Source organism: Phocoena sinus, chromosome X, assembly GCF_008692025.1.
Source record: "Phocoena sinus isolate mPhoSin1 chromosome X, mPhoSin1.pri, whole genome shotgun sequence".
In the NCBI taxonomy this organism is placed as follows: Eukaryota; Metazoa; Chordata; class Mammalia; order Artiodactyla; family Phocoenidae; genus Phocoena; species Phocoena sinus.
Window position 1 is genome coordinate 55,758,525 of NC_045784.1, and position 72,089 is coordinate 55,830,613.

Genomic DNA, 72,089 nt, shown 5'->3' on the forward strand with positions numbered 1-72,089 from the left:
CAAACCCCAGAGACGGGCGCGAGCCGCGGCTAAAACCGCGGACCCCAGAGACGGGCGGGAGACGCTAAGGCTGCTGCCGCCGCCACCAAGGGGCCTGTGTGCGAGCACAGGTCACTCTCCACACCCCTCTTCCGCGGAGCCTGTGCAGCCCGCCACTGCCAGGTTCCCGGGATCCAGGGACAACTTCCCCGGGAGTACGCACGGCGGGTCTCAGGCTGGTGCAACATCACGCCGGCCTCTGCCGCAACGTCACGCTGCCTCTGCAGCCGCAGGCCCGCCCCGCACGTAGTGCCCCTCCTACCCCCATCCCCCAACCCCCGGCCTGAGTGAGCCGGAGGCCCCGAATCAGCGGCTCCTTTAACCCCGTCCTGTCTGAGCGAAAAAACAGACGCCCTCCAGCGACCTACACGCAGAGGCAGGGCCAAATCCAAAGCTGAGCTCCTGTGAGCTGTGAGAACAAAGAAGAGAAAGGGAAATCTCTCCCAGCAGCCTCAGAAGCAGCGGATTAAAGCTCCACAATCAACTTGATATACCCTGCATCTGTGGAATACCTGAATAGACAAGGAATGATCCCAAATTGAAGAGGTGGAATTTAGGAGCGAGATCTATGATTTTTTTCCCTTTTCCTCTTTTTGTGAATGTGTACGTGTATGCTTCTGTGTGAGATCCTGTCTGTATACTCTTGCTTCCACCATTTGTCCTAGGGCTCTATCCGTCCATGACTTTTTTTTAAAAATTCTTTTTCTTAATAATTAAGTTTAATTGTAATAACTTTATTATACTTTACCTTCGTTCTTTCTTTCTTTCCTTCCTTCCTTCCCTCCTTTAGACAACGAATCACCCCAAATTGAGGAGGTGGTCTCAGGGAGCAGGATTTATGATTTATCCCCCTTTACCTCTTTTTGTGAAGGTGTATGTGTATGCTTCTGTGTAAGATTTTCTCTGTATAGCTTTGCTTCCAACATTTGTCCTAAGGTTCTATCCGTCCCTTTTTTTTTTTTTTTCTAAATATTTTTTAATTCAATAACTATATTATACTTTATTTTATTTTTACTGTATCATCTTTCTTTCTGTCTTTTTTCCTTCTTTCCCTCCTTCCTTCCTTCCTCACTCCCTCCCTCCCTCCTTTCTTTCCTTCTTTGCTTCTTTCTTCCTTCCTTCCTTTCCTCCTTTCCTTCTTTCTTTACTCATACTTCTACTAATTCTCCCTACTTTTTCTCCCTTTTATTCTGAGCTGTGTGGATGAAAGGCTCTTGGTGCTCCAGCCAGGAGTCAGGGCTCTGCCTCTGAGGTAGGAGAGCCAACTTCAGGACACTGGTCAACAAGAGACCTCCCAGCTCCACATAATATTAAACGGTGGAAATATCCCAGAGACCTCCATCTTAACACCAGCACCCAGCTTCACTCGACGACCAGCAAGCCACAGTGCTGGACAACCTATGCCAAACAACTAGCAAAACAGGAACACAACCCCACCCATTAGCAGAGAGGCTGCCTAAAATCATAATAAGGCCACAGACACCCCAAAACACACCACCAGACGTGAACCTGCCCACTAGAGAGACAAGATCCAGCCTCATCCAGCACAACACAGGCACTAGTCCCCTCCACCAGGAAGCCTACACAACCCACTGAAACAACCTTAGCCACTGGAGACAGACATCAAAAACAACGGGAACTACGAACCTGCAGCCTGCAAAAAGGAGACCCCAAACACAGTAAGATAAGCAAAATGAGAAGACAGAAAAACACACAGCAGATGAAGGAGCAAGATAAAAACCCACCAGACCTAACAAATGAAGAGGAAATAGGCAATCTACCTGAAAAAGAATTCAGAATAATGATAGTAAGGATGATCCGAAATCTTGGAAGTAGAATGGACAAAATGCAAGAAACAGTTAACAAGGACCTACAAGAACTAAAGATGAAACAAGCAACGATGAACAATGCAATAAATGAAATTAAAATCACTCTAGATAGGATCAATAGCAGAATAACTGAGGCAGAAGAACGGATAAGTGACCTGGAAGATAAAGTAGTGGAAATAACTACTGCAGAGCAGAATAAAGAAAAAAGAATGAAAAGAACTGAGGACAGTCTCAGAGACCTCTGGGACAACATGAAACGCACCAACATTCGAATTATAGGGGTTCCAGAAGAAGAAGAAAGAAAGAAAGGGACTGAGAAAATATTTGAAGAGATTATAGTTGAAAACTTCCCTAATATGGGAAAGGAAATAGTTAATCAAGTCCAGGAAGCACAGAGGGTCCCATACAGGATAAATACAAGGAGAAACACGCCAAGACACATATTAATCAAACTGTCAAAAATTAAATACAAAGAAAGCATATTAAAAGCAGCAAGGGAAAAACAACAAATAACACACAAGGGAATCCCCATAAGGTTAACAGCTGATCTCTCAGCAGAAACCCTACAAGCCAGAAGGGAGTGGCAGGATATACTGAAAGTGCTGAAGGAGAATAGCCTGCAACCAAGACTACTCTACCCAGCAAGGATCTCATTCACATTTGATGGAGAAATTAAAACCTTTACAGACAAGCAAAAGCTGAGAGAGTTCAGCACCACCAAACCAGCTTTACAACAAATGCTAAAGGAACTTCTCTAGACACGAAACACAAGAGAAGGAAATGACCTATAGTAGCGAACCCAAAACAATATATAAAATGGAAATAGGAACATACATATCGATAATTACCTTAAATGTAAATGGACTAAATGCTCCCACCAAAAGACACAGATTGGCTGAATGGATACAAAAACAAGACCCTTATATATGCTGTCTACAAGAGACCCACTTCAGAACTAGAGACACATACAGACTGAAAGTAAGGGGATGGAAAAAGATATTCCATGCAAATGGAAACCAAAAGAAAGCTGGAGTAGCAATTCTCATATCAGACAAAATAGACTTTAAAATAAGGCCTATTAAAAGGGACAAAGAAGGACACTACATAATGATCAAGGGATCGATCCAAGAAGAAGATATAACAATTGTAAATATTTATGCACCCAACATAGGAGCACCTCAATACATAAGGCAAATACTAACAACCATAAAAGGGGAGATCAACAGTAACACATTCATAGTAGGGGACTTTAACACCCCACTTTCACCCATGGACAGATCATCCAAAATGAAAATAAATAAGGAAACACAAGCTTTAAATGATACATTAAACAAGATGGACTTAATTGATGTTTATAGGACACTCCATCCAAAAACAACAGAATACACATTTTTCTCAAGTGCTCATGGAACATTCTCCAGGATAGATCATATCTTGGGTCACAAATCAAGCCTTGGTAAATTTAAGAAAACTGAAATTGTATCAAGTATCTTTTCCGACCACAACGCCATGAGACTAGATATCAATTACAGGAAAAGATCTTTAAAAAATACAAACACATGGAGGCTAAACAATACACTACTTAATAATGAAGTGATCACTGAAGAAATCAAAGAGGAAATAAAAAAATACCTAGAAACAAATGACAATGGAGACACAACGACCCAAAACCTATGGGATGCAGCAAAAGCAGTTCTAAGGGGGAAGTTTATAGCAATACAAGCCCACCTTAAGAAGCAGGAAACATCTCGAATAAACAACCTAACCTTGCACCTCAAGCAATTAGAGAAAGAAGAACAAAAAAACCCCAAAGCTAGCAGAAGGAAAGAAATCATAAAAATCAGATCAGAAATAAATGAAAAAGAAATGAAGGAAACAATAGCAAAGATCAATAAAACTAAAAGCTGGTTCTTTGAGAAGATAAACAAAATAGATAAACCACTAGCCAGACTCATCAAGAAAAAAAGGGAGAAGACTCAAATCAATAGAATTAGAAATGAAAAAGGAGAAGTAACAACTGACATTGCAGAAATAAAAAAAATCATGAGAGATTACTACAAGCAACTCTATGCCAATAAAATGGACAATCTGGAAGAAATGGACATATTCTTAGAAATGCACAACCTGCCAAGACTGAATCAGGAAGAAATAGAAAATATGAACAGACCAATCACAAGCACTGAAATTGAAACTGTGATTAAAAACCTTCCAACAAACAAAAGCCCAGGACCAGATGGCTTCACAGGTGAATTCTATCAAACGTTTAGAGAAGAGCTAACACCTATCCTTCTCAAACTCTTCCAAAATATAGCAGAGGGAGGAACACTCCCAAATTCCTTCTACGAAGCCACCATCACCTTGATACCAAAACCAGACAAGGATGTCACAAAGAAAGAAAACTACAGGCCAATATCACTGATGAACATAGATGCAAAAATCCTCAACAAAATACTAGCAAACAGAATCCAACAGCACATTAAAGGGATCATACACCATGATCAAGTGGGGTTTATTCCAGGAATGCAAGGATTCTTCAATATACGCAAATCTATCAATGTGATAAACTATATTAACAAATTGAAGGAGAAAAACCATATGATCATCTCAATAGATGCAGAGAAAGCTTTCGACAAAATTCAACACCCATTTATGATAAAAACCCTCCAGAAAGTAGGCATAGAGGGAACTTTCCTCAACATAATTAAGGCCATATATGACAAGCCCACAGCAAACATCATCCTCAATGGTGAAAAACTGAAAGCATTTCCACTAAGATCAGGAACAAGACAAGGTTGCCCACTCTCACCACTCTTATTCAACATAGTTTTGGAAGTTTTAGCCACAGCAATCAGAGAAGAAAAGGAAATAAAAGGAATCCAAATCGGAAAAGAAGAAGTAAAGCTGTCACTGTTTGCAGATGACATGATACTATACATAGAGAATCCTAAAGATGCTACCAGAAAACTACTAGAGCTAATCAATGAATTTGGTAAAGTAGCAGGATACAAAATTAATGCACAGAAATCTCTGGCATTCCTATATATTAATGATGAAAAATCTGAAAGTGAAATCAAGAAAACACTCCCATTTACCATTGCAACAAAAAGAATAAAATATCTAGGAATAAACCTACCTAAGGATACGAAAGACCTGTATGCAGAAAATTATAAGACACTGATGAAAGAAATTAAAGATGATACAAATAGATGGAGAGATATACCATGTTCTTGGATGGGAAGAATCAACATTGTGAAAATGACTCTACTACCCAAAGCAATCTACAGATTCAATGCAATCCCTATCAAACTACCACTGGCATTTTTCACAGAACTAGAACAAAAAATTTCGCAATTTGTATGGAAACACAAAAGACCCCGAATAGCCAAAGCAATCTTGAGAACGAAAAAAGGAGCTGGAGGAATAAGGCTCCCTGACTTCAGACTATATTACAAAGCAACAGTAATCAAGACAGTATGGTACTGGCACAAAAACAGAAAGATAGATCAGTGGAACAGGATAGAAAGTCCAGAGATAAACCCACGCACATATGGACACCTTATCTTTGATAACGGAGGCAGGAATGTACAGTGGAGAAAGGACAGCCTCTTCAATAAATGGTGCTGGGGAAACTGGACAGGTACATGTAAAAGTATGAGATTAGATCACTCCCTAACACCATACACAAAAATAAGCTCAAAATGGATTAAAGACCTAAATGTAAGGCCAGAAACTATCAAACTCTTAGAAGAAAACATAGGAAGAACACTCTATGACATAAATCACAGCAAGATCCTTTCTGACCCACCTCCTAGAGTAATGGAAATAAAAACAAAAATAAACAAATGGGACCGAATGAAACTTCAAAGCTTTTGCACAGCAAAGGAAACCATAACCAAGACCAAAAGACAACCCTCAGAATGGGAGAAAACATTTGCAAATGAAGCAACTGACAAAGGATTAATCTCCAAAATTTACAAGCAGCTCATGCAGCTCAATAACAAAAAAACAAACAACCCCATCCAAAAATGGGCAGAAGACCTAAATAGACATTTCTCCAAAGAAGATATACAGAATGCCAACAAACACATGAAAGAATGCTCAACATCATTAATCATTAGAGAAATGCAAATCAAAACTACAATGAGATATCATCTCACACCAGTCAGAATGGCCATCATCAAAAAATCTAGAAACAATAAATGCTGGAGAGGGTGTGGAGAAAAGGGGACACTCTTGCACTGCTGGTGGGAATGTGAATTGGTTCAGCCACTGTCGAGAACAGTATGGAGGTTCCTTAAAAAACTACAGATAGAATTACCATATGACCCAGCAATCCCACTACTTGGCATATACCCTGAGAAAACCAAAATTCAAAAAGAGTCATGTACCAAAATGTTCATTGCAGCTCTATTTACAATAGCCAGGACATGGAAACAACCTAAGCGCCCATCATCGGATGAATGGATAAAGAAGATGTGGCACATATACACAATGGAATATTACTCAGCCTTAAAAAGAAATGAAATTGAGCTATTTGTAATGAGATGGATAGACCTAGAGTCTGTCATACAGAGTGAAGTAAGTCAGAAAGAAAAAGACAAATACCGTATGCTAACACATATATATGGAATTTAAGGGAAAAAAATGTCATGAAGAACCTAGGGGTAAGATAGGAATAAAGACGCAGACCTACTGGAGAACGGACTTGAGGGTATGGGGAGGGGGAGGGGTGAGTTTTGATAGGGCGAGAGAGAGTCATGGACATATACACACTAACAAACGTAGTAAGGTAGATAGCTGGGGGGAAGCAGCCGCAAGGCACAGGGATATTAGCTCGGTGCTTTGTGACATCCTGGAAGGGTGGGATGGGGAGAGTGGGAGGGAGGGAGACGCAAGAGGGAAGACATATGGGAACATATGTATATGTATAGCTGATTCACTTTGTTATAAAGCAGAAACTAACACACCATTGTAAAGCAATTATACCCCAATAAAGATGTTTAAAAAAATAAATAAATAAATATATTCAGAAAAAAAAAAAAAAAAAAAACTAAAAATAGAACTACCATATGACCCAGCAATCCCACTACTGGGCATATACCCTGAGAAAACCATAATTCAAAAAGAGTCATGTACCAAAATGCTCATTACAGCTCTATTTACAATAGCCCGGAGATGGAAACAACCTAAGTGTCCATCATCGGATGAATGGATAAAGAAGATGTGGCACATATATATAATGCAATATTACTCAGCCATAAAATGAAATGAAATTGAGCTATTTGTAATGAGGTGGATGGACCTAGAGTCTGTCATACAGAGTGAAGTATGTCTGAAAGAGAAAGACAAATACCGTATGATAACACATATATATGGAATTTAAGAAAAAAAATGTCATGAAGAACCTAGGGGTAAGGCAGGAATAAAGACACAGACCTACTAGAGAATGGACTTGAGGGAATGGGGAGAGGGAAGGGTAAGCTGTGACAAAGCGAAAGAGTGGCATGGACAAATATACACTACCAAATGTAAAGTAGATAGCTAGTAGGAAGCAGCCTCATAGCACAGGGAGATCAGCTCGGTGCTTGTGACCACCTAGAGGGGTTGGATAGCGAGGGTGGGAGGGAGGGAGATGCAAGAGGGAAGAGGTAAGGGAATATATGTATATGTATAACTGATTCACTTTGTTATAAAGCAGAAAGTAATACACCCTTGTAAAGCAATTATACTCCAATAAAGATGTAAATATATATATATATTAAAGAATGGCAATTTAGGGCTTCCCTGGTGGCGTAGCGGTTAAGAATCTGACTCCCAATGCAGGGACATGGGTTCAAGCCCTCGTCCGGGAAGATCCCACATGCCGCGGAACAACTAAGCCCCTGCGCCACAACTACTGAACCTGCGCTCTAGAGCCTGCGATCCACAACTACTGAGCCCACGTGCCACAGCTACTGAAGCCCACACACATGGAGCCCATGTTCTGCAACAAGAGAAGCCACCACAATGAGTAGCCCGCACACCGCAACAAAGAATAGCCCTCGCTCACCGCAACTAGAGACAGCCGCGAGCAGCAACAAAGACCCAACGCAGCCAAAAATTTAAAAATTTAAAAAAAAGAACATCAATTTAAAAATAAACCTTCAAGATCACCTAATTTTTATATCAGTTAAACCCCGTAAGTTGCCATACAAATAATGACAAAAAAGTTTTCCATGCTCAGCTATCCTATTACACAAATCGGTTAACTGAATTTGTCCTGCTGGAGTTACACATACTAGAGTGGAGGCCTAGACTGTGCCTTTCCATAATTTTAACTCCATCTTGCTTCCTAATGCTTTTAATTATGTTTAAAAGGTATCAAAACCAGATCAGAAATAAATCTTGCTATCTGTTTCAGTCATACTTATCCTAAAAGCCTAGTCTGAAGTTTTAGTTCAGATGAGGTAAGTGGCCTGAACATTTAGAGGCCACCCATACAATTCGCACTGAAAGGAAGCATTCATTCATCTGAACATGTATTGAGTGCCTACAATTTGCAAGATATCATACAAGGCCCTGGGGTTATAAGACTTGGTCTCTGCTTTCAAAGTGCTTATACACGAGTACTCTCACAGCTTATATATCTTCAGCATGACAATACTTTTAAAAGAAGCAAAAGAGAAGAAAAACTGGCAGTTGGTAATTTTAAAATGATACTCTTCAGAAAGGGATGACAGGACAAAATAAAAAGCACGTGCTGATTTTAGAGAATGCCTGGTCAGGCTCTCTTTACGTATTTTGCTGTTCTAATATTTACAAAGGTAGGATTTAATGGCTTCCTTATCTGAGGTTTGGAGAGGTCTTCGCAATGATCCCTGTTCCCCTTTCCTTCTTGCTATGAAGCAAGGCCACTCGCAGCCACAAAGCTCTGCTCTTACCTTACTAATGAAAGCTCGCAGTGAGGCAAAGACATGTTTCAGCGACACTTCAGATTGCCCATTTTTAAGAAAAGCAAGATGAATATCAAATACTTTTTTCATTAACGGGTTGTGGCCATCATTATTTAAAAGTTGGCTCTACAAAACATGAAAAAAAATTTGCAGAAATAGTTTATGCCGCTCCCCCCAGAATGAGAGAACAGGCTTTACCAACAACCTGTTTATCAAACCACTGCTTGAAAAGTAACAATAAAAAGTTTAACATAATCTAAAATCATCTGTGCCATCTTTCAACTTGGAAATCTTAAAATACTATATAAACTACATCTATACTTAATTCCATAATTTTAAATAGATGAAAAAAATATTTTTCCAGTATAACACAGCAAATACAGAACTAGTATGGGAAGAGTATTTTCTATTAACCTAACTATATTGCTCCTCAATTCAGAAATCAGTAAATTAAAAATGGATACAAGGGGGCTTCCCTGGTGGCGCAGTGGTTGAGAGTCCGCCTGCCGATGCAGGGGACACGGGTTCATGCCCCGGTCCGGGAAAATCCCACATGCCACGGAGTGGCTGGGCCTGTGAGCCATGGCTGCTGAGCCTGCGCATCCGGAGCCTGTGCTCTGCAATGGGAGAGGCCACAGTGGTGAAAGGCCTGCGTACCACAAAAAAAAAAAAAAAAAAAATGGATACAAGGTAACCAGCCTTTGTATTTCTCTGACAAAGTAATGTAAGAATTAAGGAAAACATCAATTCCATTTTAAAAGTCTATTATCTAATTTGCTTTTAAATGTATGTTTAAGATATCTTTAGTCACTGGTGACAAATTAAACCCTCTATGAGTAGAGATAATAACAGGGATCACAATTGAACAGACTACGTAAATTGTTTAAATGTTCCTTGCAAATAGAGATATAAGAGAAACAACAAATTGTAGAGAAATATCTATTGGTTTGTGAAACTTTAAAAAAAAATGCATTGGTTAACACCTCCAGTCCTGCTCTCCTATCCCTCAAGAAACTAATTACCAGGTTACAACTTGGCCAAAAATAACAACAACGAACCAAAACAATATGCAAACCTGTAACAGATTTAATGGTAACCTTGATAGCCAGAATCCCTGAATGGTGTTTAATATTTCTGTTAGTCTACTTCTAATAAGCATGGGGTAGTGGTTAGAAGCATGGACTCTTGTGATAACTGGCCTAGATCAGAATCCTGATTCTGTTAACTAACCACCTATGTGACATTAACTTCCCTGTGAGCCTCAGTTTCCTCATTTTAAAATGGGAAAAATAACAGTATTTATATCACGAAGCTAGTGTGAGGGTTAAAGGTGAGTTCACATTTGTACTTTTAAGTTTATTAAGGTATAATTTACATACCACAAAATTTACCTATTTTAAGTACATGATTCAAGTATTTTTGGTAAATTTCCAGGGTTTTGCAACCATTACAACCCAATCATTCCCATCATCTCAAAAAGATCCTTGCTGCCCATTTGCAGTCCTCTTTTCCACCTCCAGACCCACGACAAAAAAGTGGGTTAATATTTCTAAAGCACTTAGGATAGTGCCTGACATCTACCAAGAGATGTATGTTAAACAAATGAGAAGTATTTGAATAGGAGGAAGGAATACAATGCAAACCTTGAGACCAAATGTCTTACTTACTGGCACAATAAAAAATGAATTGGGGCTGCATTTTAATCAGAACTTAATACTTCATAAAGGGATTTTGCAGCCTATTTCTTATTAGTATCTAATTCAGTTTTCCCTGATAAGCCTCTTTGAAAAGCACAGGCCAGGTTTCCATAGTAAATCCAGAGGGCTGAAGCAATTAACTGAATTACTTAGAGAAGGGGGGAAGAAAAGAAAAAAAATCTGTATAACTCAGACGAAAAGCCAGCAAGAGTTTTCACTTTTGAGTTCTCCCACTACTGTTACCCTTCATTATAGTTATACAGTCTTTACTTTTCAAAGCACTCTCACATCCATTATCTCATTTTACACCTTCAACAACCCTGCAAGATAATTGCTTTTAATTTCTTCTTATTATTATTTTTTTTAATCCTAGCTATGATGATTTGTATCGAGAGGCAAGCATCTGAGAGAAACCACCAGGCACCTGACGAGGGAAGCCAGCCAGCCAGCCTGCCTGGACATCATCTGGCTTGACAAGATACCTCATCACAACGGGTGTTTGGATAAACTGACTCAATCATAATTTGGGCTAAAAATTACTGGATATTTTCATAAAAGTGTGAAAGAAAACTGTTTTTTAAACAGAAAAATAAAAGAGAAGGGAAATTCAGGGCAAATTAGTCCAATCCTATCATTTTATGGATGTGGTACACGAGTCTCAGTGATTTCCCAAGGTCACACAGGAGCCAAACTAGGTCTGCCATCCAAGTTTCCTGACTGCTCACTGGGGGCTTTTATACTATACTAAGCTTTGTCTGACTAATTAGTTTTTGCATAATATTTTCTTTGCAATGATACCGACTGAGTTCTAACTCTTCATGTTTACCTTGAAGCACTGGGTGAAAAATGATATGGTATCTAGTACTGTTAGGGAAACTTCAGTAGCAGTATTGCCTTCAAGAAGTGCCTGATGGAAAATGTCTACTTCAGTTGTTGCAGAACCTGGGATTTAAAAAAAAAAGAAAATTAAAACTGCCCAACACAGAAATTCACATAACAGTTTTGAATGATTTTCTCCTCCAAAGACTCAGAGAGAGAGACAAACACAAAGAAAGCAGGCTTTCAATGCCTGCAGACTTAATGAGTTTCACTGTATTTACTCCTTAATCAAATATGGTCTGGGTTAATCAATTCCACTAATTTTTACTTCAGCTCTGTATCAACAGCTCTGCAACAAATAATTAGGTGCCCACTTCTTTGGAGACAAGATTTCAGTGATGAACTATGGTGACGTAACCAGGAAATAACGCAGGAGGCATTTTAGGCTGTGCTGTTAATTATGTGTGCAAAAATGAGAAACTCATAGAAATGCAGCTACATTACATACAGTGGCGCCCTATGGCCAGATGTTTTCAATGATGCCAATGGTATGAGACGTTTCTAAATCAGGAGGAAAACAAAGCATCTGGGCCAACTGAAATACATAGGTTCATTATACTGATATTTTTACAAGTGACAAAGAGCAAAGCTGAAGGCTGTAAGACTTGCATTTTTAAAAAAGTCTTGACTCTATTAGCTCAGGTCCATCTGCTCAAGACATTTGTTTTTATTATTAGCCCTATCGCAAAGCCAGTTCTGCTGGCTTCCTTTTATGCAATCCCCAAAGGACTGTGTGGACATGAACGTTTATCTCACTCTTTGACTTTTTTATTAATATTTGTTCCTCAGAGGATAGCTTCCATTTATATAACCCTGTAGCTTCCTCCTTGTCCTATTCGACTTGTCAGTACTTCAACCTGTGTGAAATACATCTTTGTCAAAATACTATTTACAGTTCTTTGATTTCTGCGGTCAGCTAAGCATGGATAATCCCTTAAGATCACTGAATGAACAATAGTAACTCTAAACAAATATTATACATACTATTATATTAAGATGCCGTTATCTGCATTAAAGTAGGAATAAAGGATATCAAATGTAAAATAATATAAGAACAATAATTCAAAGGGAAAATTAACTTCCTTGATATTGAACTAAGAAAAAAAACCATCATTACCTAAAATTGCTGAAAAATCCATGCATATCTTATCATATATTCACATATGGTGAAACGACTATTCATAAACAGAGATATGCAATTGTATCTATGTATGGGAAATGATTACTAATTGTGTTGGAGATTTAAGCCAGTACTTCTTTAAGATTAAATAGTATTAATATCGGTTTCAAATGGGTACCCTACACACATTTTTCACTTACTGTGATGAAGTGTAAATGAACTTTCCAGGCTACTAAGATGCTGAAGCCGGGCCTGCATTATTCCTGATCTGTTTCGAAGAGCTGGCATGGTTTGCAATTTTCGGTCTATTCCAAAGTGTTTTGACATCCAGGTATCATGCACCCTAAAATAAATGTTAAAGTTAGGAAATGGAGCACTCTGAGAATACATCTCAACGTTAGATTTTTTAAACTAATAAATGACTAGGTTTCCACATAAACACTGTGTTATGCTCAGTATTTACCTGGCTTCAATGAGGCATCACTGGAAATTGTATGAAGTTTAATGTATATTTAAAATAGTTTATACTATACGAATACAAGTAAGGACTTTAGAGGGAGTTTCTTACTTCCCTTCTTCTCAAAAATATCAGAGTAAAGTGGACAACACTCCAATAAGATCCAGTCTTTTCTCAGGAGGTAAGGAAAGGCAAGAGTCAGAGAAAACAGTGAGAGGGATACTAGGAGTTGACGTAAGGTGGAAGAATTCCTGGCGTTAGATGTTTAAGAATGAGTGCCTATCTAATCTGTTTCTGGACCCAAGTTAAACTTGGAGCAGAAATTTTTACTCTATAAACATGTCTAATTGCACATTTTTCTTTGTTTTCCTTTAATTTACGGTTCCATTAAAAAAAATTACAACCGGGTAATACAGGAACTAAGGAAGAAAAAGAGTTTGTCTATCCTCTAATAAACATAGAGGGCGGGTCAGCAGAATCTTAGAGGTTAAGGTTCATGGTGGTAGTTACCATACTAGGTCTAAACTAGTTCCCAGTGCTGGGAAGATAGTGGAAATCATCCCTTGAATTATTAGGATGTTCCAGAGACTCAGCAATAAACCCCATCCAAACAGCCTCTTTAATTTTTGGAAGTGCCATGGAACTTACTTAAAAAAAGGATTCTATTTGAGTTCCTTTAATGACTAACTCTACCCCTGAAATATATCTTATTGAAATAAGTAATCTTTTCCTTACAGTTCCTCAAACATTTTCTTAAGTATTTATTTCACTAAGACTTACACAGCAAAAAGAAGAAATAAATAATATATAGTGCATGTCCCAATTGCTGTTGGGGATTTCTATTCACGTTAGTAACTGAGGTGAGTACTGACAGGTTGTAGATAAAAGTACAGATCTTACAGTTGTCCTCACTTTACGATTTCCTGCCTTCCCCTTGATCTAGCCCTTTCTCACATCCTTCAGAAGAGACAAGCATCTGTTCTAGGATTAGAGCAGAAACTCTGCATATCAGTCTAACTATTACCCTCTGGAAAACTTAAAAAATGTTCACATCAGATTAATTTCAACCTTGAGTTGACACGCATTAAATAAATCATGGGTATCTTAATGTCAACTCAAAATGAATCATCTAGGTTATACATGGCATAATTAAGACTGCCCTCTGTTGGAAGAGAAGGAAAAAAGTGGAAATTGCAGTGCTATGGGAATTTCCTTGCTATGTTTTTTTCCCCATATATCTAAAGTGAAACAAACATACTCTAGAAAGAAAAACAATAGCATGTTAGTAAGATATTACCATACTTTGCATTTTAACAAGTAATATTTGAAAATTCATGTGTCACAAAGAACGACCCATTTAAAATCATATTACAATAATGCTTCGGTATATAAATATACAAATAACTACTTGCCATATTATATCTTTCTACATTTATTTGCTACAATTACATCAACACCAAAAAGCTCCATGTCTTCATATACAATTCTAATGACATATTTTTTTTAAAAACCGTCAATGCAAATCATCCCTTGTACTTTATAGTGTGTATCATACCAAAGGTCTCTAGCACAGTCAGTAACACCTAAAAAGGTTCTTAAGCAATTGGGGCAATTGCTATATTTTTTATAATGGCATTAAAATACTTCCTAGTATGGAAAATCTCAAACACATAAAAAAGTAAAGAGGACAGCAAACTAAATCCCACATACCCAGCACCCACCAGCTTCAACAATTATCAACTCATGGCCATTCTTAACTTATACCCCAAACAGGTCCCATGCTCTCCCTCCACACTCCCTACCGCCTTTATTTTTTTTAAAGTAAATCCCCAACATCATATATTTTCATTAGTAAACATTGCAATATAATTAGAGTAGTTTCTTTAATCATAACTTTTATTTGCTGACATCTTTTGCAAAATTTTGAAAGACTTTACTAAGTTTTTATGCATAGATTACCCTCTTTGTGTTTTGGTAGACACACACGATATCATATATGTGTACTATTTATTTAGAAATTTCTTACATTTCATTCTAATTTTTCTTTTAGCTTTCAATAATGACGTAAAAATAGCTCAGCATACAATATAGGACAATTTCCAAACTCCACCTAGGAAAAAGGCTAGATTTTTTTCCCTAAGGACCTTGCAATGGAGAGAGATATATATATGGAAATATATATATATATATATATATATATATATATATATGCATTTCTGAAGTGAGTAGAATTACTCAGCTCTACATAAGAGTACAAATTCTAAATTCCAACATTTAAGCTGCTCCATTAAGCCAGCATCTGCTCTAAATGAATGATTTAGGACAGCTGATGCCACTTCCAGTTTTCCAGATCACAGAAAGACTCCTGATGGTCTGAAAGGATGCACTATTATTAGCTAGAGTTCTCTATAATATCACAAGTATTTCATCTCCATGTTTTTCTTCTATCTATGTGTGAAGAACCTGTACATCAGCCTCTAAACTATCAAAATAGTTTAACATTTCCTACATTATTAACAAATATGCTGTTGAAAACAGAAAGGGGGTAATATTTTATTATGTTTAAAAATTAAGCTCCCAAAAATAAGAGGAAATTTTATGAAAATAAGTTAATATAACTTACTCTAGAAGTATAAGGATGTTTATGAGCTCCTGAGGAGATACTTTATTCCAGTAAGTTAAGAGTGTATCTGAAAATAGAATGAATAAAGTGTTACATCTTGAGACAGCATAGATCTTACAGCAAATAGCTCAGTGAACTCCAAAGTACCAATAACGTAGTTTCAGCAACCATTAACTCACAGCCAATTCTGTCTCATCTATATCCTCTCCTCCTATCTCATCTCACTGCCCAATACCCACACTGTATTCTTTTGAATTAATCCCAAATATACCTTTTAATCTGTAATTATTTCAACTTCAACAATTATTTTTATGTATTTTATAAATGTTCTTTTGGATGGCTTATCATCCCTGAAGACAGAGGAAGGGAAGTTGACCTCTACCTTTTAATAAGCTTCCTAAAATTTTATGCAAGATGGTGCGTTTAAGTACACTTTTCGGAAGGTAGAGTCAAGCACCTTCGCCTGCTACTCAAAGGGCTCTGCGAACCAAACAGTCTGAGAACTTTAAACTTTAGAGGAAGAGACTGATAACTTTCTTTTTCCTCTTTGCCTTCGGATTATCAACCTTGAAGTCCTGGCAATATACAAGCATACACACACATTAATGGAACAACTATTTCAGATATAAATGTCCCTTAAACCTATCACATATACTTCTCTTTGGAGCTGTTCCTTTTTTTTTTTTTTTAACTTCAAAAACACTCATGGAGACGTTTTTAAAAAGAAAAGCATTGCTCTCACTTAACCTTCCATTCCTTTTTTATCCTGTTCAGATATAGCTAATGGTGTCAGCAGATCCACTTCTAAATTTAAAAACCTGGTAGGGATCGCAAAAGTAGGCAATGACGGGGCTTCCCTGGTGGCGCAGTGGTTGAGGGTCCGCCTGCCGATGCAGGGGACACGGGCTAGTGCCCCGGTCCGGGAAGATCCCACGTGCCACAGAGCGGCTGGGCCCGTGAGCCATGGCCGCTGAGCCTGCGCTCCGCAACGGGAGAGGCTACAACAGCGAGAGGCCTGCATACCGCAAAAAAAAAAAAAAAAAAAAAGTAGGCAATGACGTAATGGCCTGCCCCGCGAGAGCCTCTGAAGATAGGGATGGACGACTAGGTAATGTTGGCTAAACGGAGGGGTGACAGGGAGGGAAGAGTGTGTGGGTTTTGACTTTATTTCCCCAATTTACTCAAGACCATGAGTACTGATAGTTTTCAACGTTTATAAAATACTGATCATCAGGAATAAGATGCTAACGTAAGGTCAAATTAGATTTGTTTCAAAAATAAAGTGAGCGCTGACTTCCGGTCCACCCCTCCGCCTTCGGGCACCCTTCCGGCTCAGCGCAGCATGGCTCTCCCGGAAGTCACGGCGTTTCCGGTCTCTCTCGCCTCTCTCTCGCCTCTCGTTACAGGCCGGCTCACAGGCGTCATCTTACTTCTGCGCACTAGCTCTTCCCGCCAAAAGGAGGCTCGGGTCTCCTTTCCGCCGCCGAACCGGGCCCTTCTGTCTACCCCCGAGCCATCCTCGCACCGGCCTTGTGCTCTGAAGCCTCTTTGCAGGTCTGTAGAAGGGTGAAACTCTCGTCCCGTTCGCGGCCCAGCTCTAGTCAGCAGCCCATCCGCCATTTTGCCGGCGGCGGTTTGTCTCCACTGTTTCCCAGTCCCAGTCAGGGAGAGGAGATGCAGGCGCAGGCGGGCAACGTGGGTGGAGGAGACAAGGAAAGTGGCCAAAGCTCTCCCGCAAGAGGTAAAATGCAGGTTAGCGTCAGTGATTTGTCTTCTGACGCTTTTAAAAAAGCCTGGCTAACACTAAAAGAGCTCCATGACAAGGAGCTATGCCGTCTCCAGGGGAAACTAACCAGTCTGAGGAAAGAGCGATTGGCAGACAGAAGGCAGATGGACTCCAGAGCCAAAATTAAAGAGTTGATGGAGCAACAGAATATCCTGAATGTCACCATCAATGACCTGCAACATAAGTTAAGCTCCAAAGTATGTGACCACTGTTCAGTGAACGAAATATACAGGAAGACACTACAGAAAGAATATGACCGTATCCAACAACAAAATATGAAGCTTATTGCTGAGCTCACAGAAGAAAGGAATAAATTAAAAGAAGAAAATAAACGGCTTTATGCAAGACTAAAACTGAAGGAGCAAGAGCTTTATCCTTCTAGTTCTGATAGTGATGACGACTTCATTCCTCGCACTCAAAAGACGGGGCTAGTTTTTCAGTCAGGGACCCTCCACCCACATTTCAGATACATCCGCCCTTCAGACCGGTAACGCAATCAAATACTGAACAGATGAAATCTGCAGACAAAAAGGAACAGCAACAGAGTTCTGAGCTTCCAGTTCCATTTTATAGTAAGGACCCCTCTGTGGTGCCAGAGGCCCCTCTGGAGAGTTCCTCTAACAGCAGAAAGCCTCCCACAGGAAGGAGTGCCAACCAGAAGTCACCTGCAAGTCTTCCTTTAACATCTGCACCTGGCGCTCAAGGGGGGCATGGATTTCAAGATGACTTCAGCCGTCCTGAGGACAGGCTTGGCAGTACACAAAAGAAACCGATCTTCACACAGAAGAGTAGAGCTCAGAGTTACTTCTCTTGGAGCCCTTCCAGTGTTTCTGTGGGAGAAAACCCACCTGCTCCATTAGTGCCTGCAACTGCAGATGAATATACGCTTGATGATACTAACTTATTTCGTTTTACACAGAGAAAGGGAAAGCCCCCTTCATATGTATTTCCTTTTGACTATACATCTTGTGGGAAAAGATCAGCGACTCGTCTTTCTCAACACAAAACTGGATTTTCAGTGAGAGATAGCTGTAACCAGACACCTTCCAATGAAGAGGTGACTGTGAGGAAGCATACTGCTGAATCTACAGGTGCAGCTGGTGCTGATAAGCCACAAGGTGAGACCCAGATTTCCATTTTGGGGTCTACAACAAAGAGAAAAGCCAGAGTACAGCCAGGAAGAAGGAAGTAGCTTTCCCTCTTCCTTTCTGTTAAGTAGACTGCTTTTCTTTTCCAAGACAACAGTCTTGCTGTCAATTCAGACTGTGTAATTGATAATCCCTGACTCTGATACACTTCTCAGAATATAATATACAAAGCAATAAGACCTACACAAAAGTTGGGCAAATGACTAAGACTTTGAAACAGTGAATTATTGCCAGTTAATAAATTTCAGCTACAGAGAAGGAAACTCATTCTTCAGAATCCCTGTACTTTGATATGAAAGTGTAGGGTCTACCATCTTTTTGCTGAAATTAAGTTGCTACTGTTTATGACTGTAAGAGTTCAACATTTAACTGCATATAGAGTAACGAAAGTGAAATATTTACTGGATTTGACAAGGTATAACGAAAGTGAAATATTTACTGGACTTGACAAGGTAACTAGAATACATTCATTGAGAAGGACCAAGAAGCAGATATTCTTTGGAATAAAATGAATATGACTTAACAGATACCATGCAGCATGACTTTACATTTACAAAAAAGAGGAGATGTGACTGTAAGACAAGGGGGAACTATGAAGTTCTCAAGAAACAAAGCATTTATGGTTTTACCCATGACATGTAAAAAGCAGCCAGTGGCTTGTCACTGGTTAACACTGTATGTGGCATGTGGGCATGTGGGTGTGTGTGCACACGTGTACTGGGGTGGAGGAGAGGAGAACTAGTAACGATGCATCTCCCTCTCCTCCTTCCTTCTCTCTCTCCCCCTACCACCCTCCTTCTTACTTTCCCTGGGCTGTGGTGGTATTCAACTACTTTTTTCTTTTTCTTTCCGGTTTTTTGTTTTCCATGTTGCCTCTTGGGCCTTAAAAAAAAAAAAGACAAATTTACTGAGTGAATTCATGTGCCATAAAACTCACCCATTTAAATAGTGCCCAATACAGTAGTTTATGGTACATTTAAAAACTTATAAAACAACCACAGTTTTAGAATATTTTCATCACCCTAAAGAAAAAAAAACCATACATATTAGCAGTCACTTTCTATACTCCCCCATTTTTCACCTTGTGGGGAGACAAAAACAGTGAGCTGTGGCTGTAGTTATTAACTGATCCGTTATCTCCTGGAATGAAATACCACCAGAGTTGAAAATGATTTCCCTTTACTGTTTTCTTTCCCCAAACATGGAGGCTTATCACATAGCCTCAATAATCTTTGATGTTTACTCTAAATCATACATTCTTAGAACTTGAAGAGTCTAGTTATTTAAACCTGTTTTATTAATATACTTTAGAATTAACCATTCATATCTAGCTTTTGATTTGTTTCAATGTTTCTAGTGAGTTAACTATCAACTTATTTTATGTTTTTATATGCTGCCTTATTACAAAAAAAGATTTAATATTTACTAAAAATGAAATTAGAAAATAAGTAAAATTTAGCTACTGTATTATGATGATCAGAACCCAGGTGCTTTTATGTTCTTCATTCCTGCTTACTTTTTTTTTTTTGAGCAAAAACAGAAAAGGAAGAAAGGGGAGGGAATTGTGTAAACAAATGTGGTATTGGGAATAAGATTTTACTTCCAGAGGACGTGCAGTTTATGAAAATCCTTTGGTTATATTTTATCATATAAGGTAAAGAGGAAATGGTAATACTAGTTAATAATACAATTGTACACCAGGGAAAAAAGAACAGAGCCTGGAAAAGAACCTGACACCATGCAAAACTGTATAATGGTACTGCAAAAGATAACAACGACATTCCTTACCCTCAAAGAACCCTTCCTGTCTTTTTGTTTGCTTCTGATTTTCCAAATCCTGGGTCAAATAAAAGCTAAAGTGTTAACTATGGCACTGGTTATTGTTATTTTTTTGTTTATGTTGGTCATTTAATGCATTATATGCTCTGCATGAAAAAAATGTTTAGTACTTCTAAAACTATTGCCTCATTTTAGAAACTAATTTTTAAATCAAAAAAAAGTTATTTCAAAGAATCAAACTTGTATGACCGAAATGAACCTATTTTAAGTTAAAATATGGGAACATTCTAAGGTCAGAGTCTTCAAAGTTCTGTTTCTAATGTGCATGTGTTCTACATGCAGATGATGGTCAAATATTTGTTGTATGAACTTGTAAACCTGTGAGGGTGGAGTACAGTCCACGATTAATATGCTGGTAAGTCACCTTCAGAAATCATTTTTACTATACACAAATAGCACATCAAGAGGCTTCTGATTTCATACTGATCCAATCGGTTATACTGAGATACACTACTCCTTGCAGAACTCTGCCGAGTCTGTAATACAAAGATAGGACTTTTCTGAAACAATATTGGTACTGTAGCTTCCCATAGCCTTTAACTCAATAACTGTTTTAACCATTAGTCCTGTTTGGGAAAATTCTAAGCATAAATCCAAATTTTATATCACATTTGGAAGGTAAATGGGCTGACTCTTCTTTGCTACTGTACCTAATAATATCACTGGAAATTACCTTGCAGTCTTTATCAAGATATAGCCATGAATATACTGTGTATGTTTCATTCCCATAGGTCCTGTGTTTTAGTAAGAAAACATTTTGAATAATCATATGTGGCTATTCCAGGAAAAAATAGCTTTTACGTCAAGGAGAAACTTAACTAAGGTACATTGAAGCATAAGAAGCATTTTAAACTCTTTAATTTCAATCTCTCAGAGTTTATTAAAATCCAATGTCTAAATAATAGGTCAGAAAACCTATCTTAAAAAGGGGGCTTAATGACATTACAAGATAATTTTACTAAGGAGGACCCAGTAACACTTCAAAATTAGAGCCTCTACAAAGTAGTGATGTTCCTATTATTTAGTGACTTTTGTTAAAATATCAGTTAAAAATGACAAGATCTGACTTATTTGGGGATTTGTATGAATACAGCAATGACAATCTCCTAACGAATGTACCCTTGTTAGAAACCAATACTTTCAGCTGAGCTAACCTGGGCTGGGGATATATATTTACTAATCTAGGACTCACCAAGAACTTCTACTTGGAGCAAAACATCTAGGTCCTGAACGCTTGCTAGCTGTGTGGCTACTGGCAAGTCATTTAACCTCTTTGTCCTTTATGTGTCTTACCTATGACAGTGTCTGTTGTCTTAATTCTAAATGGTGTGAAATAAGAACCTTTATGATTGAATTACTAACTATGCAAAGACTCAATGGAGTATATAGTCCAGTGGTTCTCAAGGGGTGGTTCCCAACCAGCAGCATCAGCATCACCTAGGAACTTAGAAATACAAATGAGCAAGCCCCCCGACTGACGGAAACAGAAATTCTGGGGATGAGGCTCAGCTATCCATTTTTATAAAGTCCCCCAGATGCACCCTAAGAAAGCCATGATCTAGGAGAAAAAGTGCCGGAATTAGAAAACCTGGGTTCAGGCCTGGCCCTGCCATAGTTGTGTGGTTGTCCTAAGTCACAATCCCAGTTTTAATTTGTAAATTGAGAGTTGGAATTTATTATTTTTATGGACCCTTCTAACTCTAATTTTATATGATTCTCTGATTTTATGTAGCAGCGTGACAAGGCTTTACTGGTCTAAAGTGAGGTTTCTCTGTCTCAAGGCAGACATATCCCAAACTTCAATGTCAGGCTTGAAATAATTTGATAGAAGAGTTAGAGAATATATTGTGATTAAGTGATTCTGGGATGCTGAGATCATCCATTTGGGGACCTAATTTTTCTTCTCCCATGTTAATGTCATTACTCTATTACAAAAGAATAAAAAGCTGAATCCTGCCAGGGAGTGATTTAAGTGACAAGGTACATTAGGCATTTTAAACTTGAACCTTCCCTCTCTAGAACAGGTTTACAGAGTGCTAGGGTTAAAGGAGGTATTCAAAGTTAGAACTCTTAAAGATGAATGCCTTATCCTCTATAAACAGTTTTAAAATATCCAAGTAGCAGCTGCCAGGATAGGAAGGAACTGCTACAACATCCAAGCATTATGGGATGCTTTTTAAAGATCCAGTACAGACTACAGGAGAGTAGAGAGAACCCTATTTGCATAAAAAGAAAGACTGCTGTAGCTTAACACATCACTAGGGTTATCCTATGTATTTAGGTTCTTACATTTTCACCAGTGCTGCCCTGATCTGGAAATCCTGTTGCTCCTTCTGGGATGAGGGAACCTCTCGAATCTTCCCTCTTAATTCCATGTCCATTTTGAAAAGACCCATAAGCTGGAAAAAAGCCAAGTCCTTGTTAGCAACAGGAGGAACTGTCAAAAATATTTTTAAAACTAAGCACTGGGTTAATTTAAGTAAAGACATAATTTTAGGAATAGATCTTGGTCATCTAAAATGTGAAGTTTATATATTACATCAAAACACCATAAGAAGCCAAATAAAGGGTAAGCATTTTTTTTCCTTGAAACACTTTAACGTGTATGAAACTACAAGAAATTCCTTGCAAGTCATAAAATAAAGGCAAACAATTAGATAATTTTATAGATAGGGAAGTTTGGCCCAGAAAAAGGAAGTGTCTTGTCCAGGACTGGAGACAGATGATTGGAAACCAGTGTTTTTCTCATTTTCTTAGTATACTTAGCTAAATTTTATACAAGCTGAGACAAGGAAACCTAAGCAAAGAAATGTGGCTGCAAGTGTAAGATTTTAATTAAACTTTAGTAGAGATTGTGCTATGTATAGTTTTTATTATGAAATATTTCAAAAATACAGAGACGTATAGGGTACATTTCTAAACAGCCATGCCATGTACAATCTTTAAAGGACTTTTAATTACCGGTGTCTTTGTCAGTGCTCAGACTCCCTCTACTTGTAGGTGAAGCGAAGCCACATGCAAACTCATCTCTGGATGCCTGTAACACAGTGTGATACCTCTGTCATTTAAATACATTTGTACACTAGGATAAGAAATCGGAATTAACAATGAGATGGTACCCTAATTTTAAACAAAGCTCACTGTGAAAGTCTAAATCACGTATCAGTATTGGTATTTAGGGGACATCTCTTTTAAAAATGGATCCTGGGGGCTTCCCCGGTGGCGCTGGTACCGTGAGCCATGGCCGCTGGGCCTGCGCGTCCGGAGCCTATGCTCCGCAACGGGAGAGGCCACAGCAGTGAGAGGCCTGCGTACCACACACACAAAAAAGAAAATGGATCCTGGTACACTGTTACAACCATGACCTCTGGCAAAGTGACACAACTCTAGGTGGCTGGTAAAAGCTGCAACTGGTGTGATCTAAACATGATTCCATTCTCCTCCTTGAAGCAAGGGCAATACTAGAAGGAGAGGTGTGACCAGAGGCCCTACATGATCTTGAGTTGCAAAAGAAAGAACAGGTAAGTAAAATATTTCCAAATATCACTGTCAAATGTTGTGGAGTAAGCATAAGCATGAGTAACTGTGTTTGTGAAGAAAGGCTTGCTTGCCACCCAGGTAAGTGATATAGCATCCACATTTAGCTGATTTACATAATTGGGAGGTACAGGCAATCAAGTGAGGCTTAAAAGCAGCTTTCTCAGGAACCCAGGGTAGGCTTGACAAATCGATGGACATTTATTATGGGGAATTTCCAAAGGAAGCTGTAAAGGACACAGTTTCACCTGCCACCCAACAATGTGACTTGGCTACTGAACATGTGAAGGTGATCTTGGGCCAGACAGAGCGTGGAGTGGGGGTGGGGCAGGAGTTATTAGTCGCACTGGACAGACTGTAAAGTATACACCACATTTTAAAATGGCAATTGGTAAAATGGAGCATGTCCAGAAGACTCCAACCAAGAAATGTAAAGGGTTTGAAACAACAAATGATGAAGTGGAGATATCTGGCCTGAAGAAAAATTTAGAAGGGACATGTGTGAAGGGGTATCACGTGGAGGTAGAAATGGATGTGTTCTATGTATCACTAGAAGACAAAACTAGGACCAGTGGATAGAAAATCTTGTAGATCTAATGTGAGAAGGAAAGTTTTAATTACTACTATGGCAAAATGTTCTTTTGCCAAGTGGAAGACTGATCACCTCCAAAGTTCCTTTCAACTCTAAGATTCTAAGGGGAGAAAAAAGCACACACCAACTGTGATGAGTTAAAAGCCACTCATCAGGAAGTGCTGAAAGGAGGCTGTCAAAGAGGAGAAGCAAAGGAATACAGTTTAATCCCTGGTGCCTAATATTTTGCAAAGTGAATGTTTTGTTCAGTTTTCCGGTTGAATAAATATATGAAGGCATGTAACAGCAGCAAATCTTAAAAAGAAAACACTGAGCACAGAGGATTCTCGGTGTTCTCTTGGACCTCGTTACTCAAAGTATGGTCCTTAGATGAGAAAAAGCCAAGAGCCTGTTTGAAACGCATAATCTCAAGCTCCACCCCAGGGCTACTATATTAGAATCGCTGTCTTCATTCCCCAGGTGACCCATATGCACATTAAGATTTGAGAAGCACTGCTCCAGGAAAAAGTATAAATTTAAAATGTTGTAAAAGGTGCACTATTGAGACCATACAGCGTATGACCCTAATTCTGAATACAGTCAATAAAACAGGATAAAATGCCAATAGAAACACATTACTACTTACAGAATTAGGCATGGCTGCACAAGAATACAAGGTATCTCGACCTGCTAATCGCTGTATATTTTCCAAAAGCAGTCCAACAAATGGGAGGTACAATTGTGCTATTTTGGCTTGTTGGTTCTGAAAAATAATTATCAAAAGCTTAATAGATATATAATATGCCTGTATTACAAATAAAGTTGGCTCCATCTGTCCGTTTAAACACTAAAAGCAAGCTAATATCCATAACAAATTAGTGAAGCATGAGTCTCTTTATACTCATAGTCTCTAACTGCCACACCACTTTGTTGGTATTTGAATTTATATACAATAGAGAGTCGAAGCACATCCCTCAAACATCACTACATAACAGGCAAAAGTTTATTTTTTTTTAATAGCAGATCATATTAGTCCTGCTCTTTAACTCCAGCGAGGGTTGAGTTTGATGAGAGCAGGGATCCTGTCTGTCTTGTTCACTGCTTCATCCCCAGTGCCTGGGCACATAGTATATGGTCAATATACATTAGCTGAATGAATGAATAGATGGAAGAAGTAAAAAAATGGTGAATTACTGTATTCATTCAAGAAATATGTCTTTGCTTTGAGTAAAGCTGCAATTAAAATTACGTGATCTTAGCCCCCTAAATCAATTATACAACTTGGGAGATTGATATATTTGTAAATATGCAAGTGAAGCTGGCCACTGGTCATCTTAATGAATGTGGTACCTCTTATACGAATTTATTTATTGCTTTTCTCAGCTATAGACATTCCTCACCAGATATGTACATACATTCAAATCAGCCAAACCAGTGGTTGTGATGGCACAAGAGTTGCCCTCCATACTTTAGGACTTTGGGAGGTTTGTCTGTAGACTTAGATAAGGCCTCTAGGGTACAATGGTTAACCTATAGAATACAGATCAATAGTGTCTCATAGTTCCATTTATTCTTGAAATTGAACAATTTTTCATATGTTAATTGTCCATTTGTACTTCCTCATTTATGAGTTTCAGGAACTCTTAACAGACCTACTTCTAATACGCAACCCTAATCAGTAATGGTCTCTATCGCTAGGAGATTCTGGTTCAGTAGGTCTGGGCTGGGTCCCAGGAATCTGCCCCAGATGGTGCTGATGTGCACTGAGGTTTGAGAACCACTGATCTAGTTCAATATCCTGCTCAAGGCAGGAACAGCCCTTACCTGCATCCTTGACAGACGGTTAGTTTTTAAACTTCTTAAACACTCCAGTCCTTTCAGAGGTTCTGTTAGAAAAATCCTTTAGCAGTTAAGTTCTACCTGCTAGTTATAGCCCACTTCCACTTTACATGGCAACCCTTTAAATACTTGGAGACAATTACCACAAATTGTCTTAATTCACTCTTCACAAGGCTAAATAGCTGTTACTACTTTCCTTTATTCTTCACATGGCTTTGATTTCAAGAGTTTCCACCATCATCATCACCCTTTCTCGGCAGTTCTCTAATTTTCCAGGGTCCCACTTAAGATTTGAGAGTCAGTATAGTCTAGTGGTTAAGAGCACAGATTTTGAATTTTAGACACATGAATTCCAGCTCTCCCGTTACTAGTTACTTGATTGTGATCAAGTCACAACCACAGTTTTCTCTTTAGTAAGATGGGGATAATAACAGTGACATTAATTCATGTAAGCTAATGTTTAATACAGTGCCTGGCATATAGTGAGTCCTCAATAAATTTTAGCTACTATTATTAATATTATAGCTTCTAGATGGGAATTCATTTTAGTTCTGATAGTGAATGATCACTAGGGAAGGAGATACTACTACACCTTTCTCAGGTGAACAGGAACACAGGAAAGCATGCAGTCAGGGCAAATATATTAAAAGTTTTGTCTGCACAAAAGACAGAAAACCATCTAAGAATCTATTAACAGAAGACAGTTTAGATAAATAGAATAAGGTATATCCATATGATGGAATACTATGCAGATTTAAAATAAATACAGATCAAATCTTCAGGCTATATTGTTAAATGACAAAGGAAAAATGCATAATGGTTTCTATTATATATTTATATATATACATATATATAGCATATTGGCTTGTGCATGCATAAAATAGAAGTTTATATAAGAAACTGATAACAGTAGTTGCTTCTGGAGAGATGAATTGAGGCACGGAGGTAAGGAATGGGAGAGAGGCATTCTGATTCTTTTTTTAACATGTGTGTAGGATTACCATAAAAAAAAAAAGAAAAAAAAATCTGCCCACAGTCCAAGCAGAAATTGCAATTCTTAGGAGTCAACATCACTTGCAGTGGTACAGGAACTAATACAGACCCCAGAATAAATGTTAGATGTTGGATATTCTTGTTCTGGGTAGGAAAGATGTCTCATGGTATTAGGAGGGCTCCCAAAGCAGTTTTTGAGTAGCACATAATAGGGACCAGTGACATCTCCATAATTTCATTAGAGGAGAGGCTGAGGAAGGCAACATGTTTGGAATGGGGGGTGGCGGTGACTAGGAGATCTAGTCTCAAAGCAGCCTTTCCACAGGAAGAATTTTTTTCTTGACTATTTTTATTTGGGGTCACTTTGGGGGACCCAATGGAAATTATAGAGGCTCAAAGCTCCCCTCTCTGCCCTCACCGTGGCATCATCATTAATGGTGAACATGTTTTAAGTGAATGTATCAATATTTGACAAATGACCTCTTACTCAGGCCACCTGTGAAGTCTTTGGACCAAACAGAGAAAGAGAATGAAGCAGGTCCATGAAGCAAAGTTTTACTGGGGAGAATCCTATACACACTTAAAAGCTGTCAGAAGATTTTGAACAAAGAAAGGGCTTTAGAAATTACTGAAAGGGTAATGAGGCTGGCATCTCAATCTTTCCCATAGTCTAAAACCTCAAACACTCAAAGAGGCAGAGTGTTATTTACAGATAACAACAGTGACGTGTGTGTGTGCATGTGAGTACATATACGCTCTCAGAATTTTAAAAAGTAAATAATGTGCAAATATGTGATATAAAATATTTAAAGTTCTACCTCTAGGTAAGACACTAGTGAAATCCGATATTCCTTCACTTTCATCTAAGGAGGCAGGGGAAAAAAACACAACTTCCTGCTTTAAGAACAGGAACTTCATTTTGTACTTTTCCCACAAATTCTTTGAAATCATGGCTAAAGACATTTTCCTCCGCTACTACTAGGTACAAACAGAGCCCAGTGGTAACTGGCATTTTTAAAGCTTTGACAAAGCTTGGTTGGAATGGATGACTTTAAGATAACTTTTCATTTAGATATATTATGCCAGTTAACTTACGTTAAGTCAATATCAACATTCACACACACACAAAAAGTGGCACATAATAGAGCAAACCACACAAAATGGGAGTATGTTATTATAACTATAATGTGGAAAAAAACAATGCAAATTGCAGTAAGTAATAACATGTGAAAGCTAAAGAGTTTAAATCTACTTTAGGATAGAATTATATGAAGAAAACTAGCAAAATTTGTAAGTAAAACAAATCTTCGTAATTAAAGAAATGTAGTTGGATGTAGCTGGCAGGCATTTTCTGTTTTTTAAGGACAAATGGGAATACTGTAGAAAAAGAATAAGATCCAGCTCCAAGTCAGCTTTCCAAAGTAAATAAATGACATGATAATTTTATTTAAATTTGAATGTAAAACAAAGGGACAACTTCTTAATTATGAAATAATATGTTACCTTGAGCCAGGTAAGTAAGTTAGGTTATTCTAAATCCATACAGTTTGCCATCTCCTTTTTGAAGCCCATAGGGTATAATGTTATTAAGATTTGAATATACCCTCCATCCCCGTATATTAAGTTAAAGGTGCGGCAAAAAGCAACTGCAGCTGTGGCCTTCACACATAGACAGTGTGTAATGTATGGAAGGTTTACAGCCACACCTACATTTTTTCAGTAAGAAGAAAAACTTCATATTTACATCTTTTATATATTGGACATACTTAATGTGTCACTATTAATCAGTTAATAATCAATAATAGCATTTATTTAGGGAGATATATTTAAGGATATATATTAAGGCGTGTATTTGAAAGAGTGCACATGGCTATAATCGTGTAAGATTTTTTTTAAAAATTCTAGTTTATGTAACAAATCATGAAGCAGCTGTGCTGTTCTTTAGACATGATTTGAAAAACCAGTGTTCTTCAACAGTTATCTGAACAGTATTTTTAAAACCTAATCATTTGAAACGGAAACAAAACGTATTTGTAAAAATAACTTCATCAATCCTCCTGTAACGTTCCTTACTGAAAACTTCACCTTGAACATAAAATCTTCTTAGAAACTAACTAATGTGATACTGATGATGATACGAACATCCTTACCTTATGCTGGTATCTAGTGTCAAATGCATGTTTTATCAAAAGATTCTTTATGACAGAGATAGCTGTATATCTGATATCATAATTGTCTTGAAGAGCAATGGAGGTTTCCCTCAGAAGTAGACCAACCAAAAAGTGATGCTTGCAATACTCATCTGATAAACTGTATTCAAGATTTGAATCTGCAGTATAATGAAATTTAAAACCCATTTATAAAAATATTCAAAAATTACTTTAACATTAAAGCACTATATTTATTACTTAGTCATATGTGACCACGCTAGCAAGAACTATATTGTTATGATTAACAAATATGAACAGTTCTTTTATCATATAGAATAAGCATGCAAAATTTCACAAGATACGAGCACTCATCATTGGGGCTAGATGATAGCCTTAATGATAATTTCAGTCGGTAAGATAGTCCCTAGAATTCTTTGTTTTTCGAGATGCCTTTCAAATCTTAGAAATCTTAGGATAAAATCTAGAATGAAAGAATACTGTATTTGGCAGTGTTTTAACACATTTCTTCATATCTGAAGAGATTTAGTTACAACTACAAATTGGAGTAATTCTCTACAGCAATACTTGATTCACTTATCTGTTTGTATTTGTAAAGTAGGAAAAGGAAGAGAAACTAGACAACTGAGTCACTGTAACAGTATTAACTATTGACTGTTCTAGTAAATGTTATATATTGGCCCCAATACAATGGGGTACAAGAACAATAAGAAAAACAGTCTCATCTCACTCAAATTCATCACGCGAATACAAATCTTTTATTTCATAAAATTACCGCTTCAAACTATTTCTTTCACTTCCTTTTAGATCCTCACTCAGTCCATTTTAAATCCCAGCTGCTAATATCCTGGTTGGGAGTTGCCTTATAAACTGATTGGGTCACAATCAGAAGGGACTGTGACCAAGTTTAGTCATTTCTACGGTAAATTTCTACTATATTTCCTCTCCCGTACCCTTTAATTTTAGTTAGGCCATAAAGCTGAAGGATATGTTTTCCATTTCTTTTCTGGCCTCTTCAGCACTTAATATAATGCTATATATTCAGTTAGGACTTAATAAATGCTAAATCAGATTTAATCCTAAATCCTCATCCCTTCTTTTCCCTGAATTCCTCAAGCCATCAATAAATACTGGGGGAAGTATCGGAGCTATACATGCTCAGAATCTAATAAGGGAGCAGTTGAATACGGGTGCTTGGGTTTTTAAATATTTTTTCTCCATTTTCACTGGCTGGCATTCAAGCACTGAAACTGGTGCTCAGCAGCTACCCTCCTAGAGACCGAGGTAGCTGATATTCTTTCTGCCATTGGTCATGCTCTTTTGTGAATCCCAACCACTTTCTATGCATAAGAACCAGACGGACTAACCCAGGTGGCCTTATCTGGGTCGACTTTACAATGGTAGTAAGGTTTTTTACTTCAGGGGTCTGAATAAATCGAATCAGGTAGTTTCAGCCAACCTCCAAAACTGCGGCCAAGCAGTCATTAAGCAGGGTCAGAGAGAAGGGAGGCAAGCCTGGCAGAGATGAGACACACTTAAAGAACAGCTACCCTCTAGCCCCCATGCTGGCTTGAGCCAAAACTTGTTTTCTGAGGACGATGTTTTAAAGTTGATTCTTCTAGCAATCAACACTCAAGCTGATTTTAAGAGTTAACAAATACATCACCTCCTAGGTTTTCTGGGTACATTAACTAAAGCCTCATCTTGGCTAGGGAGGATTTAAAAAGCAAAGAAAGCCCCCATCCATCTTAGCCATTCATGAAATCAATTGTTTTTAAAGACAGCAAACTACTTTAGAGTGAACCGAGTTAAACCTACCTACTGAAGTCAAACGGTCCACCACAAATGAAAAAAAAAATCTAATTAATATATGAAAAGAAAAGGGACAAATAAAAAACATAGTAACATAAGAATAGTGCTACACAACAAAGCATTCAATAAAACTAGCAATGGAGATAACTGAAGGCATTTCATCAATTTAATACATACATATCACTATTTTACTCTGTCTTTCTACTTCTCTTTTGATGTTCCACTCAGCAGAAATGTATTTATATGTTTTTTTCTTAATTCAGTCTCACATAAGAGTCCAAACAGTACTACAGAGAGCAATTTAACTGGTATCTGACATCTGTGTTTAAGCAGCAATCTATGTAACACACCTAATTTCTTCATTCTATGAATACTACCACTGACACTATGAAGGAAATGCCGAGTACCATTAACGAACCTATCTTCAGATAGTAACAATTCTGACATTACCTTTAGATTGACTGGTTTAACTAGAAAACGTTATACTATACTAGCGCTAGCCCAAAACAGGAAAACACAATCCCTAATGATGGAAAACACAAATACATACCTTGAACTCGCTGAAGTTTAGGTTTTGCAAATGCCATTGACAAATTCAGAGGAATGTAATGTTCATGATTGCAAACTGTTTGCAGAAATTCAAACTTGTATTCAGCCAGGACCTAAACACAAAGAAATTATACAAGAACTCCTATTTAGTAGTCATTTACTATTTTAGTAATTAAATACAGTGCATTAATTTTCAAAACAGAAGTGTTTAGTATTTTAGGCATACCTTAAAATGTGACCTGTGCAGTAAAGAGTTAACATAGCAGGTCTAAGACTGCTCACCTTAAAAAGGCCTGCTTGCATGGTTGGTCATTGGCTGGCATTTGGGAAATTGGATTTTTTTAATTATATACGTTTCAGGTATACAACATTATAATTTGACATCACACTACAAAGTGATCATCACCACAAGTCTAGTTGCCATCCATCAGCATACAGTTTACACCCCCTTCACCATTCTGCCCACCCCCCAACCTCTTCCCCTCTGGTAATCATTAATCTGTTCTCTGTATCTATGAGTTTGTTTTGGGTTTTTTTTGTTCATTTCTCTTTTTAGATTCCACATGTGAGCGAAATCATATGGTATTTGTCTTTCCATCTGACTTATTTCACTTAGCATAATACTTTTAAGGTCCATCCACATTGTAAAATGGCAGGATTTCATTCTTTTTTGTTTGAGTAGTATTCCATTTTATATATATACACATACAAAGACACACACACACTTACACACATATATACCACATCTTCTTTATCCATTCATCCATCAATGGACATTTAGGTTATTTCCATATCTTGGCTACTGTAAATGATGCCACAGTGAACATAGGGGTGCATATCATTTTGAATTAGCGTTTTAATGTTCTTTGGATAGATACCCAGAAGTGGAAAAGTTGGGTCATATTATGGTAGTTCTATTTCTAATTTTTTGAGGAATCTCCATTCTGTTTTCCACAGTGGCTACACAAATTCACAGTCCCACAAACAGTGTACGAGGGTTCCCATTTCTCCACATCCTCTCTAACATTTGTTATTTCTTGTCTTTTCAATAATAGCCATTCTAACAGATTATGAGGTGATGTCTCATTGTGGTTTTGATCTGTGTTTCCCAATTAGTGATGCTGAACATCTTTCCATGTGCTGTTGGCCATCTGTATGTCTTCTTTAGAAAAATGTCTATTCAGATCCTCTGCCCATTCTTAAATGATTGTTTTTGTTGTTGTTGAATTGTATTAGTTCATTATATATTTTGGATATTAACCCCTTGATGGATATATGATTTGCAAATATCTTCTCCCATTCAGTAGGCTGCCTTTTCATTTTGATGATGGTTTCCATCACTGTGTAAAAGCTTTTTAGTTTGATGCAGTCCCATTTGCTTATTTTTGCTTTTGTTTCCTTTGCCTTTGGAGTCAGATCCACAAAAACATCACTAAGATGGATGTCAATAAGGTTACTGCCTACGTCTTCTTCTAGGAATTTTATGATTTCAGGTCTTACATTCAAGTCTTTACTCCATTTTGAGTTAATTTTTGTGTTATGATGTAAGAGAGCGGTCTAGTTTCATTCTTTTACATGTGGCTGTCTAGTTTTCCCAACACCTTTCATTGAAGAGACTGTCTTTTCTCCATTGTATGTGCTTTGCTCCTTTGTTGTAACTTAATTGTTCACATATGTATGGGTTTATTTCTGGGCTCTCAGTTTTGTTCTGCTCATCTGTGTATCTGTTTTTATGCCAGTCCCATACTGTTTTGATTATGATAGCTTTGTAGTATAGTTTGGAAACAGGGAGCATAATACCTCCAGTTCTGTTCTTTCTCAGATTGTTTTGGCTATTCAGGATCTTTTGTGGTTTTATACAAAATTTTAGAATTATTTGTTCTAGTTCTGTGAAATATACCACTGGAATTTTGATAGGGAATACACTGAATCTGTAGATTGCTTTGGGTTGTATGAACATTTTAACAATATTAATTCTTCCAATCCATGATTATGGAATATTTCCATTTATTTGTGGCTTCTTCAGTTTCTTTCATCAGTGTCTTATAGTTTTCAGTGTACAGGTCTTTCACCACCTTGGTTAAATTTATTCCTAGGTATTTTATTCTTTTTGATGCAATTGTAAGTGGGATTGTTTTCTTAATTTCACTGATAGTTTGTTATTAGTGTATAGAAATACCACAGATTTCTGTATGCTGATTTTGTATCATACAACATTACTGAACTCATTTATTAGTTCTAACAGAGTTTTGGTGTAGTCTTTAGGGTTTTCTGTATGTATTATCATGTCATCTGCAAATAGCGACAGTTTTACTTCTTCTTTTCCAATTTGGATGCCTTTGATTTCTTTTTGTCGCCTAATTTCTGTGGGCATCCTTGTCTTGTTCCTGATTTTTTTTTTTTTTTTTTGGCTGCGTTGGATCTTTGTTGCTGCGCGCAGGCTTTCTCTAGTTGCAGCGAGCAGGCGCTACTCTTTGTTGTGGTGCATGGGCTTCTCATTGCGGTGGCTTCTCTTGTTGTGGAACACGGGCTCTAGGCACACGGGCTTCAGTAGTTGTGGCACGTGGGCTCAGTAGTTGTGGCTCACGGGCTCTAGAGTGCAGGCTCAGTAGTCGTGGCACATGGGCTTAGTTGCTCCACAGCATGTGGAATCTTCCTGGGCCAGGGATCGAACCCATGTCCCCTGCATTGGCAGGCAGATTCTTAACTACTGTGCCACCAGGGAAGCCCCTTGTTCCTGATCTTAGAGGAAAAGCTTTCAGTTTTTCACTGTTGAGTATGATGTTAGCTATGGGTTTGTCATATATGGACTTTATTATGTTATGTTCCCTCTATACCCACTGTTGAGAGTTTTTATCATAAATGGATGTCGAATTTTAGCAAATGCTTCTTCTGCATCTATTGAGATGGCCATATGATTTTTATCCTTCATTTTATTAATGTGATGAATTGGGTTGACTGATTTGTGGATGTTGGCCCATCCTTGTATCCCTGGAATAAATCCCACTTGATCATGTTGTATGACACTTTTAACGTACTGTTGAATTCAGTTTGCTAATATTTTGTTGAGGATTTTTGCATCTATGTTCATCAAAGATATTGGCCTGTGATTTTCTGTTTTGTGGTGTGGGAAATTAGATCTTGAAACAAACATTTCCTACATGATAAGACTGTGCCTTCTGTGCCAACCTGTTCAGCAGTGTGCAAACCATGTGATTTATGGTGAACATCTGCCTTCCTGTCCTTTCCAAGACTCTGGAAATTTTGACCAGCCTCAAATACATAACTAGCCCCCAACAAAACCCCTAAGCCCTGAGTCTCAAATGGGCTTCCCTAAAGAGAAATGTTGCACGCATGTGGCTCAATTTTCACTGCTGGAGAGAGGATGTGCTCTATGTGACCCTTCACAGGAGGGAGGGCACTCAGGAAGCCTACACGTAGATTGCCAAGGACTCCACTTGATGTCTTTTCCCCTTATTGATCCAACTGAGCATCCTTTTTGTGTCACTGTAATGAATCTTAGCCATGAGTACGTCCTGTGAGTCATTCTAGTGAACCATCAAACACGGGGTAGTATTGGGGACCCCCAAAACACTATCCATTATTCCCTGCTTTGAGGTATAACTCTAGTCAAAGCACCTAAATGAAAACAGCAGTTCCAAATCCTCCAGAGGAGAATGTCACCATTGTTCTCACACTCTAATGTCTGACACCCACTGCAGTTATGTCCTTATAACTTACCTTAGGATCTTTGAGGCTGAATCCAGATATATAGTCATTTATCAAATTGAAAACAAATCCTCTATCCATTAGTGTCAGACAGCGCTATAGAAACCAAATCAAAATGAACAGTTAGTTACATAACTCTAAAACTTTTAAATTTTTTCCACATTAAGGGGATGACATTCTCACTTTTACAGATAATAGAAAAACTTTCAGAGATTTAGGTGACCTTAAAGAGATAAAATGGGACTTCCCTGGTGGCACAATGGTTAAGAATCTGCCTGCCAATGCAGGGGACACGGGTTCAATCCCTGGTCTGGGAAGATCCCACATGCTGCGGAGCAACTAAGCCCGTGTGCCACAGCTACTGAGCCTGCACTGTAGAGCCTGCAAGTCACAATTACTGAGCCAGCGTGCCACAACTACTGAAGCCTGCACACCTAGAGCCCGTGCTCCACAACAAGAAGCCACCACAATGAGAAGCATGCACATCGCAACTAGAGAGAGCCTGAGCACAGCAATGAAGACCCAATGCAGCCAAAAATAAATAAATAAATAAAATTAATTTATTTTTTAAAAAAAGAGAGAGATAAAGGGCAAATGACTTATCATTGGAATTGGGACTCAACTGTATAATTTTCAAACTAATATATACACATATATATACACACACACAAATACATGTATACATATATATACACATACATGTATATAAATATATATATGCATATATATTGATATGTAATCTATTAGCTATACTGCCTCATTTTGGTTAACTCTCAAAGCTCAAAGTGAACTGGAGGGTGGTTAGTGGGGCTTACCTATGTGAACATTTCAGGCCAAAAGTGAAGTTTTTCTTTGGGTCCTGTGACGTCTTGGCCTACAAAACATTCTTCCTCTGTGACAACCCTACTAGTTGTTCATATGTTCCTGCTATCACTCTCCTGGTTAAGGCTTTCATTACCTTGCAACTGCACAACTGCAGTTATCCTCGAAACCTGTCTTCCTGCCACTAATCTTTCCATCCAACTGCTTCCAGATTAATCTCTAAGTCCTAGCCCTAATCATGTCACCTTTCTTCCCAAAAGCTTTCAACAGTTTCCTATTGCCTCTAATATAATTTCAAACTCCTTAGCTTGGCATTCAAGGGCACTCACAATCTTGTCCCAACCTACTTTTCCAGTTTTATTTCCCAGTACAGCTCATCTACTTATTAATTACCCACTGAAGATGCACTGTGCATTCCCACCTCTGGGTCTCTGCTCATGCCAGGTCTAGCTAGCAATTCTATCACTGCTTCTACATAATCCTGCCCATTCTTCAATGATGAAGCCCATTTTCATTAACCACCTTGGTCTACAGGGCCCTTTAAACACTTTATACTAGCTTGTATTTTCCTTATTATTTTCCTGTTTTCACCTAGAGAGGACAATAGGAATGATCTCTTTTTCTTATGTTCTCCATGGTACCTACAGTAACCCTGTGAAATAGAAGGAACTCAATATTTGATTAATCAGCCATTTGCATCTCACTTCTCATCTCTCCTTTCAACTTCCACTGCCTCATCACCTCTCACCTGGATTAATGAGGTAGGCTTATATTTATCTGTTCATCCAAAAACATTTTGAGGATCTACTGTGTTTGAAACAATACGTTACATTCTAGAGAAATACAAAGGTGAATAAGATATGGTCTTTAGTCTTGTCTAATGGTAAATACAAATAAACAAACAAATAATTAAAATACAGCACAATAAAAAGTTATACAAGTATGTAAAGGACGGGTAAACACCAGAAGGGGTGATCAGCCCTGTGTGGGAAGGTTAGGAAAGAGTTGAGCCTAAAAGATGAATGGACTCTGCCAGGCAGACAAGGGGGAAAGACTGGTCTTCTAACTGGTTGCCTTGACTCTGGCTTTTTCCTCACCTCTTCCAAAATCTTTGGTATATAGATAGCTCCATGGCACATAGCTCCGAATCTAAATCCCTTAGCCTGACATTCAAGGCCTTTCATCATCTGGCATCAGATGGTCTTGCCAGCTCTACCTCCACACATCCTAAACTCTGCACAATGACTTTCTTGCTCCTCCCCGAACAATTCTTGAATGCATATATCTCATCTTTGCTCATGAATCCTCTACCTGAAACACGCTCAACCCTGTCTTGGGGAACTATTCTTCTAGTCTCTGTTCATACTACCTGGTCCTAATCCCTCCCTTTCTTGTTTTCCGATTGTATTTTGTTTGTATTTTCAGTATAGCAGTCATCACACTTGATCTTGTACATGTATTTGAATATAATTACAGAGATAGCCTCTCACATCTTTGGATTCTCACACAGAAGACAGACAAATGTTTGTTGACTTGAATGAGGTAAATACTGCTATTAAATCGACGATGTTCTATTCCGTTTACATAGCAAACTTTAAGTTTAAACTCCATGGAAGAAACGGTGATTTTATATTTCAAATAGTCTCATCTTTACTTTAAAAAGATATGTGGATGTTTGGTTTTTAATACACAAAAGGGCTCATGTAATAGTGTTAAAACTGTGTTTTAATTCTGGTAAACAGAGGTCTTACATCAGAAAATCATGCTCTGGAGATCTGAAACCTAGTTGTGAATTTTTAATAAGAAAACAAGGGTATGTGAGATACTAAAACTGCTTGGGTGGATTATTGACTATGAGGTTCTTAAGATAAGGTTGAGACATGCTGAAAGGCTGTGAGAAGATGGGGAGTGGAGAGAAGTAAAAACTAAGTGCCTTACAAATCCATGCCCCTTCTCTGCAGCAAATCAAATATTATTATTACCCACTTTCTAGAACAATCGCATTCCAGAATTGCCCCTTACATACGGAGAATAAAAATACAACAACGAGAAATGTGCTATCTTTCATAAATATAGGAGTTTCTGATATCTCTCAAAATAGTCTCATTGACCAAACTCAACCATTTTCATTTACATGTATTAGCAACAAGTATATGGTGATTATATTAGCAATGTGTAGACTGTGCCTTTAGTTCAAGAGTTACAAACTCAGAGGCCAACAGGGTCAGAGAAGCTATTTAAATGTATAAAGAGTGTCGGGGTATATTAAGGAGTGGTGGGGTTTGTGGCAACATAGAAAGTACATGCCCCACCTAAAGGCATTCAAATTAATATTTCTGAGAAACACCATGTAAAACCAGCAAGACGTGCCTTCTGGCTAAGCCACCTATGTGGGACCTCTGATTTAAATAATTAACCATTGGGGGTGGGGGATCAAACATGGCTGTTTAACTGAATTGATGGATTAATTCAGTCAAAAGTTTCTCCAGCAGCCTAGCTGAGTCTCTAGAAAGTAGGTAATTTTTTTTCTTTGGCTTTAAAGACCATATTGGTGAAGAATAATTCCTTACCATGTTCTGGCTGCCTTTAACTCACCTTCAGGAAGCTAGCCAAACTATAATTGACGTTTCTGGACTCATCAGGAATCTCTGCATAGTGAATAGTCACGTGAGGAATTATTGCAAGAAGCAATGAATGTAAGACATGATGATATGCCTCAGAAAATCTCTGGCCTATGGGAAGCTTAAATTAAATAGGCATAGAAAAAAGAGTTGCGAAAGATCTAAATCAATTGCTGTTTTTATTTTCAGACACATTCTGTATAAAAATGTGTTTTTAACTGGAGTTTAATTTTTCTCCCAACTTAAAAATTACATGGCTAGTTCAGTGTATACTTTAGATCATTATAGGAACTGTCTGGACATCTAATACCATAACTGACTGAAATCATGAACAAGAGTAGGTCATTCTGACCCAACTTTGGAATCGTGTTCCTGAGATACAGACACATCCATTTTTCATTCCATGTTTTTCCTGACACACAAAGTATACATGTATCCATGCATCTCAATTTTAGTAAACCTGCTCTGTGAAGATTCTGATAAACATGATAAGTATGAGGTGAATATTTTTTACTTCACAAATCTTAGCTTTCAATTCCTATAGCTAAGAAAATTTCTTTGTACTTTCGAAAGAGTTTAAAAATATGACTAAATGTATACACCACATGCCAGGAACACATGTATTATTAAATAAAGTGTTTTTAACTTTGTACATGCCTTCGACCTTTCTAAGAGAATGGTTCTTTCTTATTTGGTACTTGTTCTTCTTCCAAATGAATGTTCTGACATAGACATTTTAAAACCACAAGACAAAGGGAAAGCTTCAAAGATAATGCATTTAACATGGCAAATACCTCACAGGAAACAATCTATGTGGAAGAGTCTCTGATGATTAGACTTTGAAAACAAATGAACTGTCAGATTTTTGCAATACATCCATTGTTTGTTTGCTTGTTTTCAGCAAAATTGAAAAAGCTAAGGACTAAGAGCCCTTAAAATATAAAAGAGGATTTGCATGTCACGGCTACCTGTGAATAAGATTAGCCTTCTTTGTCTATGTTAAATATTATTCTTGAGCCTACTTACCTTAATTTTATTCTCTTCCAACAAGTATGTGGCCATAGACTGCAATAATTTCAAAGAAAAACCATGAGTACTAAAATAAACAAATCAATCTTTAATAGTTACCCAAATCCTTGAAGCTTAGCAGAGGTTGACGAATCACTATGGATTTTGTCTCTGAACTTTAGTAACATTTTAAAGTGATCGCAATTGTCCAAGTCCCAGAGGATACCTTCAAATTGTGTTGGCAAAAAGGTAGTAGTGTACCTTAGGGCTGGCTGGTGATGTACAAAGGCTGTTTGGTGGGAATGTTTAACTCAGTGGGGAGGGGTGTTTTATCACTGACACTGCTTTGATTTGCCTACATGTGGTGATAAGAGCAAACCAACTTTTAGTTTACTTTAGTATTGCTTTTAAATTCTCTATAGACAATGAATTGTATTATGGCCTGCACCCAGTGGGGGACCCAACCCTGCCCTTGGTACAACACTGGGGCCAGCCCAAGTAGCAGAGGTGTTTGTGTAAATGTAATTTGAAGGGTACAGAGAAGCCTCAAGCAGATACATCCTAAAATACCCAAAATTGAAATTCTACCATTATTAACAGGAATAGTAAAAACATGACAATAATAAGAGCCACCATTTGAGTGCCTACTATGTGCCAGAAACAACATGTTAAATGCTTTGCTTATATTTTAGAAATGAGGAAGTGGAGGCTCAGGACTGCTAAATAACAGGCTCCGGGTCACAGAACTATTATGCAGTGAATAGAGGATTCTAGCCCAGGTCTATCTCCTCCAAAATTCTTTCTATTACACATTCGACTGTGGGCAGGATGGGGTGGGAAGGGTGAAGGGAATGAAGGAGGTTCTGTGGAGAACCTGGGGGAAAAGGATGTGTAGGTAAAGTGGTGAGGAAAAGGAAAGTCACATGAGGAAACGATGAAAGACTAGAAGTGAAATGGGAGGGTATCAAACAAGCATATCTCTGGCTGCTTTTCTTGCCTGTCGTGTCCTGTGCCCTTACCTTTAGCAGTTTGTTTAATGCTAAAAAGTCTGCAGACTGTTTCAATACCGCTATCACTGTAGTAGCCAGAGTTTCGTGTATCAGCTGGGCCTGAGGAGTACTGGGTTTTTCAGGTCGGAAGCTATACTACAATCAAAGAAAATGAGCTGTGAGACAAAATTCTCTCAGAAGACAAACTGCTCAGAAAGAAAGCTTTACTCCACAAACCTTTATGAAGGATCTTAAATAATTATCCAAGCCTTCTTCATGGCACTTTGATACGATATGTAGGAGAACCCTGAAACAATATTCACAAAAGTCAGCATGTCAGGCTACAATTAACCACTATAGTTTGATTGTTCGATAAAACCATCATACTTAACCCTAAAAATACCTAATACTGCCTAAATTAATTAAAGGTGAGATGACTGCATCTTAGTTTGGGTCTAACAGAGATTTCAGCATCTAACATGCCCAGGGTCTTGTAAAATATGTTTCCTGGTTCAAAAGATGGATATTTTATTTTGGCAACCCAGATATTTCATCTCCTTTCTAAACCACATTTGAAGTATGGTCATAACTACCATATAGTAAAAAAAAAAAAAAAAACCTTCAGTAAGGTAAATATTGAAATCCCCTCTAGTGAGAATAAAAGGAAAAGAATAGAAAAAAATGTTAAGCATGACAACAGATGGGGGAAAAGGGAAGGGAGAGACAGAGCAGGTATAATGATATGAACTAAAATCGGAAGTAAACCTAAGATTCATAGAAAGTTTTAAAATTATGAGACCAGCAGTGGTTCTCCAACTTTAGCGTGCCTCAGAAACACCTGGAGGGTAAAGTGTTCACCCCTCTCCCAGAGTTTCTGATTTTTTAGGTCTGGGGTGAAGTTCAATGATTAGCATTTTTAATAAGCTCCTAGGTGATATTGATGCTGCTGGTCTGGGAACCACATTTTGAGAACAACTGGACTAGAATAATGCTTTTTAAATTTGCAACCAGACTATGCCCAGCAGCAGAGAAGAGCAAACAGTATGGAGGTGTGTGGCGCTTCAGCCCTGAGACTCCAGAGAGACTCAACAGAAGTGGCAACAGCAGAAGCAGCAAAGCCAGAAAGAGCCAGCACTGAGCTCACAATTTTTTGAAAAACTCCTGTTTTAATTTCAAAATACAGGTGCATTTTGCATCCTACTCTACAATATATCCTTGTTTGTTTTCATATAAAAAGAACACTCCATTATTCTTTCGAGTACAATTTGATGGCCTAGGGCAACTCTGTCCAATGTGAGAGCCGCTAGTCACAAGTGGCGATTAAATGAATTAAAATTAACTACGATTAACACTTCAGTTCCTGGGCTTCCCTGGTGGCGCAGTGGTTGAGAGTCCGCCTGCCGATGCAGGGGACACGGGTTCGTGCCCCGGTCCGGGAATATCCTACATGCCGCGGAGCGGCTGGGCCCGTGAGCCATGGCCGCTGGGCCTGCGCGTCCGGAGCCTGTACTCCGCAACGGGAGAGGCCACAGTGGTGAGAGGCCCGCGTACCGCAAGGAAAAACAAAACAAAACAAAACAAAAACTTCAGTTCCTCAGTTACACTAGCCACATTTCAAGTGCTCAACAGCTAAATGTGGCTAATGGCCACCATATTGGAAAGTACAGGTATGGAACATTTCCACGACTGGAGAAAGTTCTATTGGACGAGACTGGTCAAGGGCAATGGTTCTCAAACTCCCTTGCATTAGGGAATCATCAGGGAAACTTAAAAAAAAAATACTGATGCTGAGTTCCACCTTCAGAGATTCTGGTTTAACTGGTATGAAGTATGGTCCGGGAACAGACATTTTTAAAAGCTTCTAACATGCAGCAGCTTTAGAACCTCTGGTTGAGGAAGTTTATCCTATGGTTTCTGGTATCACCTGTCCCTGGGGATATAAGTCCCCTGGTATGAGAAGTATGAAACTAGAGAAAACTGATATTAGATTTCTGACTTCGGGGTTCTCATTTGGAAGATAAATTTATATTTCAAATGAAGAAATGCAAAAGGAAACAAAAGTTGCTTCTTGGTATTATGACACTGAAACTCACATGGTGCAGTTGATAGGCACGTCATCTTCATGGGTCATATTTGTGAGGACTCGGAAGAGTTGCATAAGAATTACAGGTAGAAACTGTATCATGACTTGGATCTCCATGGCATGCAAACACTAAAATAAGTCATTATTAGTTATGAAAATAAACCAAAATATGATATAACTTGCAAAGGTGAAACAACAAAAAATTAAGTAATGAAAACTACATTCACTAGAATATAAGCTCACTTTAAACATGAGCTTCAGGGGATAGGGGACTTTGTCAGTTACTTTAGCCACATCTCTATTTTGGCACTCAGATTCTGTTAGTTCATTTAATATTAAATGCTCTATTGAAGATAAGTATAACTGGCATCAACAGGTTTTGGAATAAAGACAACAGACTCTTGGTAAACCAACACTCAATCGGGGTGAGGAGCAGGCATGTTTGGAGGTAATGGAGACGGGCCTACCAGCCCCCAAGTTCGTGTGTTTTACAGGGGCAAGTGGGCCATTACTTTGTGGCGAGAAGTTACATGGGATTCAATAAAGTGTGTTTCTATATATAATTGGCTTTACACTAGCACCATCCACAAGCTGAGGCAGTTCTGCATTCTAACATCTCGCAATACATTTCTTCAAAGTGCTAACACTCATCTCTACTGATCAGTATCTTGACATCAAAAAGAAGAAATATGTCCGTGTATACATAGAAATGATACAAGCAGCTAAATATGTAAAATGTCTTTCTTCTTACTTCCCTTCTCTCCGCATTCATTTATTCACTCATTCATTCACTCACTCATTTAGTCAACTGGCCAACCAAAAAAACCTCACTGAGCACCTTCTACACCAATTCAATATTTAGTGCCCTGGGAAATACTGACACGGGTAAAACAAGTCTCTGTACTAAGGAACTCAGCATTTATCTTTCATAGCCTCCCTTACTCTTGCTCTATGTTGCCATCCTTACTCTCAGCATCCCTTTTCAGGCTTTTCTCATCTATATTTGAATCATCTCAACAGTGACCTCTGAGATTTCCGGGCAGCCTCTCTTCAATCGGATGCATAAGGCAAGAAACTGAGCTCAGGGAACCCATGGTCTATCCTTCAGGTTTTTCCTTCCTTTTGCCCTCTCTCTTCTATCCTTACAGCCATCGCCCTTTTTCAGAACTCTAACCTATAACCAAAGTAGTCTAATAATTTTCTAGTAGGTCTATGTACACTTTCTCCTCACTCCCAATATGTCTCTCATTTCCAAAACTTAATCCTCCTCAAATAGGGGTTACATCAGGCCACCTTGTGCCACCAACAAGATTCTTTTGATGCTTCCCCATGACCTAGGGCAGTGGTTCTCAACCAGAGACCATGTGCCACAACCCAACCCCAATGTCCGGAGACGTTTTGAGCTGTCACAATTGGGGGGGGGATGCTACTGACATCTAGTGGATAGGCCAGAGATGCTTCTAAACACCCTCCAGTGAACAGGACAGCCCTTTACAACAAAGACTTATCCTGCCCCAAATGTCAATAGTGCCAAGTTTGAGAAACTCTGACCCAGGTATTAAGTCTAAGTTACTTAAGACCCAGCTTACACTCTTAACCTTAACACTCATCATTCTTCACGAGGCCACACTGGTGTCTTGACTGCTCCTTGAATATATCAATGCACTGCTACCTTTGTTCACACTTTGTAGCCAAATCCTCGCCACCCTTCCCAGTCAAGTTCAAACCCCCAGTTCAGTGAAGCCATTCATTCACTCATTCAACAAAGGCATACTGAATGAACTTTCAATTGCCAAGCACATCAAAAAAACATGGTTCCTACCATCAAGAAGTTCACAGACTGTGTGGGGAAAACACATGGAACTAAATCACTGCGATACAAACACTAAACAGTACAACAGCGGTATATACAAGGCATACAGAGGAAGAAGCAGCCGAGTCTGCCAGTGAGGAGGGAATGTCATATGAGGCTTCAGAAAGGAGGAAGGTTCAAGGATCGTAAGTAGGATCACATCAAGTAGAAAAGAGAGACGGACCTTCCATGCAGAAGTGATCTCCCTGCACCGGTACTGTTCCTCTGGAATTTATTCTCCACAAAGCAGCCAGAGGGTTCTTTTTGAAAGGCAAATTCCACAATGTCATTTCCCTCTGTTACAAACAAAACCAACCACCATGAACAAAAAGTTGTGAAGGGCTCCCCGTCCTACATGTACCCTGCCTATCACTCCCCACTCATCTGAGGCCATCCTCCTGCTTTGCTGCTCAATGTGCTCTAGCTACGTTCTTTGTTTTTCTGCTTTCCACACATCCCACTGCAAAGTGTTTACACCTGCTGCAATATTCTGTCATTCTTTTACACAGCTTTATCACCTATGGCTGTCTTCCTCCCATCAGCTTCTTTTCAGCTTGAAATGGTGTCATCTCCTAGACAGGCCTTCCCTGACAAGTCCATCTTGACTGCACTCCTGGTCATGCTAGAGCCCATTAACCTGTTCTATTTTCTTCACAGCACTCATCACTATGTAACGTGACTTGCTTATATATAATCTCTCTACCCCAACTAGAGTAGGTATGTTGTCTAACTCGTTCCCATTATAGTCCCAGCATCCAGTAAAATATGTGACCCATAGTAGGTGCTCAATAAATATTTGAGGGATGACTGAATAAATGAATAAAATAAGGAACCAAAGGGATAAAGATGGGAACCCTCTAGTCTCAGTGGTTCCTCGGTTTTGTGAACTCTTAGCATTTATACCCTGTATCACGCATTTGACATTTAACTACATATTGCTTTGGACTATCATTTGTACTACTGACTTATATTGTCATTTGACTTAAGTGGATCCTGTCTCTCTGACTGGTTGTAAGATCCCTATAGACAATGAGCCTAAGTTATTCTTCTCTGCAAGCCCTACAGCATCTAGGAAAATACTGAACACATAATAAGGGCTCAACATGTAGATGGCTAAATGAAGTGATGAAACACTGTCATTTATAAGGACAACAGGTAGCAAGGTTTGATAGAAAGAAAACAGGACTAGGAGTCAAGAGACACATCAAGAGACAGGCTTGGCTCAGCTCTGCTAGTAACCAGAATGACCACAGGCAAATCACTCTCCTCGGGCCTCAGTTTCCTCATCTGTAAAACAAAATCGCTAAAGATCCCTTTCAGCGCTAACATTCCATACCGGAGTTTGGCTCTTTCTATAATCACATGACATTTCATTCACTGCCACTAGAGGGCAAGCATAGGTCACATAAATATCAGAAATTCCACACCCTTAAAAACGCAAATATGAGTACTTTCTTTTTCCTCCATTCTAAGAATACCAGTATAGGAAAATAGTGTTCTGTTCAACTCTGTTAAAACTTTTACAAAGCTTCCCCACTGGAAGAAAAAGACAATGATCTCAACAGACAATGCATTCATACGTAGAGTGGGAGTTCTAGACATTACCCAAGAAAAGGATTTGAAGTTAGATGACTACTATACTTCTTAATGATAATTAAGAATCGTAGCCACCATTTATCGGCTACCTCCCTGATTCTACCCTTCCAACAATATATTTTCTGTATGGTAGGCAGAATGATACTTTACAACCAAAGTCACATCCTGTCACTCCTCTGTTCAATGCTTTCCATCTCATTCAGGGTACAATTCCAACTCTCATCATGGCTTAGGAGGCTTGACCTGACCAGCAACCCAGCCACCTTTCCAATTTGAGGGCAAATCATTCTGTGTGCCAGACACACTGGAACTCCGGCTGTTCCTTGAGCACACCAAGCAAGCTCCTCAAGGCCTTTGCCCTTGCTATTCCCAGCTCTCCCCCAGAATTCCACATAGTTGGCACCCTCCTTTCCTTTAGGTCTCTGTCAAACATCACTTTACTGGAGAGCTCTTCTCTGACACTTTATCTAAAAGAGGGACTCATCACTCCTACTCCCCTGCACTATGTTTTGGTTTTCTTTATAGCACTTATTACCACCTGACATGACAAACACAGTCGGCCCTCCGTATCCACACGTTCCGCATCTGTGGATACGGAGAGCTGACTGCAAGGGACTTGAGCATCTTTGGACTTTGTTATCTATGGAGGGTCCTGGAACCAATTCTCCAAGGATACAGAGGGACCACTGTATGTATGTGTGTGTGTGTGTGTGTGTGTGTGTGTGTGCATTTGTTTATGTGATTATTGTCCATCTGTCTCCACAACAAAGTATGCTCCTTGAAAGCAGGGATACTGTTTGTTTTTTTCATTTATCCTCCCAATGTTTAGAATGAAGCCTGGCCCATAGAATGCACTCAAGAAAAAAGTGTGGAATGAATGAATACTATATAGCAGATGTTTTATCTCACTGAGGCCTCGTAACCACCCTACAAGTGGGTTGTTTTTTTTGTTTTGTTTTTTAACATCTTTATTGGAGTATAATTGCTTTACAATGCCGTGTTAGTTTCTGCTGTATAACAAAGTGAATCAGCTATACATACACATCTATCCCCATATCTCTTCCCTCTTGCGTCTCCCTCCCACCCTCCCTATCCCACCCCTCTAGGTGGTCACAAAGCACCGAGCTGATCTACCTTTGCTATGCGGCTGCTTCCCACTAGCTAACTATTTTATATTTGGTAGTGTATATATGTCCATGTCACTCTCTCACTTCGTCCTAGCTTACCCTTCCCCCTCCCCATGTCCTCAAGTCCATTCTCTAGTAGGTCTGCGTCTTTATTCCCATCTTGCCCCTAGGTTCTTCATGACCATTTTTTCTTTTTTTCTTTTTAGATTCCATATATATGTCTTAGCATACGGTATTTGTTCTTCTCTTTCTGACTTACTTCACTCTGTATGACAGTCTCTAGGTCCATCAAGCTCACTACAAATAACACAATTTCGCTTCTTTTTATGGCTGAGTAATATTCCACTGTATATATGTGCCACATCTTCTTTATCCATTCATCTGTCGATGGACACTTAGGTTGCTTCCATGTCCTGGCTGTTGTAAATAGAGCTGCAATGAACATTGTGGTCCATGACTCTTTTTGAATTATGGTTTTCTTAGGGCATATGCCCAGTAGTGGGACTGCTGTGTTGTATGGTAGTTCTATTTGTAGTTGTTTGAGGAACCTCCATACTGTTCTCCATAGTGGCTGTATCAATTTACATTCCCACCAACAGTGCAAGAGGGTTCTCTTTTCTCCACACCCTCTCCAGCATTTATTGTTTGTAGAGTTTTTGATGATGGCCATTCTGACTGGTGTTAGGTGATACCTCATTGTAGTTTTGATTTGCATTTCTCTCATGACTACAAGTAGGTTTTTATCTTTATGTGAGAGAAGAAGAAACAAAGGCTTGGAGAAGTTAAGTAAGTTGGTCAAGGTCAATCAAAGAGCTAATAAGTGACATACCTGGGACAAAAATTCAGTTTGTGATTCCAGAACCCATACATGTATTACCCCATGTCATACTACCTCTCTGAAAGAAATGAACCTTTTCATTTCCTGAGAATATCATTCACTATTAACATATGCCTAAAGAGAAATCCTGTAGAGGCTTCATTTAAAATAAAAATGTTTGACTGGCCATGGCTGATCTCCTGAAAAGAAAAGTCACTGTTAGCTGGGTCCCATGACGTGCACCCTGTCCCACCCCATTAGGGTATAAATGGAGTCTTGGATTCTCAATACATTTGATAAAATATGGCATTAATTATGACTCCCTCCTATGCAACATGCAGAAACTAGGTTCTCTTTTTTTACCTGACCCTTCTGATAATCTTTCACCTATGAACACAGGAATCATTTCACATTTCATTCCAAGCAAAAGTGACTCCATTTCTCCTGGCCATTTTCCCCAAACTTTTTCCACCTTTACCAGGCCATCGGCAAGATGAGAAAAGGCCTGGAAAAATCAATTTATGGAACTGAAATAAACATTTTCATGAGATTTTCAAAAATATGTCAATGAATTCTGGCTAAAACATTTTCTTCCTAATGTAGCAATTCTGCAGTCTGCTTCTAAACAGCCCCTTGATGGAAAAGCACATAATAGAAAGTGTTCTCTTGAGAATACACAGCCAAAAGTATTTCTAAAGAGTTCGTCTGATATTTTATCCCCCACATCAAAAAATGTGGCAACCAAACGACATGAAAAACAAACCTTTCACAGAAAGCTACAGTTCATTTACCTTTAAATATTTAATGAGCTCCCCTGGAACTTCATTCGAGCCTGACTGAATCAGCTGGCAATGATGGAAGAACTTGTACACATGTAGATCCTGAAAAGCAGATTGACACAGCCATATGAAATTTGATTCATTTCTTTTTATTTTTTATATTTTTTAACATCTTTATTGGGGTAAAATTACTTTACAATGGTGTGTTAGTTTCTGCTTTATAACCAAGTGAATCAGTTATACATATACATATGTTCCCATATCTCTCCCCTCTTGCGTCTCCCTCCCTCCCACCCTCCCTATTCCACCCCTCCAGGCGGTCACAAAGAACCAAGCTGATATCCCTGTGCTATGCGCCTACTTCCCACTAGCTATCTACCTCACGTTTGGTAGTGTATATATGTCCATGCTTCTCTCTCGCTTTGTCACAGTTCACCATTCCCCCTCCCCATATCCTCAAGTCCGTTCTCCAGTAGGTCTGCGTCTTTATTCCTGTCTTACCCCTAGGTTCTTCATGACATTCCTTTCTCTTAAATTCCATATATATGTGTTAGCATACAGTATTTGTCTTTCTCTTTCTGACTTACTTCATTCTATATGACAGACTCTAGGTCTATCCACCTCATTACAATTAGCTCAATTTCGTTTCTTTTTATGGCTGAGTAATATTCCATCGTATATATGTGCCACATCTTCTTTATCCATTCATCCGATGATGGGCACTTACGTTGTTTCCATTTCTGGGCTATTGTAAATAGAGCTGCAATGAACATTTTGCTACATGACTCTTTTTGAATTATGGTTTTCTCAGGGTACATGCCCAGTAGTGGGATTGCTAGGTCATATGGTAGTTCTATTTGTAGTTTTTTAAGGAACCTCCATTCTGTTCTCCATAGTGGCTGTACCAATTCACATTCCCACCAGCAGTGCAGGAGTGTTCCCATTTCTCCACACCCTCTCCAGCATTTATTGTTTCTAGATTTCTGGTGATGGCCATTCTGACTGGTGTAAGATGATATCTCAATGTAGTTTTGATTTGCATTTCCTTAAAGATTAATGATGTTGAGCATTCTTTCATGTGTTTGCTGGCAGTCTGTATATTTTCTTTGTAGAAATGTCTATTTAGGTTTTCTGCCCATTTTTTGATTGGGTTGTTTGTTTTTTTGTTATTGAGCTGCATGAGCTGCTTATAAATTTTGGAGATTAATCCTTTGTCAGTTGCTTCATTTGCAAATATTTTCTCCCATTCTGAGGGTTGTCTTTTGGTCCTGTTTATGGTTTCCTTTGCTGTGCAAAAGCTTTGAAGTTTCATTAGGTCCCATTTGTTTATTTTTGTTTTTATTTCCATTTCTCTAGGAGGTGGGTCAAAAAGGATCTTGCTGTGATTTATGTCATAGTGTTCTGCCTATGTTTTCCTCTAAGAGTTTGATAGTTTCTGGCCTTACATTTAGATCATTAATCCATTTTGAGCTTATATTTCTGTATGGTGTTAGGGAGTGATCTAACCCCATACTTTTATATGTACCTGTCCAGTTTTCCCAGCACCACGTATTGAAGATGCTGTCCTTTCTCCACTGTAGTTTCCTGCCTCCTTTATCAAAGATAAAGTGACCATATGTGCATGGGATTATCTCTGGGCTTTCTATCCTCTTCCATTGATCTATCTTTCTGTTTTTGTGCCAGTACCATACTGTCTTGATAACGGTAGCTTTGTAGTATAGTCTGAAGTCAGGGAGACTGATTCCTCCAGCTCTGTTTTTCGTTCTCAAGATTGCTTTGGCTATTCGTGGTCTTTTCTGTTTCCATACAAATTGTGAAATTTTTTGTTCTAGTTCTGTGAAAAATGCCAGCAATAGTTTATTTGGGATTGCATTGAATCTGTAGATTACTTTGGGTAGTAGAGTCATTTTCAGCATGTTGATTCTTCCAATCCAAGAACATGGTATATCTCTCCATCTATTTGTATCTTCTTTAATTTCTTTCATCAGTATCTTATAATTTTCTGCATACAGGTCTTTTGTCTCCTTAGGTAGGTTTATTCCTAGATATTTTATTCTTTTGGTTACAGTGGTAAATGGGAGTGTTTTCTTGATTTCACTTTCAGATTTTTCATGATTAGTGTATAGGAATGCCAAAGATTTCTGGGCATTAATTTTGTATCCTGCTACTTTACCAAATTCATTGATTAGCTCTAGTAGTTTTCTGGTAGCATCTTTAGGATTCTCTATGTATAGTATCATGTCATCTGCAAACAGTGACAGCCTTACTTCTTCTTTTCCGATTTGGATTCCTTTTATTTCCTTTTCTTCTCTGATTGCTGTGGCTAAAACTTCCAAAACTATGTTGAATAAGAGTGGTGAGAGTGGGCAACCTGGTCTTGTTCCTGATCTTAGGGGAAATGCTTTCAGTTTTTCACCATTGAGGATGATGTCGGCTGTGGGTTTGTCATATATGGGCTTTATTATGTTGAGGAAAGTTCCATCTATACCTACTTTTTGGAGGGTTTTTATCAAATATGGGTGTTGAATTTTGTCAAATGCTTTCTCTGCATCTATTGAGATGATCATATGGTTTTTCTACTTCAATTTGTTAATATGGTGTGTCACATTGATTGGTTTGCGTATGTTGAAGAATCCTTGCATTCCTGGAATAAACCCCACTTGATCATGGTGTATGATCCATTTGATGTGCAGTCGAATTCTGTTTGCTAGTATTTTGTTGAGGATTTTTGCATCTATGTTCATCAGTGATATTGGCCTGTAGTTTTCTTTCTTTGTGACATCCATCTCTGGTTTTGGTATCAAGGTGATGGTGACCTCGTAGAATGAAATTGGGAGTGCTCCTCCCTCTGCTATATTTTGGAAGACTTTGAGAAGGATAGGTGTTAGCTCTTCTCTAAATATTTGATAGAATTCACCTGTGAAGCCATCTGGTCCTGGGCTTTTGTTTGTTGGAAGATTTTTAATCACAGTTTCAATTTCAGTGCTTGTCATTGGTCTGTTCATATTTTCTGTTTCTTCCTGATTCAGTCTTGGCAGGTTGTGCATTTCTAGGAATTTTCCATTTCTTCCAGGTTGCCCATGTTATTGGCATAGAGATGCTTGTAGTAATCTCTCATGATCTTTTGTATTTCTGAAGTGTCAGTTTTTACTTCCCCTTTTTCATTTCTAATTCTATTGATTTGAGTCTTCTCCCTTTTTTTCTTGATGAGTCTGGCTAATGGTTTATCTCTTTTGTTTATCTTCTCAAAGAAGCAGCTTTTAGTTTTATTGATCTTTGTTATTGTTTCCTTCATTTCGTTTTCATTTATTTCTGATCTGATCTTTATGATTTCTTTCTTTCTGCTAACTTTGGGGGTTTTTTTGTTCTACTTTCTCTAATTGCTTGAGGTGCAAGGTTAGGTTGTTTATTAGAGGTATTTCCTGTTTCTTAAGGTGGGCTTGTATTGCCATAAACTTCCCTCTTAGCACTGCTTTTGCTGCATCCCATAGGTTTTGGTTCACCGTATCTCCATTGTCATTTGTTTCAAGGTATTTTTTTATTCCCTCTTTGATTCCTTCAGTGATCACTTCTTTATTAGGTAGTGTACTGTTTAGCCTCCATGTGTTTGTATTTTTTTACAGATCTTTTCCTGTAACTGATATCTAGCCTCATGGCGTTGTGGTCGGAAAAGATACTTGATACAATTTCAATTTTCTTTAATTTACCAAGGCTTGATTTGTGACCCAAGATATGATCTATCCTGGAGAATGTTCCATGAGCACTTGAGAAAAATGTGTATTCTGTTGTTTTTAGATGGAGTGTCCTATAAATATCAATGAAGTACATGTTGTTTAATGTATCATTTAAAGCTTGTGTTTCCTTACTTATTTTCATTTTGGATGATCTGTCCATGGGTGAAAGTGGGGTGTTAAAGTCCCCTACTATGAATGTGTTACTGTCGATTTCCCCTTTTATGGCTCTTAGTATTTGCCTTGTGTATTCAGGTGCTCCTATGTTGGGTGCCTAAATATTTACAAATGTTATATCTTCTTCTTGGATCGATCCCTTGATCATTATGTAGTATCCTTCTTTTTCTCTTGTAATAGTCTTTATTTTAAAGTCTATCTTGTCTGATATGAGAATTGCTACTCCAGCTTACTTTTGGTTTCCACTTGCATGGAATAACTTTTTCCATCCCCTTACTTTCAGTCTGTATGTGTCTCTAGGTCTGAAGTGGGTCTCTTCTAGACAGCATATATAAGGGTCTTGTTTTTGTATCCATTCAGCCAATCTGTGTCTTTTGTTGGGAGCATTTAGTCCATTTACATTTAAGGTAATTATCAATATATAGATTCCTATTCCCATTTTCTAAATTGTTTTGGGTTCGTTATTGTAGGTCTTTTCCTTCTCTTGTGTTTCTTGCCTAGAGAAGTTCCTTTAGCATTTGTTGTAAAGCTGGTTGGGTGGTGCTGAACTCTCTCAGCTTTTGCTTGCCTGTAAAGATTTTAATTTCTCCATCAAATCTGAATTAGATCCCTGCTGGGTAGAGTAATCTTGGTTGCAGGTTTTTCTCATTCATCACTTTCAGTATGTCCTGCCACTCCCTTCTGGCTTGCAGAGTTTCTGCTGAAAGATCAGCTGTTAACCTTATGGGGATTCCCTTGTCGGTTATTTGTTGTTTTTCCCTTGCTGCTTTTAACATGCTTTCTTTGTATTTAATTTTTGACAGTTTGATTAATATGTGTCTTGGCATATTTCTCCTTGGATTTATCTAGAATGGGACTCTCTGAACTTGATTAACTATTTTCTTTCCCATATTAGGGAAGTTTTCAACTATAATCTCTTCAAATATTTCCTCAGTCCCTTTCTTTTTCTCTTCTTCTTCTGGAACCCCTATAATTCGCATGTTGGTGTGTTTAATGTTGTCCCAGAAGTCTCTGAGACTGTCCTCAGTTCTTTTCATTCGTTTTTCTTTATTCTGCTCTGCAGTAGTTATTTCCACTATTTTATCTTCCAGGTCACTTATCCGTTCTTATGCCTCAGTTATTCTTCTATTGATCCCATCTAGAGTCTTTTTAATTTCATCTATTGTGTTGTTCATCATTGTTTGTTTCATCTTTAGTTCTTCTAGTTCCTTGTTAAATGTTTGTTGCATTTTTGTCTATTCTATTTCCAAGATTTTGGATCATCTTTACTATCATTATTCTGAATTCTTTCTCAGGTAGACTGCCTATTTCCTCTTCATTTGTTAGGTCTGATGCGTTTTTATCTTGCTCCTTCATCTGCTGTGTGTTTTTCTGTCTTCTCATTTTGCTTATCTTACTGTGTTTGGGGTCTCCGTTTTGCAGGCTGCAGGTTCATAGTTCCCGTTGTTTTTGATGTCTGTCCCCAGTGGCTAAGTTTGGTTCAGTGGGTTGTGTAGTCTTCCTGGTGGAGGGGACTAGTGCCTGTGTTATGGTGGATGAGGCTGGATCTTGTCTCTCTGGTGGGCAGGTCCATGTCTGGTGGTGTGTTTTGGGGTGTCTGTGGCCTTATTATGATTTTAGGAAACCTCTCTGCTAATGGGTGGTGTTGTGCTCCTGTTTTGCTAGTTGTTTGGCATAGGGTGTCCAGCACTGTAGCTTGCTGGTCATTGAGTGAAGCTGGGTTCTGGTGTTGAGATGGAGATCTCTGGCAGATTTTCACCATTTGATATTATGTGGAGCTGGGGGGTCTCTTGTGGACCAGTGTCCTGAAGTTGGCTCTCCCACCTCAGAGGCACAGCCCTGACTCTTGGCTGCAGCACCAAGAGCCTTTCATCCACATGGCTCAGAATTAAAGGGAGAAAAAGTAGAGAGAAAGAATTAGTAGAAATAGGAAGAAAGAAAGAATGAAAGGAGCAAAGGAAGGAAGGAAGGAAGAAAGAAAGAAGAAAAGAAGGATAGAAGGAAAGAAGGAAAGAAAGAAAGAAGGGAGGGAGGGAGGGAGGGACAGTGGGAGGAAGGAAGGAAGGAGGGAAGGAAGGAAAAAAGAAAGAAAATAAAGTAAAATAAAATATAATAAAGTTATTAAATTAAAAAATAATTATTAGAAAAAGAAATGGATGGATAGAACCTTAGGACAAATGGTGGAAGCAACGCTATAGAGACAAAATCTCACACAGAAGCATACACATACACACTCATAAAAATAGGAAAAGGGGAAAAAATCAAAAATCTTGCTCTCAAAGTCCACCTCCTCAATTTGGGTTGATTCGTTGTCTAAAGGAGGGAAGGAAGGAAAGGAAGGGAGGGAGGGAGGAAGGAAGGAAGGAAGGAAGGAAGGAAGGAAGGAGATAAAGTAAAATAAAATAAAGTTATTAAAATTAAATTATTAAGAAAAAAATTTTAAAAAAACAAAAAACGGACAGATAGAACCCTAGGACAAATGGTGGAAACAAAGGTATAGAGACAAAATCTCACACAGAAGCATACACATACACACTCACAAAAAGTGGAAAAGGGGAAAAATCATAAATCTTGCTCCCAAAGCCCGCCTCCTCAATTTGGGATGATTCGTTGTCTATTCATGTATTCCACAGATGCAGGGTACATCAAGTTGATTGTGGAGCTTTAATCTACTGCTCCTGAGGCTGCTGGGAGAGATTGCCCTTTCTCTTCTTTGTTCTCACAGCTCCTAGGGGCTCAGCTTTGGATTTGGCACCGCCTCTGTGTGTAGGTCACTGGAGGGCGTCTCTTTTTTGCTCAGACAGGACGGTGTTAAAGGAGCCGCTGATTCGGGGGCTCTAGCTCACTCAGGCCAGGGGAGGGAGGGGCGCAGAGTAAGGGGCGATCCTGCGGCGTCAGAGGCCGGCATGACGTTGCACCAGCCTGAGGTGCGCCATGTGTTCTCCCAGGGAAGTTGTCCCTGGATCCCGGGAACCTGGCAGTGGCAGGCTGCACAGGTTCCCCGGAAGAGGGGTGTGGATAGTGACCTGAGCTTGCACACAGACCCCTTGGTGGCGGCAGCAGCAGCCTTAGCGTCTCCCGCCCGTCTCTGGGGTCTGTGCTTTTTGCCGCAGCTCGCGCCCGTCTCTGGGGCCGTGCTTTTAGCCATGACTCGCACCCATCTCTGGGGTCCACGCTTTTAGCGGCAGCTCGCGCCTGTCTCTGGGGTCCACGCTTTTAGCTGCGGCTCGTACCCATCTCTGGAGTTCCTTTAAGCAGCACTCTTAATCCCCTCTCCTTGCGCACAAGGAAACAAAGAGGGAAGAAAATGTCTCTTGCCTCTTCGGCAGCTCCAGACCTTTTCCCGGACTCCCTCCCGGCTAGCTGTGGTGCACTAACCCCTTCAGGCTGTGTTCACACAGCCAACCCCAGTCCTCTCCCTGCGCTCCGACCAAAACCCGAGCCTCAGCTCGCAGCCCTGCCTGCCCCGGTGGGTGAGCAGACAAGACTCTCGGGCTGGTGAGTGCTGGTCGGCACCAATCCTCCGTGCAGGAATCTCCCCACTTTGCCCTCCGCACCCCTGTTGCTGTGCTCTCCTCCGTGGCTTCGAAGCTCCCCCCTCCACCACCCGCAGTCTCTGCCCGTGAAGGGGCTTCCTAGTGTGTGGAAACCTTTCCTCCTTCACAGCTCCCTCCCACTGGTGCAGGTCCTGTCCCTATTCTTTTGTCTCTGTTTTTTCTTTTTTTCTTTTGCCCTACCCAGGTACATGGGGAGTTTCTTGCCTTTTGGGAGGTCTGAGGTCTTCTGCCAGCATTCAGTAGGTGTTCTGTAGGAGTTGCTCCACGTGTAGATGTATTTCTGATGTATCTGTGGGGAGGAAGGTGATCTCCGAGTCTCACTCCTCCGCCATCTTCCCCTCTGCTCCATTTCTCTTTATTTTTTAACATCTTTATTGGAGTATAATTGCTCTACAATGGTGTGTTAGTTTCTGCTGTACAACAAAGTGAATCAGCTGTACATATACATACATCCCCATATTTCCTCCCTCTTGCGTCTCCCTCCCTCCCACCTGCAAAGCACGGGCTCTGCCCCCGCACCACACCCCACCACCCCGGAATCTTGGAAACCTGTTTCCCTGGGTCTTCTAATGGCCAGACTCAGCATCTGCAGCTACCAACATGCATGTTCCTAAATGAGTCCCATAGTCCTCTCGACCATCACACAAAGCAGCAAAACCAGGCACATTCAGCATGTACCTAAGCACACTGGGTAGGTCACCATTTATGCCCAAGTAGTCACACATTTGTTTAACCTCTTTTTTGGCTAGTGTAGCCTCTGAAGTTGGGCTGCTTCTATATTTTAATGAAACGAGCAGGAAGAGAGGTCTGAATTGACAAGTGAAGAAAACGTAGCAGCAGGGAGTCACCAGAACAAGTCCCAGGCATTCAGTGCCCAATGTACCCTAGCCCTGCACCGGTCAGTGTCCAGCTGTCCTGTATGGAATCTACAGATATTGAATTTGTGGACGGCATGGACTGTATCAGGAACCAGAATCATGAAATTCGGATTTTGACCTGCTTTCTCTAATTATTACCTGTGTGACCTCGGGTAAATCATCTAACCCAAGCAAGCCTCAGTTTCTTTTCCTCTAAAATGATGAAGTGGGCAGGGGGAATTGAGAGGGACCTTGTAGGCCACACCAAAGAGCGTGGACTTCACCTTCTCCATCCGTGATTTTTCAAACTGTGCTTGAGGCATCTCACAGATACTTGATCCTAATTTCATGGATGCTGAGGCTAAGAGCAAACTGTAGTAGCCAGCCATGATCCACTGACTGCAAATTTCTGTGTTCAACTCTAGTCTAACCATGAGAAAAATTTCAGACAAATCCCAACAGAGGGCCATCCTACAAAATACCAGTAGTCCTGAAAACTGACAAGGTGACCAAAAACAATGAAAGTCTCGGAACTTGTCACTGCCAAGAAGAGCCTAAGGAGATATGACAACTAAATGTAACACGCTATGCTGGATAGAATCCTGAAACAAAAAAGGGGCATTAATAGGTAAAAGGATTTGGTAATTTGAGAAGAATTTTTAAATTTGAGCTATTATTAAGAATGATGCTATTACTAATGAGAAAGTCTTTCAGGCCACAACTTCTCTAAGGCTGTAGAATCGAATATAGTCTATTTTAATCCAGAAATATAGTCAAGTATTAAAATTGACAAAATTCAGGTGATGCAACTTACTTGAGTATAAATGGTAGACTCCAAGTGACTTTTAATCTTCAACAAAGGCTTTGCACCATCTACCCACTTAATATCCACATTAGACTGCTGTGAAGAGAAAATACACACATGAGTTTCTGTACCATAGCAATGGATAGATGAGCAACATATAACGCCTTTATGCATTTCAACATTTTCTTTCAGAAACAAATGTGTTAGTTTTGCACACAGGGAATTATTGGAGAAAATAACATGCCTTTAGAATAAATGTACCCTAAACCATTTTGAATTTCCAATCCTTTGCAGGCTGATATTTTTCCAAATGACAATAAAAATTACTAAATAACTGAATTCTTTTTATGATGCACAAAATCGAAGTCCCATTTTAAAAATCGTTATCAAAATCAACAGACATGAGGTTACTTTGTCAAACTATTATACAAGCTTCTCAACACTCATTTTCTATACTTATCTTCATCGTGGACCAGCACCGGCCCTCAAACCACCCTCTGAGTAGTCATCAACCAGACCAAACTATCGACTGTGCCAACGGTATTCTACTTTTTAAACATCTCATTGTATACGTATAACTGAATCACTTTGCTGGACAGCAGAAATTACCATGATGCTGTAAATCAACTATACTTCAATATAGTTTTTTAAAAAGAGGGGGAAAAAAACACTTCATCATGATTACTTCAACAAATACAGGTATTTTCCTACCCTTCTTGATTCGGCATCATTCAGATTCAAGTAGCCTGGGGGAAGATTAGCGGAAACTGGCAGCTGCTGCTCAAATGTGATGATTCTACCATCCTTCAGCAAAGGTACCCAGGCAAAGCCAACTGCCAAGACAATAAACAGCCATGAGACACGAGATAGCAAATGCACTTAGCAACACCAATGTCTGGTCACCAGGGAGCAGGGCAGGTCTATATGTGGGAGTCCAGGTACTGGGCATCCGAGTACTGGGGAAGGAAAAATGAGTTTGTATCGCTTCCTAATCCTAGCCTGACCACTAACAGGATATTCATGCTACCTCCTTGACTATAATGATGGAAACAACAACACACAGCTCTTCTATCAAACAGAGTGATTGAGAGACCAAAGTGAGCTAATATACCAAAACACTTGAAAACTTTTAAAGTGCGTCAATTTCATTATCTTGACACATTGGGGGAGAATTTTTGGTAGACTTATTTTTTAAACGATTCAGATGTCTCTTGTCCATCCTTACAGAGTCTAATATCTGAGACAACAATCACCATTGTTGCTTCCAGCAACCCTAGGGTAAGCAAGGGACTGCAGAAAAGTAAGGTCACAAGTCAAGGTTACATTCCATACTTATACAAGGCAGTATCTATCTGGGCAGTTTTCCTGATTACAGAAGGAAGAGGGGTAGTAGGAGAATGCAGCCAGGGCACAGTGCTTACAACTGCAATCCACTGAGAGATTTTCCTCCCAGTCTCTACATTTCTTAACAGTTCTACCCCAAAGAGCCTCTTGGCTTCCTATTAGAAAACTCATCATGTTCTAGCTAAAAAAGCCAGAGCCATCTGTGTTGCTCAAGTCAAGCGATGTCAGTATTTCCATTATAGAGATTACTCTGGGCTTCAAGTGTTTATATAACTCAGCTATATAAAAGCTTGCTCTGGACTGAGTTCTGGCATATGAGAGAGGGTGTTGGCTGGAGAGTACTTTTGAAAACCATTGCTTTCTGATGTTTTGAAATACTTTGCGTGAGTGTGTGTGTGTGTATGTGTGTCTGTGTGTGCACACATGCGTGTGTTTACACTGTGAGCACAGAAGTCAACACAAATCTGGTTAGAATGTTTTCATTCACGTGTTTAATTTGGCAAATGCTTTAATTCTTAAAGAGATTAATATGTTGCTTTCTCTAAGCAGATTGAAAGGCTTTCTTAGATGCTGAAACATGCCTGAAGGGCATCTTACTAGTACAACTTCAGAAATGCTCTACCCAGAGATCTTCTTTTAGAAAAAGCAGAGGAAAGTAACATGAGCAGAAAAACCATGCAAAAGGACTCTGTCAAAGTAGTTAAACTGAAAATTAGACAAATGACAAAAGGTTTCCAGTCCAGAAAGTAGGAAAAGGAAAACATATTTCGTCTTCTTCTTAGGCAACATTTTTCTTCCTTATAGAAATTCTTACTGAGATATAATTCAGATGCCATACAATTCATCTACTGAATATTTAAAGTATACAATTCAATGGCTCTTAGTATATTCACAGAGCTGTGCATCTATTGCCACTATCTAATTCCAGAACTTTTTCATCACCCCAAAAAGGAACTCCATATCCCCTTAGAAGTCACACCCTATTTCCCCTTCTTCCAGTCCCAGCCAACCACTGATCTCCTTTCTGTCTCTATGGAATTGCTTAGGCAACATTTTGCACTGTGAATCAATCAGGGCGTGGCCAAGGGTGTCTTGCAGTCAAAACTCATCTAGCACACTTGGAAGCTATCAAGGTACAATGTCAAGCACAAGCCATCTGGCTCAAAGATGTGAAGCCACTTAAAGGATGCACAGTTAAAAGTGATGAGTGGTGGGGAGGGAGGGACAAATTAGGAGTTTGGGATTAACAGATACACACTACTCTATATAATATAGATAAACAACTAGGACCTACTGTATAGCACAGGGAACTATATTCAATATCTTATAATAACCTATAATGGAAAAGAATCTGAAAAAGAATATATATATATATATATATATATATATATATATATATAGGTGTATATACTGAATCACTTTGCTGTACACCTGCAACATTGTAAATCAACTATACTTCAAAAAATTTTTTAATATATTTTTTTAAAAAGTGATGAGTGGCACATAGAACAACCATCTCACACTCCACTAAGCATCTTGCCCAATCTGTCTAGGATTTGGATAAGGAAATAGTCATTTGTTGCTCAGGAGGTGCACTGTCATAGGTTCTCATCATTCTGCCAGATTTCTAGTCAACCTGCAAGGTCCCTACCCTGAATGAACTGCAACTTCTATGGGGATCTAGAAGAGGACCACCCTATCCACAAAGGGAACTTCCTAATATTCAGTCCTGCTGTGGGCCGGGCATCACTCAGATGTCTCACTAGCACCTCAAACTCAACATCAGTCAAAACCTACCATCCCTACCCACAATTCTGCTACCTGGCAATACCTTCTTTCCAGTTTTGAAACTTTAGTGTTAACTTTGAATTACCTCTCTAGTAGCCAGTCACTGGCCAGGTTCAGTATATTCCTCTGCAATTCTCTTTTCCTCCACCCACCCACCCCCGTTACAGCCATAGTGTGGCCCCCTTTCTCTCCTGGACTTCAGAAATAGCCCCCTAACTGGTGTTTCCTCCTTCCTTCCTTCTTCCTGCTCCAAATCACCTCACCCATTATATTGCCGCCTGATTAGATTTCCTGCAAAACAGCTCTTACTAGTGTTTACAGCCCTCCAGTATTTCCTTATTAGTAACAGAATAAAATCAAACCCAAAACCTGGCATTCAGGGCTTTCCACCATCTGATGCTTCCTTTCCAACCTGGCATCCTATGATTCCCTCCGCAGTACCCTGTGCTTTGATCCTATTGAATTACTTGTGGTTCCCTGTTCAGACCCCTCAATACTCTGCCTCTGTACCAGCTGTTCCTTCATCCTGGAATCCTCTACCTTCCTACCAAAACTGCATTATCAAACTCTACCCTGCCCTTTAAGGCTTCACACAAACACCATCTCCTCCTGGAACCCTTACTTAATTCCCAGCCACTTGTCCCTCCACCAGCTGAAGTAATAACTCGCTCTTCTCTGACATCACATAGCGCCATTTTCTTGGTAGCTACTACTTTCTATCTTGTGTTATAAATGTCTACACAGGTCTCATTTCCCCTACTAGATCATGTGCTCACTGAAGATGAGATCTATGCTTGGTTCTCCACTGTATTCTCCATAGTACCTCCTATAATATCTTGTACATAATACATACGCAGACATTTTTGCTGAGTGAATGAACAAACAAACAAATTTAAGATTGGTTCAGGGACTTCCCTGGTGGTGCAATGGTTAAGAATCCACCTGCCAGTGCAGGGGACATGGGTTCACTCCCTGGTCCGGGAAGATCCCACATGCCACGGAGCAACTAAGCCCGTGACCAAAACTACTGAGCCTGGGCTCTAGAGCCCATGCTACAAAACAAGAGAAGCCACCGCAGTGAGAAGCCCATGCACTGCAACAAAGAGTAGCCCCCACTCGCCACAACTAGATGAAGCCTGCACGCAACGAAGACCCAATGCAGCCAAAAATAAATAAATAGAGAGGAGCTTCAAGATGGTGGAAGAGTAAGACGTGGAGATCACCTTCCTCCCCACAAATACATAAGAAATACATCTACATGTGGAACAACGCCTACAGAAAACCTACTGAATGCTGGCAGAAGACCTCAAACCTCCCAAAAGGCAAGAAAGTCCCCACGTACCTGGGTAGGGCAAAAGAAAAAAACAGAGACAAAAGAATAGGGACGGGACCTGAAACAGAGGGAGGGAGCTGTGAAGGAGGAAAGGTTTCCACACACTAGGAAGCCCCTTCACGGGCAGAGACTGCAGGTGGTGGAGGGGGGAGCTTCGAAGCCACGGAGGAGAGCACAGCAACAGGGGTGCGGAGGGCAAAGTGGGGAGATTCCTGCACAGAGGATTGGTGCCAACTGGAACTCACCAGCCTGAGAGGCTTGTCTGCTCACCCGCCGGGACGGGCGGGGGCTGGGAGCTGAGGCTCGGGCTTCGGTCGGAGCGCAGGGAGACGACTGGGGTTGGCGGAGTGAACACAGCCTGAGGGGCGCTAGTGTGACACGGCTGGCCAGGAGGGAGTCCGGGAAAAGGTCTGGACCTGCTGAAGGAAAGAGACTTTTTCATGCCTCTTTGTTTCCTGCTGCATGAGGAGAGGAGATTCAGAGTGCCACTTAAAGTAGCTCCAGAGACAGGCGCAAGCCGCAGCTATCAGCGTGGACCCCAGAGCCAGGCATGAGACGCTAAGGCTACTACTGCAGCCACCATGAAGCCCGTGTTCAAGCACAGATCACTCTCTCCACCTCCCCTCCCAGGAGATTCTGCAGCCCACCACTGTCAGGGTCCCGGGATCTAGGGACAACTTCCCCGGCAGAATGCATGGCGCGCCTCAGGCTGGTGCAATGTCACGCCGGCCTCTGCCGCCGCAGGCTCCCACCCCGCACTCTGTGCCCCTCCCTCGCCACGGCCTCAGTGAACCAGAGCCCCCGAATCAGCAGCTCCTTTAACCCCGTCCTGTCTGGGCAGGAACAGACGCCTCAGGTGAACTACACGCAGAGGCTGGGCCAAATCCAAAGCTGAACCCTGGGAGCTGTGTGAACAAAGAAGAGAAAGGGAAATCTCTCCCAGCAGTCTCAGGAGCAGCGGATTAAAACTCCACAAGCAACTTGATGTACCCTGCATCTGTGGAATACCTGAATAGACAATGAATCATCCCAAATTGAGGAGGCGGGCTTTGGGAGCAACGATATATATATTTTTTCTCTTTTTGTGAGTGTGTATGTGTATGCTTCTGTGTCTGATTTTGTCTGTATAGTTTTGCTCTTACCATTGGTCCTAGGGTTCTGCCAGTTTTCTTTTTGTTTTTTTTTTAGTATAGTTTTCATTGCTTGCTATCATTGGTGGATTTGTTTTTTGGTTTGGTTACTCTCTTTTTTCTTTCTTTTTTTTATAACTTTTAAAAAATTTTTAATAATTATTTTTTATTTAATAACTTTTATCTTCTACTTGCTTGCTTTCTTTTTTTTCTCCCTTTTATTCTGAGCTGTGTGGATGACAGGATCTTAGTGCTCCAGCTAGACATCACGTCTGTGCCTCTGAGGTGGGAGAGCCAAGTTCAGGACATTGGTCCACAAGAGACCTCCCAGCTCCACATAATATCAAATGTCGAAAATCTCCCAGAGATCTCCATCTCAACACCAAGACTCAGCTCCACTCAATGACCAGCAAGCTACAATGCAGGACACCCTATGCCAAACAACTAGAAAGACAGGAACACAACCCCATCCATTAGCACAGAGGCTGCCTAAAATCATAATAGGGCCACAGACACACCAAAACACACCACCTGATGTGGACCTACCCACGAGAAGGAAAAGATCCAGCCTTATCCACCAGAACACAGGCACTAGCCCCCTCCACCAGGAAGCCTACATAACCCACTGAACCAACCTTAGCCACTGGGGACAGACACCAAAAACAATGGGAACAATGAACCTGCACCCTGCAAAAAGGAGACCCCAAACACAGTAACTTAAGCAAAATGAGAAGACAGAGAAGCACACAGCAGATGAAGGAGCAAGGTAAAAACCCACCAGACCTAACAAATGAAGAGGAAATAGGCAGACTACCTGAAAAAGAATTCAGAATAATGATAGCAAAGATGACCAAAATCTTGGAAATAAAAGGGACAAAATACAAGAAACTTTGAACAAGGACCTAGAAGAAGTAAAGAGCAAACAGGGGAAGATGGTGGAAGAGTAAGACACGGAGATCGCCTTCCTCCCCACGGATACACCAGAAATACAACTACACGTGGAACAACTCCTACAGAACACCTACTGAAGGCTGGCAGAAGACCTCAGACCTCCCAAAAGGCAGGAAACTCCCCACGTACATGGGTAGGGCAAAAGAAAAAAAGAAAAAACAGAGACAAAAGAATAAGGACGGCACCTGCACCAGTGGGACGGAGCTGTGAAGGAGGAAAGGTTTCCACACATTAGGAAGCCCCTTCACGGGCGGAGACTGCGGGGGGCGGAGGGGGGAGCTTCGGGGCCGCGGAGGAGTGCACAGCATTGGGTGCGGAGGGCAAAGCAGGGAGATTCCCACACAGATGATCGGTGCTGACCAGCACTCACCAGCCCGAGAGGCTTGTCTGCTCACCCGCGGGGGTGGGTGGGGCTGCGAGCTGAGGCTTGGGTTTCCGTTTCGGACGGAGCACAGGGAGAGGACTGGGGTTGGAGGCTTGAACATAGCCTGAAGGGGTTAGTGCCTCACGGCTAGCCGGGAGGGAGTCCGAGGAAAAGTCTGCACCTGCCGAAGAGGCAAGAGACTTTTTCTTCCCTCTTTGTTTCCTGGTGCGCGAGGAGAGGGGTTTAACAGCGCTACTTAAAAGAACACCAGAGATGGGCGCGAGACGCGGCTAAAAGCGCGAACCCCAGAGACGGGCGTGAGCCGCAGCTAAAAGCACGAACCCCAGAGACGGGCGCAAGCCGAGGCTAAAAGCACGAACCCCAGAGACGGGCGCGAGCCGCGGCTAAAAGCGCGGACCCCAGAGACAGGCGGGAGACGCTAAGGCTGCTGCTGCCGCCAACAAGGGGCCTGTGTGTGAGCACAGGTCACTCTCCACACCCCTCTTCCGCAGAGCCTGTGCAGCCCGCCACTGCCAGGTTCCCGGGATCCAGGGACAACTTCCCCGGGAGAACGCACAGCGGGCCTCAGGCTGGAGCAACGTCATGCTGGCCTCTGCCGCCGCAGGCCCACCCCGCACCCAGTGCCCCCCCATCCCCCCCCACCCCGGTCTGAGTGAGCCGGAGCCCCCGAATCAGCGGCTCCTTTAACCCCGTCCTGTCTGAGCAAAAAACAGACGCCCTCCAGCGACCTACACACAGAGGCAGGGCCAAATCCAAAGCTGAGCCCCTGTGAGCTGTGAGAACAAAGAAGAGAAAGGGCAATCTCTCCCAGCAGCCTCAGAAGCAGCAGATTAAAGCTCCACAATCAACTTGATATACCCTGCATCTGTGGAATACCTGAAGAGACAAGGAATGATCCCAAATTGAAGAGGTGGACTTCAGGAGCGAGATCTATGATTATTTTTTCCCTTTTCCTCTTTTTGTGAATGTGTACATGTATGCTTCTGTGTGATATCCTGTCTATATAGTCTTGCTTCCACCATTTGTCCTAGGGCTCTATCCGTCCATGGTTTTTTAAAAAAATTTTTTTCTTAATAATTAATTTTCATTGTAATAACTTTATTATACTTTACCTTCGATCTTTCTTTCTTTCCATCCTTCCTTCTCTCCTTTAGACAACGAATCACCCCAAATTGAGGAGGTGGTCTCTGAGAGCAAGATTTATGATTTTTCCCCCTTTACCTCTTTTGGTGAGGGTGTATGTGTATTTTTCTGTGTAAGATTTTCTCTGTATAGCTTTGCTTCCAATATTTGTCCTAAGGTTCTATCCGTCCCTTTTTCTTTCTAAATATTTTTTAATTCAATAACTTTATTATACTTTATTTTATTTTCACTGTATCTTCTTTCTTTCTGTCTTTTTTCCTTCTTTCCCTCCTTCCTTCCTTGCTTCCTTCCTCCCTCCTCCCTCCTGTCTTTCCTTCTATATTTCTTTCTTCCTTCCTTCCTTTCCTCCTTTCCTTCTTTCTTTCCTCATACTTCAACTAATTCTCTCTACTTTTTCTCCCTTTTATTCTGAGCCGTGTGGACGAAACGCTCTTTGCGCTCCAGCAAAGAGTCCGGGCTCTGCCCCTAAGGTAAGAGAGCCAACTTCAGGACACTGGTCAACAAGAGACCTTCCAGCTCCACATAATATTAAACGGCAGAAATCTCCCAGAGACCTCCATCTTAACACCAGCACCCAGCTTCACTCAACGACCAGCAAGCCACAGTGCTGGACAACCTATGCCAAACAACTAGCAAAACAGGAACACAACCCCACCCATTAGCAGAGAGGCTGCCTAAAATCATAATAAGGCCACAGACACCCCAAAACACACCACCAGACGTGAACCTGCCCACTAGAGAGACAAGATCCAGCCTCATCCAGCACAACACAGGCACTAGTCCCCTCCACCAGGAAGCCTACACAACCCACTGAAACAACCTTAGCCACTGGAGCCAGACATCAAAAACAACGGGAACTATGAACCTGTAGCCTGCAAAAAGGAGACCCCAAACACTGTAAGATAAGCAAAATGAGAAAACAGAAAAACACACACCAGATGAAGGAGCAAGATAAAAATGCACCAGACCTAACAAATGAAGAGGAAATAGGCAGTCTACCTGAAAAAGATTTCAGAATAATGATAGTAAGGATGATCCGAAATCTTGGAAATTGAATAGACAAAATGCAAGAAACAGTTAACAAGGACCTAGAAGAAATAAAGATGAAACAAGCAACAATGAATAATGCAATAAATTAATTTAAAATACTCTAGATGGGATCAATAGCAGAATAACTGAGGCAGAAGAACGGATAAGTGACCTGGAAGATAAAATATTGGAAATAACTACTGCAGAGCAGAATAAACAAAAAAAGAATGAAAAGAACTGAGGACAGTCTCAGAGACCTCTGGGACAACATTAAACGCACCAACATTCGAATTATAGGGGTTCCAGAAGAAGAAGAGAACAAGAAAGGGACTGAGAAAATATTTGAAGAGATTATAGTTGAAAACTTCCCTAACATGGGAAAGGAAATAGTTAATCAAGTCCAGGAAGCACAGAGAGTCCCATACAGGATAAATACAAGGAGAAATACACCAAGACACATATTAATCAAACTGTCAAAAATTAAATACAAAGGAAGCATATTAAAAGCAGCAATGGAAAAACAACAAATAACACACAAGTGAATCCCCATAAGGTTAACAGCTGATCTCTCAGCAGAAACCCTACAAGCCAGAAGGGAGTGGCAGGACATACTGAAACTGATGAAGGAGTAAAACCTGCAACCAAGACTACTCTACCCAGCAAGGATCTCATTCAGATTTGATGGAGAAATTAAAACATTTACAGACAAGCAAAAGCTGAGAGAGTTCAGCACCACCAAACCAGCTTTACAACAAATGCTAAAGGAACTTCTCTAGACAAGAAACACAATAGAAGGAAAAGACCTATAATAACGAACCCAAAACAATTTAGAAAATGGGAATAGGAACATATATGTCGATAATTACCTTAAATGTAAATGGACTAAATGCTCCCACCAAAAGACACAGACTGGCTGAATGGATACAAAAACAAGACCCTTATATATGCTGTCTACAAGAGACCCACTTCAGACCTAGAGACACATACAGACTGAAAGTAAGGGCATGGGAAAAGATATCCCATGCAAATGGAAACCAAAAGAAAGCTGGAGTAGCAATTCTCATATCAGACAAAATAGACTTTAAAATAAAGACTATTAGAAGAGACAAAGAAGGACACTACATAATGATCAAGGGATCGATCCAAGAAGAAGATATAACATTTGTAAATATTTATGCACCCAACATAGGAGTACCTCAATACATAAGGCAAATTCTAACAGCCATAAAATGGTAGATTGACAGTAACACATTCATAGTAGGGGACTTTAACACGGCACTTTCACCCAGGGACAGATCATCCAAAATGAAAATAAATAAGGAAACACAAGCTTTAAATGATACATTAAACAAGATGGACTTAATTGATATTTATAGGACACTCCATCCAAAAACAACAGAATACACATTTTTCTCAATTGCTCATGGAACATTCTCCAGGAGAGATCATATCTTGGGTCACAAATCAAGCCTTGGTAAATTTAAGAAAATTGAAATTGTATCAAGTATCTTTTCTGACCACAACGCCATGAGACTAGATATCAATTACAGGAAAAGATCTGTATAGAATACAAACACATGGAGGCTAAACAATACACTACTTAATAATGAAGTGATCACTGAAGAAATCAAAGAGGAAATAAAAAAAATACCTAGAAACAAATGACAATGGAGACACAACGACCCAAAACCTATGGGATGCAGCAAAAGCAGTTCTAAGGGGGAAGTTTATAGCAATAAAAGCCCATCTTAAGAAGCAGGAAACATCTCGAATAAACAACCTAACCTTGCACCTCAAACAACTAGAGAAAGAAGAACAAAAGAACCCCAAAGCTAGCAGAAGGAAAGAAATCATAAAAATCAGATCAGAAATAAATGAAAAAGAAATGAAGGAAACGATAGCAAAGATCAATAAAACTAAAAGCTGGTTCTTTGAGAAGATAGACAAATTAGATAAACCACTAGCCAGACTCATCAATAAAAAAAGGGAGAAGACTCAAATCAATAGAATTAGAAATGAAAAAGGAGAAGTAACAACTGACACTGCAGAAATAATAAAAATCATGAGGGATTACTACAAGCAACTCTATGCCAATAAAATGAACAACCTGGAAGAAATAGACAAATATTTAGAAATGTACAGCCTACCAAGGCTAAATCAGGAAGAAATAGAAAATATGAACAGACCAATCACAAGCACTGAAATTGAAACTGTGATTAAAAATTTCCAACAAACAAAAGCCCAGGACCAGATGGCTTCACAGATGAATTCTATCAAACGTTTAGAGAAGAGCTAACACCTATCCTTCTCGAACTCTTCCAAAATATAGCAGAGGGAGGAACACTCCCAAATTCCTTCTACGTGGCCACCATCACCTTTATACCAAAACCAGACAAGGATGTCACAAAGAAAGAAAACTACAGGCCAATATCACTGATGAACATAGATGCAAAAATCCTCAACAAAATACTAGCAAACAGAATCCAACAGCACATTAAAAGGATCATACACCATGATCAAGTGGGGTTTATTCCAGGAATGCAAGGATTCTTCAATACACGCAAATCTATCAATGTGATATACCATATTAACAAATTGAAGGAGAAAAACCATATGATCATCTCAATAGATGCAGAGAAAGCTTTTGACAATATTCAACACCCATTTATGATAAAAACCCTGCAGAAAGTAGGCATAGAGGGAACTTTCCTCAACATAATAAAGGCCATATATGACAAGCCCACAGCAAACATCATCCTCAATGGTAAAAAACTGAAAGCATTTCCACTAAGATCAGGAACAAGACAAGGTTGCCCACTCTCACCACTCTTATTCAACATAGTTTTGGAAGTTTTAGCCACAGCAATCAGAGAAGAAAAGGAAATAACAGGAATCCAAATCGGAAAAGAAGAAGTAAAGCTGTCACTGTGTGCAAATGATATGATACTATACATAGAGAATCCTAATGATGCTACCAGAAAACTACTAGAGCTAATCAATGAATTTGGTAAAGTAGCAGGATACAAAATTAATGCACAGAAATCTCTGGCATTCCTATATACTAATGATGAAAAATCTGAAAGTGAAATCAAGAAAACACTCCCATTTACCACTGCAACAAAAAGAATAAAATAACTAGGAATAAACCTACCTAAGGAGACAAAAGACCTGTATGCAGAAAATTATAAGACATTGATGAAAGTAATTAAAGATGCTACAAATAGATGGAGAGATATACCATGTTCTTGGATGGAAAGAATCAACATTGTGAAAATGACTCTACTACCCAAAGCAATCTACAGATTCAATGCAATCCCTATCAAACTACCACTGGCATTTTCTACAGAACTAGAACAAAAAAACTCACAATTTGTATGGACACAGAAAAGACCCCGAATAGCCAAAGAAATCTTGAGAACGAAAAAAGGAGCTGGAGAAATCAGGCTCCCTGACTTTAGCCTATACTACAAAGCTACAGTAACCAAGACAGCATGGTACTGGCACAAAAACAGAAATATAGATCAATGCAACAGGATAGAAAGCCCAGAGATAAACCCACGCACATATGGACACCTTGTCTTTGATAATGGTGGCAGGAATGCACAGTGGAGAAATGACAGCCTCTTCAATAAATGGTGCTGGGAAAACTGGACTGGTACATGTAAAACTATGAGATTAGATCACTCCCTAACACCATACACAAAAATAAGCTCAAAATGGATTAAAGACCTAAATGTAAGGCCAGAAACTATCAAACTCTTAAGGGAAAACATAGGAAGAACACTCTATGACATAAATCACAGCAAGATCCTTTCTGACCCACCTCCTAGAGTAATGGAAATAAAAACAAAAATAAACAAATGGGACCTAATGAAACTTCAAAGCTTTTGCACAGCAAAGGAAACCATAAACAAGACCAAAAGACAACCTCCAGAATGGGAGAAAATATTTGCAAATGAAGCAACTGATAAAGGATTAGTCTCCAAAATTTATAAGCAGCTCATGCAGCTCAATAACAAAAAAACAAACAACCCAATCCAAAAATGGGCAGAAGACCTAAATAGACATTTCTCCAAAGAAGATAGACAGAATGCCAACAAACACATGAAAGAATGCTCAACATCATTAATCATTAGAGAAATGCAAATCAAAACAACAATGAGATATCATCTCACACCAGTCAGAATGGCCATCATCAAAAAATCTAGAAACAATAAATGCTGGAGAGGGTGTGGAGAAAAGGGGACACTCTTGCACTGCTGGTGGGAATGTGAATTGGTTCAGCCACTATGGAGAACAGTATGGAGGTTCCTTAAAAAATTACAAATAGAATTACCATATGACCCAGCAATCCCACTACTGGGCATATACCCTGAGAAAACCAAAATTCAGAAAGAGTCATGTACCAAAATGTTCATTGCAGCTCTATTTACAATAGCCCGGAGATGGAAACAACCTAAGTGCCCATCATCGGATGAATGGATAAAGAAGATGTGGCACATATACACAATGGACTATTACTCAGCCTTAAAAAGAAACGAAACTGAGCTATTTGTAATGAGATGGATAGACCTAGAGTCTTTCATACAGAGTGAAGTAAGTCAGAAAGACAAAGACA

At 39.6% G+C, this 72,089-nt stretch overlaps 2 protein-coding genes and 1 long non-coding RNA gene across 3 annotated transcripts; all 3 read right to left on the reverse strand.

Annotated features, from left to right (window-relative positions):
* Nucleotides 1-8,656: 8,656 nt before the first annotated feature.
* Nucleotides 8,657-12,823, reverse strand: LOC116747090 (dedicator of cytokinesis protein 11-like). Its single transcript, XM_032618909.1, has 3 exons — nt 12,697-12,823; nt 11,324-11,439; nt 8,657-8,926 (listed from the first exon to the last, which is right to left on the reverse strand). The coding sequence occupies exons 1-3, from the start codon at nt 12,821-12,823 to the stop codon at nt 8,657-8,659; spliced, it is 513 nt and encodes a 170-aa protein (XP_032474800.1).
* A 1,346-nt stretch (nt 12,824-14,169) lies between these two features.
* LOC116747091 (dedicator of cytokinesis protein 11-like) lies at nt 14,170-38,972 on the reverse strand. The gene is made up of 10 exons (XM_032618910.1): nt 38,965-38,972; nt 35,560-35,643; nt 31,820-31,931; nt 29,440-29,618; nt 25,104-25,220; nt 23,311-23,386; nt 22,639-22,748; nt 20,714-20,825; nt 15,577-15,643; nt 14,170-14,212 (listed from the first exon to the last, which is right to left on the reverse strand). Exons 2-10 carry the CDS (start codon nt 35,626-35,628, stop codon nt 14,170-14,172), a joined length of 885 nt encoding a protein of 294 aa, XP_032474801.1. The 5' UTR covers nt 35,629-35,643; nt 38,965-38,972.
* Nucleotides 38,973-49,331: 10,359 nt separating this feature from the next.
* On the reverse strand, nt 49,332-59,205 carry LOC116746987. Its single transcript, XR_004347941.1, has 3 exons — nt 59,080-59,205; nt 58,378-58,464; nt 49,332-49,343 (listed from the first exon to the last, which is right to left on the reverse strand). It is a non-coding gene; the product is annotated as an uncharacterized LOC116746987 (long non-coding RNA).
* Nucleotides 59,206-72,089: the final 12,884 nt, after the last annotated feature.

What these genes read in the sequence shown, in the direction of transcription:
- LOC116747090 (XM_032618909.1), bottom strand. Translation starts at nt 12,823, where the DNA reads ATGTCAAAACACTTTGGAATAGACCGAAAATTGCAAACCATGCCAGCT. An exon ending in TTCATTTACACTTCATCACA is followed by an intron (nt 11,440 to 12,696) that starts GTAAGTGAAAAA and finishes TTTAAATCCCAG; the next exon opens with GTTCTGCAACAACTGAAGTA. An exon ending in TTTTCACCCAGTGCTTCAAG is followed by an intron (nt 8,927 to 11,323) that starts GTAAACATGAAG and finishes CATGTTTTGTAG; the next exon opens with AGCCAACTTTTAAATAATGA.
- LOC116747091 (XM_032618910.1), bottom strand. Translation starts at nt 35,628, where the DNA reads ATGGATAGAGGATTTGTTTTCAATTTGATAAATGACTATATATCTGGA. An exon ending in GTGCAGCCATGCCTAATTCT is followed by an intron (nt 23,387 to 25,103) that starts GTAAGTAGTAAT and finishes ACTGTGTTACAG; the next exon opens with GCATCCAGAGATGAGTTTGC. An exon ending in AGGGCAGCACTGGTGAAAAT is followed by an intron (nt 20,826 to 22,638) that starts GTAAGAACCTAA and finishes TTTGTATTACAG; the next exon opens with ACTCGGCAGAGTTCTGCAAG.